The sequence below is a fragment of the Dermacentor albipictus genome, chromosome 1, assembly GCF_038994185.2.
Source record: "Dermacentor albipictus isolate Rhodes 1998 colony chromosome 1, USDA_Dalb.pri_finalv2, whole genome shotgun sequence".
NCBI classification, from domain to species: Eukaryota; Metazoa; Arthropoda; class Arachnida; order Ixodida; family Ixodidae; genus Dermacentor; species Dermacentor albipictus.
Genome location: NC_091821.1, coordinates 87,910,063 through 87,981,893, shown reverse-complemented (window position 1 = coordinate 87,981,893; position 71,831 = coordinate 87,910,063). Strand labels below are relative to the sequence as shown.

Sequence of the window (71,831 nt, the reverse complement as noted above, 5' to 3'; positions counted from 1 at the left end):
ACAGACTGGTGATAAATCATCGATCCGCCGTAATTCTAGCGAAAATGAAATGAACGTGGCAATAATTCTGGCGGAAGTAACTCTCCGCGATGAATGCTGTGAATAGTACTGTTATTGCGACAAAAGCTCGTGTAGCTACTTCTATGAAAGATCATTGCTATGCTAGGAGAATGCCAGCAAACTTTAGAGCAGGAAAAAATCGAGAGGCAGACATAGACAAAGAGACAGGAAGGTGGCTGGACTAACAACTGAAGTTAGTCCAGCCACCTTCCTGTCTCTTTGTCTATGTCTGCCTCTCGATTTTTTCCTGCTCTAAAGTTTGCTGGCATTCTCCTAGCATAACCATGTACCAACTAGCCCAACAAGCCACTCTCATAAAGATCATTGCGAACTGAATAACCAATACGAAAATATCAGGTTACTCATTCGCTAAAAAACTTTGCTGCCCTACACATGTGAATCGGATGTACGAGCGAGGTCCTTTTGCAGCCAAGACGCCACACATACAACGCTTCAAACATGAAAACGCTCAGAACCAACCGTGGCTGAACCGCTGGAGATGCAAAACACCTGATGTTGCTTTCTATGTCATGGAGAAATTCCAGCAGACGGCGCCACGGTATGTGGTCGCGGCAGGGAAATATATCATTGTATCCCTAGTACGATACTTCATTAAGAAGGCCACTGTACCATGTACTTTTTCATAGCTATCTCTTCTTTCTATCGTTCTCATCATCGTGTTCGATAGCGAGGAGTCTTCCCCAGCGCAGTTACTCAGGCCTATCTTTCTGCCTTTCCCCTAATAAATTCCTCTTCCCTCTCGTCCCCTCGCCAGAGGTCATCGTGATAGCATTCTGTCTGCGTCACCCATGTTGCCAGGTGCTCTTCGATCCACTCGTCAATTCTGTCTATTCTGCCTCGCTCGTCCGGCACGCGGGAGCAGCCCATTTACGTCCTTATTTCTGAGCCGCTCGTCGTTAAGGCGAAGCTCAGCGTGCGTCTTCGTTTCCTGTGCCAACATCGCGTATCTCTGTTTACGAGGCACTTCTTTAGACAGGTAACCCATGCTTTGGCAGTATTTTCGGCGTTCAGAATTCTGGCCGCTTGATCATCAACAAGAGCAAGTACCAACTACATCGGGGGAGGAAACGATTCTGTTATCCCAGATAACCACCTATGTCCCATAGATGTACATAGAGCATCATGTTTTAGATATTGCACACATGCTATAGATAACTACATTTCTCCAAACATTACAAATACGTACCATAGATAATCTAAGACCCAGTCTGATCAAGTTGCTATAACGTTGCAAGGATATCCCCGCTGGACATTAGTTACCTTTAACAGATGTCCATTTTAGAGATGCAGGACGTCCATAGAACATTTAATGGATCTTTCCTGTTCACGGTGTAATCATCTGCATCCCTGAAAGAGCCACAGCAGATATACTGTTGAATACAAATGAAATGCGAACAGCCCAGCGTGCGGCCGAAGGATAACTGAAAGCACAGTGTGCGGCGTTGGCCAGCCATCATTGTACACACGCACGCGCATATGGTTTCGACGCGGAGTGCGGGGCTGCTTGTGCTACTGCGATTACGTCCCCTGGATTTTGTTTGAAGCTTGTGTTCTCGCCCCGCCATTGCAGTGCCATCCCTTTCGCGATTACTGTAAAGGTGGCTAGCACTGTTGCTCCTCCAGTGTAATACATTTTTGGTGCTATTCAAGGTACGATTAAACACTGGTTGCTTCGATGGTACAAACAAAAGCAAACCAACGCACGTTAAGAGAATGGGCGCGTGCCAGCTAGATCATGCTACATATGCGGCAATGGTGCTAGCCACCCCAACTGTGTACGGGCAGGTGCAAATGGCACTGCCGCGATGGGACGAGAAAACAACTTTCGGACAAAATACGGCTGACATTTATCGCAGTAGGGCGACCAGCGCTGCATTCTCCACGACAACCATACGCCCACGCATGTGCACAATGACTAGGTGACGGCAATCACAGAACATTTAGTTATCGTTAGGCCACACGCTCCGCTGTTCGCATTTTATTTGTCCTCGATGCTACATCGTTGAGGCACATTAATGCCACAATTACCACCATTGTCGCCAAGTAGCTGGTGAGCCTGTTTAGAGTGTTTAGAGTGTTTTAGAGTCAAAGCTAGAAGCCGGACCAGTCCGGCTTCTAGCTTTGATGTCCGCGTTGCCGCTTTGGTGTCCTGGAGACGCCGCCAATAATGCGCAGTGACACGTTCTTTTAATTAGCAAACAACACGATTGGATAAATATAACTGCGTCGAGCCGCCAACTTGCGATGCTAGGTTCTGCACTATATACCGCGCCCCGCGACTTGTGCCGGTGCGCCTAGGGACAAGCGCATACAACACGCTAGTCTCGCACCCAGACTAACCGAACGCATACTCTCGCACCCGGGTTGCCCGGTCGACCGGCGCTATTTTGTACTGGGCTGCCAAAGTGTGTTCGCCGGCGACCAGTAGACAAGGCAAGCGCCAGCTCTAGGGCTCCAAAGTGCGGAAATGTGCCCGTTCACACGGATCCAAAGTAGAAGAAGTCATCTGGGCATCACTGCGTCGTGTTTGGATGCCAAAACAACCAGCGGAAAAGGAGCAGGTTGCTTAGCGCTGTTTGCGAAGAGCACAACACACGTAGGGAATCGTGCCGGTGCGGTGTTTTCAGCCTGCGCCGATTTCCATCCGCAACGAAGAATGCCAAGCTGCGCCACCGGTGGATAGCTGCAGTGAATAGGAAGAACTACCAACCCAGTGAAAATGCACGAGTGAGTATTCGATCTGTGTATATTTTGGTGCCACGTTCAACTTTGCGCCCTACAAACGTAATACGCAGGTTTGCTCCGAGCACTTTCTGGGCAACAAGCCTACAGAGCAGAATCCCGCGCCGGTGCTTCGCCTTCGCTATAACAAAAAGGCAAGCCTTTTCGTGTTTTCATTCAGGCAGAGCTCCCGACGGTTAAGCGGAACAGTTGAGTTTGCGGTTAGCGATACTTGCAGCTGGTGCACGGAATGACCATTAAGCGTGAACGACAAGTTGTAGGCCTTGCTGGTGAGCGTTATTGCTAATGAAAGTAAACCGAAGTCTGCTCGTCACGTAGCATGCGTCCACAAAAACGTAAACGACGACTACTCGTCGCTGAAGGTGTTCTTGCAGCGCACCTACCTTTACGAGCTGGTGTTGCAGGTGTCATTCGTAACGAATTCATTTGAGCCTCCTGAGCTCTAAACTGCGTGCGGGCTGTTATGAGGGGCAAAGCGCAAAATATTTCCGTTCATATGGCGAGGAAAATAAGGTGCTTAATTATTTTTGTATTTTGTAACAAAATTTTGATCGTTCTCACTAGTTTTTTTTTACTGTTTTCTTTTCTAAGGGAGCGCCAACAATCCGATGGCCTCGCACAAGCGAAACAGGTCTGGTACCAGGTAGCTGCAGTTGGTGGGGCTAATTTCTTGGAATGCAGGTGCGGTTGTTGACTTGCACCAAAGGGGTTCTGATGATGCAGCTTTAAGTAGGGATGGTAATTTTACGTGCCCTGTCATGGTTTGTGCAACTGTACAACACCTGCATCTGTCATGCTCGCCCTGTTAGACGGGCTTTGACTGCACATGTAGTTGAACATTATAACTACTGTAGTACCTCATTTTCCAATGAGTGCAGGTTTAGCATCATATGCTGCTTGTTCGAGTGCTGTAGGCTTTTGTTCTGAATGTTGTACTCTTAAGTGGTTGCACGATACAATTGGCCTGGTGTATTTTCTGTTTCATTTTGAGAGGACTTTATATCTTCGCAAAAGTGATGGCATGGGAAAGAACTACAGCCCTTCTTACTATAACATCTATTTTGTTTTCAGTGTGCAGGTGGTGAAGGGCAGGCGTCTGCTAACCAGGCAGTCAAACGACCTCGCCAGTTGGTTGCCAAGCGCGGCCAACCCAGTAGAGACCATTAAAAACAAGACCAAACTGAAAGTGCAGATGACAGTGTTCTGCGTGCTTTAATAATATATGGCAGCAACACAGTGCTGTAAATTCCTTCACAGGTTACGTGCCAAAAAGCTCACAGGTGCTCTAGCATATAGCGCGCGGTTTGTACAAACGTAATAGCGTACCTACCCGATGTATTCGCTTCTGCAGTCTGCACAGCACTCAGTGTGTCCATTGTGGACTTGCACGAGGTGTTGAAGTTTGATTGAATCCAGACAGCGAAAATGACAGGTTAGAAAAAACGTGAAATGCGCCTTCCGCCCAGCTAAAACGCCCAAGTTTCGCTTTCGCGCCGGGTCGCATCTACCGGCGTGGCAGCCCAGGCCTGCTACTTCGCGGCGCTTGGGATAGATGGCGCGACCGGCTCTCATCAATATGGCGGCGCCCTTTGAATTCACGGTGTTCTGGTGTATACTAGCAATTGAAAAGTCCCGGTGCCGTGGTGCAATGCGCGCGACAGAATACGGCGCACTTCCTGCATGCCCTTGCGCATGCGAGATCGTCGGCTCACCATCGCACGATTTTCTTCACCTCCAGGTGCCTTCTTCGTTCAATTGCTTCTCGGCCTCAAGCAAACCCCGCCGATTCGAAGAACGGGCCAGTTACCCTTGCGCGTAAAAAAGTAAATGCCCTGCCACATGATGGAACAGGCATTAGCGCGGCTTCTCCTCGCCAATTGCATCTCATTGTTTGGCATTGGAGATAATTTGCTGCACTACTGCGGCGTGCTGCGTTCATGTAGCCACAATGCACAAAGTACGATCAATGCGCGAAAGCTTTGGATGTGCAAGAGACGTCCAACTCAGAAACACGTCCGACGTCTTTTAGAAGATCGTTGACTGGCTTGTACTAGACGAACATTTTATAGGTGGGCCCTAGACGTTATTAAAGATCTTGAATATTTTGTGTGTTGTGGTGCGTCGAATAGATATCTGTGGTTTACTGGGATACGTATTGTATAAACGTTGGCATTATTAAGCCGCCTTGCACGCACGCGTTCTCATCCCGATAAACCAGTACTTATAGCACATGCTGTCTGCTTTTTTTTTGTGTGTGTGGATTACGCAATTTATTGTCCGCCTTGGAAGCCCTGGGTTTAAATATGGTTGAATAGAACGGCGGTGTTCATCAATTTGGCTGCAGCGCACCTGTTGTCCATCGAGGTTTTGACACACGGGTGTGATCCGCTATGAAATACCCCCCTCCCCCCCCCCCCCCCCTGCCACGTAGCAACTGTCACTCTAGAAACAAATCGACCGTCTGCTTCGTATGCAGTCATATAGGGACGTGTAGAAGGAACACGTCCTATTGATTTCACGTGGGAAACACGGTGCGCAAGAAAGAAAGCAGCGGCAAGGAACGTCAGACCGAGATACGTTTATTAAACGCTGTGAGTGAAATCCCGGAACATATAGACATATACTAGATGTGCGCGTAGCGTGACAACTGCAGGCATGCACGCATCAAAATCTATAGCGTTGGACTTATGCGTGGATGTGTGCCACGCAGGACCGTTGGCTTATGTAACCTCTTGAAGGAAACTTAAACGTGCGCTCAGTGTTTGTTGTTAAAATTTGTCTACAGAAAAAGCTTGATCCGATTGTGAAAAGTGTAAAATTGAGATCCGCAACAAAGACGCCACTGCTGTCGCCGTTTCATGAAAAGAGATAGTTGCTTCAAAATTATTTTTTCTCGCTCCCTTCCAACTTCAATAAGAAGGGTATGAAACAGGAGAATTTTATTGACAATTCAATTTCTGCGAAAGGGGCGTCGGTGCACAAGTATCGTGGCCTGACATGGCTGAAATGAGAACGTCGTGTCACGAGTGCGGGATATTGGCCATCAAGGTTAGCGAATCTCTGCGCCACTCTAAGTAATTTATTTTTTGTTCCTCCGTGAGCGAGTGACCACTAAGGTTGGATTCTTTACGAGATGGGCGCGCGGGTCGTCGGGCCGTTTGTTGGTTTGGCGATTTTCCGAGAACTCTTGACGAGAGCGCGCTAGCCAACGGTGGCGTGCAAGAGCGCTTGCAACGGCTTATGCAAGAAACGGGTAACTGCGCCATCTCACGCGACCGGCGTCCACGGCGGCTGCTTTATAGTGGGCTCTGTACGACCACTTAACCCGAAATCGCTGGCGAACTGCCGCCGGAACATCCTCGAAAACGACAAAGAACAAATACGCCCCAGCAGCTAATGTAGTGCGCGTGGGCGGACGCACTCAGACACTAAACGTAATCACTAGACTACGGCAGTGCATGTCCCTTTGTCCCTCTTACTCGAGAGCCAAGAGCGTCGCGCCGAGACTACGGCGAGTTCAAAGACCGCAGGAATGAGTGTCAATCGCAAAGGAAAGCACGGCTGTGCGCATCGCGCCATTCGTCTTCGAACGCAGATCACTTTTCGCCCTTCCGGTGTTGCTGCCGGCGTCTACGCGTCGCGCCAGCTCGGCGCGTCAACACGGACCGGGGATGTCTCACGTGTCATTTGTCGCCGCCGCGTCTGGGTCCCGGTGGGTGTACAGAAGACAAGCCGCAACGACACTGCCGCCTGTGTATTCTGACCGTAGACCGGAAGACGGAGCAGTGATCTGCCGCAAAGATGGCGGGCTCACTTCGCAGCCCTGGATTGTTCACCAAGTCTTCGTTGGATTGACTTTCACAAAAGAAAAAAAAAAAGAAATGAGATAGGTGCAATCCACAGCGGATGTAAGGTGACCGAGAACTTCCAGCGGTCGTGATGGTGGAAGCGGTGTTAGCGATAACACAAATGCGCGGCTGCGACTGCGACGTTGGGTATGCTGTAGAGCGCGGGGATGTGTACACACGTGCTAAGTGGCTTGTGCAAGTTAAAGACGCGGTGGCTTCTGGTAATCGCCTGTAATGCGTTTCCTTTCTTTTTTCTTCTTGAAATCGCAATTATATGGACACTCCAGGCGCATTTCTGCCGTCGGCGTTCGCGCCGCCGTCGCCGTGAGGTTCCGTGTAAAGTCCAAGGGCGACAAAATCGTCGCTACGCGCCGTATACTATATGTGCGCACAGGTTGAAAGCTGTGCGGTTGAAAGGTTGAGCCGGCGAACGCGAATCTGGGGTGCGAGGTAGGAAGGCGGGCCGGAAGCGCGCCCTCTCCTGTCGCGCGCGAGGCATGGAAGTGAGGCGGCAAATTGGGGTGGGGGGGGGGGGGGGAGGAGTTGGCGCCTGCTGCTTACGGCGCGGCCGTGCGGGCGCCGTATCTTGAAAGCGATCTGCAACGTTGCCATAGTATGCGACCGTGCGGGCTTCCTCTTCAAAGCGATATGCGATGTTTGCAGAGCGCGCGTAGTGCCGGTAGCTTCGTGTGCGCTATGCTTTCAACGTTTCGTTCGCGTTGAAGCGAGAGATGCGCGAAGGTCAGTTCGATCGCTGCTGCTGCCGCAATTCCACACTCCAGCACTTTGACGAGTTTCGGCGCTCATACAGCGAGATGTGTTTATCCTTATCTGTGCGCGCGTGACGCCGTGCTTGTTAATTTAGGTGAAACACGTTGGCGGGATAGCTGGTTTGAATCCCTGATAGAAAGTGTAAGCGCGACTGAACGAGGACGTAGAAAGAAACAGACACACAGAGACTACGCTGTCTCTGTGTGTCTGCTTCTTTCAACGCCCTCGTTCAATTGGACCTACACGTTCTGTCATTGTTAATTTAGTAAGTTAGCGAATTTTTACAAGCTTATATGGCCGATAAAGCTATACTATGCTCACTTCGTATAGCTATCTACTAATTTACTACCGCAATAGGTGCTTCGCCTTCCGGGCGAAACTGTGACTTTGTCAGCGCCCGCTATAAAACGCAATGCAGTTTAGTGCAGTTTTCCAAGTGTGCAGGAAGACGTGCAAGAGACGCGCTCGTAAAGTTCACCTCCTGCTATACGCCTCCCTCACACGTTGTGTTGTTTCGCTCATCAACGCTTGCCTGATCTCTGTTGGCGTGGTGTTTGCGGGGCGTGTTTCACTGTTGTTCCTCGTATTCAGTCAAAAGTAGGGAGTTACGGCTACCAGATAATTGCTACCAGATAGAGATAATTGGCACAGCCAGCCCATTGGCTGGCTGCGCCAGTCAATGGGCTTGCCATCCGACAATGCGACAATCATTCAACGCCTAATCCTTTGTTTGGCCTGCAAAGAAGCGATGTTCTATGCATGGGTGCGAGTTCGACACCCGTGTATCACTGACGTTTTGCTGCATAGCGTTGCGGGCTAAAAGCTGGAACCGCACATCGAGTTGAATGGGGGGGCATCTGAAATTAAGTTTAATGACCGGCCGCGAAAATAAGTGTCGCGCCTATGACAATAAAAATGGCGTAACTTCTGTTTTTGACGGTTATGGCGTGACATTATTTATTGTTCAGCCGGAAATGTTCCCTCGTCAGACAGATGGTACAAAGCTCCATGAACCGCCGATGGACCACCATGTTTTGAATTTAAAGGGTACTAACACATTTTTTCAGGGGATCTATCTATCTATCTATCTATCTATCTATCTATCTATCTATCTATCTATCTATCTATCTATCTATCTATCTATCTATCTATCTATCTATCTATCTATCTATCTATCTATCTATGTATCTATCTATCATCATCATCATCATCAGTCTGTTTTATGTCTACTGCAGGACGAAGGCCTCTCCCTGCAATCTCCAATTACCCGTGTCCTGTGCCAGCCGATTACAACTAGCTCCCGCGAATTTCCACATTTCATCGCTCCACCTTGTCTTCTGCCGTCCCCGAGTGCGTTTCCCTTCTCTTGGTACCAATTCTGTAACCCTAATAATCCACCGGTTATCTAACCTACGCATCACATGACCTGCCCAGCTCCATTTTTTTCTCTTAAAGTCAATTAGAATATCGGCTATGCCTGTTTGCTTTCAGATCCAAACCGCTCCATTTCCCTTTCTTAACGTTATGTCTAGCATTTTTCGTTCACACTCTCTGCGCGGTCCTTAACTCGTTCTCAAGCTCCTTTGTCAGTCTCCAAGTCTCTGCCCCATATGTGCACTGCACTGATGGGGCACTCATCATCATCATGGGATGATGATGATGATGATGATGATGATGGTGATGGTGATGATGCACTGACTGTACACCTTCCTTTTCAATGATAATGGTAAGCTTGCAGTCAGGAGCTGACAATGTCTGCCGTATGCGATCCAATCCCTTTTTTATTCTACGAATTTCCTTCTCGTGATCAGGGTTCCCTTTGATTAATTGACCTAGGTAAACGTACTCCTTCACAGACTCTAGAGGTTGGCTAACTGGCGATTCTGAACACTTGTTTCCTTGCCCGGCTGTTGATCATTATCTTTGTCTTCTGCATATTAATGTTCAACCCCACTCTCACACTCTGCTAAGGTTATCTATCTATCTATCTATCTATCTATCTATCTATCTATCTATCTATCTATCTATCTATCTATCTATCTATCTATCTATCTATCTATCTATCTATCTATCTATCTATCTATCTATCTATCTATCTATCTATCAGAAAGAAGAGAGCACAGGGAGAAAAAAAAGTTATGTTATCTCTCCCTTTTTTGATGATACTGTAAGAATGGCTAATGGTTCTTTTGGTGATCGCTTGTCGCAATCTTGATCCACACTGTTACCCAGCAGATAATATTTATGTTTTTTTTATGTTTATCGGCACATGTGAAAGTTGCAACGCGGACACGTGTACAGGTTCTTGAATGAAATATATAAATGTTGCTTGCTTACCAAAATTAAACAGTTCGCAGTTTGCACTCGTGGTGTAGTGTTTGTTTCTTTCGTGGTTCCTCGTTTTTTGCGCAGGTTAAAGAAATTTCTAAAGCTATGAACCAACTGGCCCGCCAGCACGTTCTACTCCAGCCATTCAACCTCCAAGATAGGACGCGCGCAGCCTCGCTCAGCCGCGCCTCGCGCGACTGCGGCCGGAGACGCGCGATACCAGGCGTTACCCTGCCCCATTCCCTGCTCCCCGCCTTCCTTCCTAGCGCGCGCACATTCCCCCGCTTTCCTCCTTTACGCACGCGAGAAGACGAAAGATGTGAAATTCATGAAATCTTGAGGTGGCGTGAAAAAAAAACTGATTTCTTTGATGTTCTTTTCAGCAAAATGCAAAAGAATTGGAAAAAAGACGATTGCCCACAGAGCTATGAAAAACCGGACACATTTATTTCTCTAACTCCGAAAAAGAATATAATTGTTGAAATTATGGGGTTCTACGTGCCAAAACGACGACCTGATACGGAGGCACAAAGTAGTGGAGAACTCCAGAAATTTGGACCACCTGGGGTTCTTTAACGTGCACCTAAATCTAAGTACACGGGTGTTTTCGCTATACGGGCACATGCATGCGCACAGGAATCCGCTTCCTGGCCTAATTCGACCTGAGGCCCGTTGAAGTGCCGTTCCCTGTGCCCCAGAACTTTCTTTTCGATGCGCGCGGTTCAATATTTTCCATTCGCATGCGCTGGTTCCTGTGTGCGGCATCTTGTTTGGCGCATCGCTTCACATTGGTTCCGAAGAGTACGGTTTCCAATTACTCATCGGCCTTTCTCGTGCTGTTCATACTGACACGTGGACTTGTTTATCTTTTTCGGGCGAGCGCTTTTCACCGTCTAACAGATGTTATCGCTCAGCGCGGGACGCGCCTGCATGTATCGGAAGTTTCTGGAATGTTATCGATGATTTCACCCATTGTCTGCTGTCGCCGAGCCTTGTGTAATCTGATGGCGAAATATCTCCGATCGCGCCCCAGGTGATGGGTGCGGTCTCTGCACCCGCTGGCGCAGACAGGGCATATCGAGAGTAGGAGGGGTCGGCCCGACAGGCGTAACCTCGGGGCGCGGTGTGTGCCTCTTCGTTCACCTCCAGCGCCTCGTGCCCGGGAACCCATGTCACGCAGGGGCGCGATCGGAGATATTTTGTTCGATAAGCGTGATGTTAGGTTGCTGCAACGCCACAAAGTGGCAGTATGCAAAATTTGTGACAACGGAGCGGAGAGAGCAGCCAATCAGGAAGCGGTGACCTCCCCGGAAGTTTACTTCCATCGTTTGTCGTCTGCTTGCGGAGAGTATACTACAATACGAAATGTTTCTCGTCTTCCAAATGAATGAAATCTTTATCTAAAAAAATGTATTTTTTCTTCTCAAGCCCAAACACGTTTTCAAATAGTAGTACGTGTGACTACTGCAATTTATAACTATTAGTTTCTTTGCGTCGTCCCTAGGTGGTGTCGCGCACAGCGAGAAGAATATAGAAAAAGAAACGACGGGAAGAGTGGCGCACTTTTCAAGAGGCAGCGGCAACATTCCAGTGGCTCGCTGGCACCGATGATGGGGTCGATTTCCCTGTACAAGCAACGAATTATTTGTTTCGAAAAACAAAAACGACACCGGAATTCAATTTCTGCCATTTCTTCAAACGCGTTTCGCGCCGCCACTCGCTCTCCTCCTTCCTCTAGAAACGGCAGCGCAAGAACGGAAGCGACATTTTCTCGAATTAAACTATGGATTGGATCCAAGCGTGTCATGCCGCAGCTGCCGGTTGGATCCAATCCAATCCACCAGACGCGCCATGCGAAGCCGTATGATCGCTCCAAACTTCCCAGCTCCCGTCGGGTTCGGCACCTAGCAGATGAAATGCTTGGTAGGAGGATGATTGACAGGAACGTGTCGTGATTTTGACGTCACCAAAAACGTAACCGCGCCCCGCGGCTGGCGACGTCGGCGCGGAGTAGGCCAATCGTGCGCGCCGGTGACCGACGAACGCGCCGAACAACCATCTCCGATAGCACCCCAGATAGGCAGCGGGACAGTCACGGTATTGCTAAGCTGCGATAATCCGTTGATAAGAATTCGCGGCGCTGGCGCGTTTCGTTGTGCAGCCGGTGCAGCCATCTGCGCTTGAAACGTGGAAACAGCGTGCCGCGCAAGGTGCGCTCCTGTTGACAAAAAGCCGCGTATGACAACATTTTTTTTTCTTTGCCTGTAGCTTTTGCGCGTTCCACGCTATCTCCGTTCACTGACTGCCGTCGAGCAAACTCGGGTAAAACTCGGGTGAACGAGAAACTCGGCGCATCCTGCATGGCACCCCAGGTCACAGAAACATGCGAGGGACTCTGGAAAAATACGCTTCCGGCGTCGTCCACGGATGAACCGAACGCGTGTGTCTCATATATCGTTAAGCGTGGTGAAGGGTGCGTGATCGCAATTTGGTGCTCGCCCCCCATCGGAGAGTCGCAAGACGACTTTTACTGATGGCATGTGGGCTGAAAAAGATCGGCTTCGCACTCAACTTTTTCTTACCGCTCCTTTTTTTGCAGAGTATGCAATAAGCAGGTGGTGGGGGGAGGGCAGGGGGGTATAACGCAGTAAGCCCGCTACCCCCCCCCCCAAAAAAATAAATAAATAAAAAATAAAACGAGAACTGAATTGTTTTCTTTCGTGCTCGTTAGCTGTTCCTGTAACGTTGATAGCCCGCATTGTGGAGCGGCGCTTTTATTTTCTATTTAACAACAAATGTACTTTTGGTTAAGTCGGTCCGTTTATGTGTCTATGCATGTGTGGCAGGAAAAGGGAGAATAAGGGAGTGAAGTGGTAGGGTATTTGGGGGGGGGGGGGCTTCTATTATACTGCAAAACTTTTTTTCCAAAACAATTTTCTTTCATTTTCTTTCATTTGCCAATAGCTTTGAGTATGTGTTTGTAACAAATTCCCCACTATACTTCTCCTGAAACGCTTTACGCTTTCGAGTCTCTATACCGCACCCCCATTTTTGCAGAACACTGCGCAAGAAAGTAAGAACGCAGACAACGATTATACGATCTCGACCGGGTGAGGTGTGACTTCACCGCATGAATCAGAAAAGGACACAGCTGGTCATCGTGATGATGAAAAAAGTAGAAAGGAATGTATTCACTTCGTTGGTCCATGGTTATGACTCTTATCCGAGTCTCGAGCGGTTCTGATCTAACACGGAAGCCAGGACGGCCTTAAATAACCTCTCTTTCCTTCGTTGAAGGAGTCCGCTGGCCAAACACAAACGTCGAATCGTTCACCACCTTTATCGCTCCTCACCGGTCGTCAGCGTGCTGCTCGGGGTGCTCATGTCTTCAACGAGTTACTCGTGTACGTGGTGCACCTGTCTCCAACGGGTCACAATAGGAGGCAACCCGCCTGCCATCGATGCTTTCCCCCGGGAGTTCTCGACGAGGACCTTTCCTCGATAATTGGCCACTCCGTGACGGTCAGGAGGGCGACGTTGCTGTCTTGAAGCGAAGTGAAGGATGAGGCGTGAACATCAAGCGTGACAGCTGCGTGTTGCTGATGGGGCATCCCCCCGTCGCCAGATGTGGTAGTCGATGGCTTCTTGGGAAACTTAAGTCGATTATAATAGCCCGTCCGCCACCACAGGATGTCTCGAAGGGGTTGCAGTATGCAAGCACCTCGAAGAGACCGGTAAACCTCGTGCCTCTGCTTCGTTTCGCCGATCGTTCCAAAGCCTGCCTGGTGACACCTTCTGGAAATAAACCATGCTCAGCTCAAATCACAACAAACACAGAGCACCGAACTAAGCACGAGAACTGTCAAGTTCACGTTCTTCCCATAAAACCCAATCAGAATTGTACCTGCAGTTCTCGTTCGAGGTTGCTGAAAACTTAACAAAGGAGATGGTGGCGGTGGTGGTAGTCGTGGTTAGCCTGGCATACATAGCCGCCGGCAATTGTTGTGCCTGAGCCTCCTGTGAGTCTCACAGTGTGTGTCACCAGGGGAGGTATTCTGTAAGAGTCCGCCTAGTGGACATGTCCATTTCGTCTGCTGCTGAAATGCTGGTTGGCTGTGGCACCTCACTGCTTCGGACGTGCAGACCAGCCTAGCCAATCAGAACTTCAACAGCAGACGAAATGGACATGTCCACTAGGTGGACTCTTACAGAATACCTCCCCAGGTGTCGAAGAGCCCTGTGTCTCGAATGAAGGCAATCAGTAGTCGTTGCGCCCTCTTCCTGATTGCCGCAGGCCCTCCGGGGAAAACGACATCTTCAAAGGTCCTGTACAGAATGCCATTCTTTTGCAGGCTATTGACCATCGCTTTCTTTTCTGTGTAGAGCTGCGGGCATATCCGAATGAAATGTTCGATGTCGGCGATCTCACCACAGTAGGCACAGAACGGGGAAGCCCATCGTCCAGTCTTGGATAACCAAGTCGTGGTGTACGTGGAGTTGGTTCTGATGCGGTACAACAGCGTTGCTTTTTCCCGAGTAAGTCCATGGATCACACAGGCTGGGTGTGGAGCCTGGTAGGTCACCCTAAAGTGATTGCAGATTACATTCTTAGATTTCTTTGGCGATCTTACTTTTGGGACACATGTCAGTGCCCGGCGTGCAAGAGCGTAAGCTTTTTCATTTCTTTCAATTCCTACGTGGGATGGGATCCACAGAAATATTACGGTAAATCCCTTGCTCATTAAAACTTTGATGAATGCCAGTAATTGCCTAATAAAGTTCTCGAGGTAGGCCACAGGGTAATCATTGTAACGATGATTTTGAGTCCGTTAGCACCCCGACGTCACGTGGCAAACGAGAAAGCCAGACTTCAGCGCGTATTTCAACCAGCCTAATACCTGACGTTTTTGTGTTTCCTTTTTTCCGAGAAAGCCACGGTTGTCGATAGACTGAGAACACACTGAAAATGATCAAACGGATAAAATCCGCGTAGTGAGTTACTCGTTCGGTCAATGCTACCAATGCAAAACGTACTGGGCTCTGCTGACCGCTTCAACTCTGAATTAAACTGATCCATTAGGTGCCATTTAAAACGTAAAAACAAAACAAAAAGCACTATCTACACGCAAAAAAATATATGTTTGCTTCTCTAAACGCGTTTCCGCAAATCAAAGTTCTGCAACGGTGACCGATAAGCGCCCCTACTCTGCTCTGTAAGCATTAAATTACCCAAAATGGTTTGTTTCTACAAACCTCCAATGTCAATGCTTATCTGCGAAAATCAGGGAGACCACGAGCCACCATCGTCGCAACACAGGCTGCACGTTTTGTAACTGGCTCGTTCAACAAACAATACAAACAAATTCTGAGCGTAATGCGAAACCGTTGAAATGGAAGCTAAGTTCTCGATAACTAACAAACGAAAAAAAAAATTGCATCGCGCTCTATTTACGAACAAGGAACTTATGGCTGCGACCAATTCAACAATTATTACCTTTTAAGGCGCACTCGATGTCTGAAAGCCTTCGGGCCTCGCCGAAGGCAACAAAGGGCGCCAGGCATACGCTGCCCTCTGTAGTCGCCTGCCACTTTGTGTGCCCGCGGCTTGCTTTTTCATCCCTGAAAATGAGGCCGTAAACGCGGGAGGAATCGCAAGACTTCATTTTCCCTTACTCTCGTGGCGCATTCCACTGCAGTAACAGTCTGACAGGCCCTGTTCGTACACGCATATCTCAGCCCGGTTGAACCTTTCAGCCGCACCCATGCTCGCAGAGACGCGTTCTGATTTGTTGTTAGGCGACACCTCCGTTTTCTCACCCGCCACAACGAGCCCTTCGAAGTTTTGCGTGATGGCCTGTTCCCTTGTTTTACAGGCTGCGGTGTGCCGACTTGCTCTATTCTTCGCTGAGCCGAATACTTGGCTCGCTTGATCTTGCGCTGTTTAACCAATTTTTGCCATGCCATGCGGTCGCCTAATGCGCCTCTGAAGTTCTCGATCGTCAGGTTACCGCCCTGCGGGACTGCCCTGGCATTCTCCTCTCCTTCTGACGATTCCGGAAAGTCGCCCAAGTGCGGAGGTACGAAGGCGTTTTTCAGCTCCTCCTTGAAGCTTTTGGAACTGCTTAAGCTAGTCTCGTCTCCGGAATGAACGTCCTCCGGAATAGTACTTGTTTCTACTTTCGCGATGTAATCGCTCTCTTCTTCCACCGCGATTCCTCCTTTAACGACCTTCAGTATGTCTAAAGAGCTTTATGAATGTGGCAGCACCAAATTAGTCTATAATTCCTCTGCTAGCCCTTGCTGTGGCATTCTCACTGACCGGGATGCCTCCTCGCTAGGGCCTTTTTTACTGATTTCACTAGCTATGTGCTGTGCTTCTTGAGCGTCTATGTCACGAGGCATATTTTTGACTTCGTTGCCGTGATTTATCTCCGCCGCGATCTCTCCAGCCTTGGAACGCGTGAGAGCTTGGACGGTATGGTCGCCCAAACTAAGGCCCTTTTTCTTCAACATCATTTCTGAGTGATTTTTTTCTTCGGCATCATTTCCAAGTGATTTGAAAATAGGTAGAGATAGTGTTTCGACAAATTTAGCGATACTGCTGCTTCAGTCAGCAATAGTCCAAACGGCCCTTCAATCTTCACGCTGGCTATGGGCAAGCAAACACTATTCTTATCGACTAGCTGTCGGATCCAAGCATATTCCCCGGTGAAATCCTCAGGTTTCACAAACGCAGGGTGGACAATGCCCATTGTCGCAGCTGAGTCCCAAAGTGCTTTGCAGGGTATTTCATTCCCTACTAGGTCGCGAAGGTAGGGATTTAAGAGGGCCAAGTTGTCATCGCCTCCTTTCACGAAAGGAAAAACAATTCTATTGTTCCGACAGCCGATCGCAAGGTGCCCGGGCTCCTGGCAACGGAAACAGACGTACGGTTTTCTAGCCTCAAACGCTTCTGATCTTTTTCTTTCCTCTTTTACTGCGGTGTTATCCTCTCCTGAATTATCTGGCTGCACGTCTTTTGTCCCTCCTCCAGCCTTTTCGTGGTGAATGGGGCGCCTGTTTTTCTCTTTGCTGAATTTAGTGAATGGCTTGACCCGCGTTTTCTTGGATTCGCGACGTGCAGCGAATTCATATGCTAGCACTGCAGTACGTTCCAAGTCGTTTTCGCCCGACCTGTCTTGAATCCACAGGCACATCTCTTCGCTCAAAGACCCATAGAACTGCCCCACGTATATAAACTCAACAACCTTGTCGTGACAACCGAACGCATCTTCCCCTTTTAGCCACTCAATTAAATTAGCTTTCAGCTTATAAGTGAAGTCTTGAAAAGACTGGCCCGTCGTTCTAGCTGTCTCCTGAAAACGACGACGAAAAGCCTCCGCTGAGAGTCGATATTCCCTTAGCAACGCAGCTTTTACTTTCTAATAGTCATCTGCGTCGTCTCTCGTTAGCATTGCAATTATTTCGGTTGCTTCGCAAGGAAGAACGGTCAGAATCTGTTGCGGCCAGCTCTCTAGTGCCAACCTGTTTTTCTAGCAGGTTCGTTCAAAAGTAACGAGAAACAATCCCATGTCATTGTTTACCTTGTACGTCGGCATGACATTCCTTATTTTTGTTCCTGCTTCACCTGAACGTATTTCATTTATTGAGATGTTATTTGCTTATTGCATGGTCAGATCCCACTGCACGTTGAAAGAGTTGTCGGACGATTTCGCCGCTGCCACCAGTTGAAGGGGTTGTAGGTCGTAGGGAGGAACTTGGGAGGAACTAGGCGTACAGGGTTTATTTACAGTAATTACATTTTAACAAGGGATACACTTAAACAGTCTAGCGTGACTCCCAAATGGAGCACGCAAGACGAAGCATACAGCATACGAGCACGAAGCTCCAAACACACTGCCTCTCGAGCACGAGCACACTGACGAGCACAGAGCACGACGACGAGCACACACAAGCAGCCGACAAATAGCCGCTTATAAACACTCCGTTCTCCCTAGATCCCTAGGTGAGAGAACCGTTCGGCGTCATTGTCAACGCAGTCGACCCGCCGGTTGTCCATTATCTTGAGTGTTGAAAGGCGCGTCGGTTCCCCGAGCTGACCCCCGCAGCGCGGCCGCCGGTTGCCCATTGTCTTGCGCCTCTATATTCCAGAGCTGCCTTACTCCTGTAGTCGCCACGAGTGTCAGCAGACTGTGACGAATCCTGGGGCCCCCATACCGCAAAGCACCCTTTTGTTAGAGAAGCTCTTCTTGCTGCCGAGAGAGGCCATGAAGACCCGGCAAATCGACCAACAATACGTTGGGCGCCAAACGTGGCCCACCCTGCTGCCGTCACCGATTCTCCGAACGAGGCGCATGGTCGGTTAGCTCTGTCGTCTTCGCTGGTTCTCCGAAGGGCGCCAGCACCGCAGGTCGATCGAAGCACGTGCAGCGGGCTGAAATAGCTTTGCAGCGCAGTACCCCTGCAGGCCGATCCTAACAACGTCTAGTTCTTTTAGCTTTAGTTCGTGAGTTCTCTGTTCCTCTCGTTCTGTTCCTTCTGCTGCTCTCGTTCTTTTCTTTCTGCAGCTTCTCTTTGATCAGCTTTTTGCCTTTCCTCTGCAGCTCTTTGGCTTTCTTTTGCAGCGTTTTATCCACCTTTCTCAGCTCACTTCTCTATCTCTTCCCTTGCTTATGAAATTTCGTCCTCAAGAGCGCCGCACTTCTCTATCGCCTCAATAAGCTGCGGCTTTCTCTGACTTTTCCCGACCTCTATTCCCAGCTCTTCACGTAGCAATAACAACTCTGGCTTTTTCCGCTTGCTTAAATCCATTGGTCAATCCCGAACAAGGACTTTCTTACTTTGCTGAGTCTTGAGGAAGCATTTAACAGGAGCCGACACGCACAGAAACTAATTTGAAGTTTTAGAAAACACACGAGCTAAAACTTGACAAATTCTCAAAGAAAGTCAAGCGCTCACCATTCTGCTGAAGCCAGTACGAAGGGGGGGGGGGAGAGTATCCCATTGCTGCCAACCAGTTAATACGATCTCGACCGGGTGAGGTGTGGCTTCACCGGAAGCATCAGGAAACGTCGACGCAGCAGGGCATCCTGATGGGGAAAAAAGTAGGAAAGAATGTATTCACGTCATTGGTCCATGGTTGCGACTCTTATCCGAGCCTCGAGTGGTTCTGCTCGAGCGCGGGGGCCCGGATGGCCTAAATAACATCTCTTTTCTTCGTTGAGGGAATCCACTGGCCAAGCACAAACGCCGAATTGTTCACCATCTCTATCGCCCCTCACTGGTCGTCAGCGTGCTGCTCGGGGTGCTCATCTCTTCAACGAGCTACTCGTGTACGTGGTTCACCTGTCTCCAAATGCGGGTTGGGCCTCTCCCCGTCGCCAGATGTGGCACGATGGCTTCTTGGAAAACTTAGGTCGATCATAACGACACAATCGCTGCATGCATTTGCAACGCTCTGTGGAATAACTACTACAGTCTCAGTGACTGCATGTATAGCGATCGTTTCTATGTTGTCGCTTCCTTATGTGCTGTTCTTAGCGCGTTTTTGTGTTTCACGTTGCTATTGAGTCAGTATTCCGTACCGTCCGTTGCTTGTGGGCTCCATTAGTAAAAGAATCTAATTGTTCTTAAGGAACCTAAATGTATTTATTTTTGTCTGAGAGCTGACGATTAATCCATCGCCGGTACACGAAAATAGTGAAAGAAAAATAATCAACCAAAGGTTTTTTTTTTCTCAGCCAGTTTTTTTCAACCCTGCGCCCCTTGTAATTGTTGTTCCTCTTGTGCGCCTTCGCTTCAAGCATCGATCGCGTGCCAAATGACTTCTTCATTTTAGTTGCTCCTTTATGTCCTACTTCTTAACGAAAAAGCGTTTTATGGCTGCTTCCACCTAACACCTTCCCGCACAACTTCGTTATGAACGTTTCGTCACCGCCGGGCAAACCATCTCAACGACGATGCTTTCTCTTTTTTTTTTCTCTTCTACTTAATAAATTCGAATTATTGCGAAGTAACTCGAAGTGCCATGAAGACCATTCATGATGTGTTCACATATATCGATTCTGAAGATATATATCTGAACATATATCTGAACATATACCCTAACATATATCGATTATGAAGCTGCTGGTTCAGATCCTGCACGTGGATTTTTTTTTTCGGGGTGGGGGCGGGAACAATTTGCTTGTGAATCTTTGTCCCTAACTCTAGCTTTGGGTCTAGTCAATTCTGTTATAAGTAAACACCGGCGTTAGCCCCCCCCCCCCTCCCTCCCTTCAATATTTAGCCCCCTGCCCGCGCAAATCTAAACACATGTCCGCAGTGACTAATCCAACGAAGAAACTTCCCTTTCCTCGCAACTGTGTAAGCCAAAGCGTCTGACTTTTGTGCAAATGGACTCGGACCAAAACACAGCATAATCTGTCTCTGCATACCATCGAGAACAAAGTCGGGCTACTGAACGTGAAACGTGCCGGACTCCTCAATGGGTGGCTTGGCTCGACGTGACTGCAGTTGCCGAGATGCAGCCGCTTGGTCACGAGCCGAAGAACAGGAAAGCTTAACACGTTCCCTAGACGAGGGCTTTGGAAAAGAAACCCATCGCATGGTTGATTAAATCAAGGTGTTCGCAGCGCTCTGCACCCCGTGCCAGGGTTATACTTTGTACCTGAAGCGGAGCTTTTAAATTCTTTAGGAAGAAGAAGGCGGGGGGGGGGGGTCTTATTTGTTTCTTTTTTTTCTTCTTGATGCCTCTCGTGCTACGTGTAGCGATTTCGTTTTCTCGGCAAATTGACTAGGTAAACGAATTAGGACGGAGGACGTTTAATCAACCGTTTCAGAGAAAAGAAGGGCGGAAGGGGGCTCTGCGTTCGTTCACGCTTGTAACAGCTAAGCGCGAAAAGGCTACACGCTATAAGTTCCGTGCGTAGGGCTCACTCTGCTAAATCGCTTTAGTTGGGAGAATAATTAATGGCTTCAGCTATTTATTTGCGCAAATTGAAAGAGAGAGTGCGCATAAATAGGTTTACGCCACTCTTTGCTTGTATGTCATCTGTATGCAATAGACGCCTAATTCATGTAAGTGCATTTGTCGGGGAACCTCTTTTTTTTTTTTTTAAGACTGATAAGCACCAACCAGACCCGACGGTCTCACGCGAGCCTCCTTGTTTCGGGCTCACCTATATAATATCAGTACACGTGACAGTGAGTGAGTGAGTGAGTGAATAAACTTTATTGTAGGTCCGGCGAGGACGCGAACTCGTCGCGCACCCGGCTAGTCCCACGTCGGGACCGGCAGGTCTAGCCCACCGGCCCGGTCGCGGGCACGCCGGACAGCCAGGATTTGCTTTTCTAGAGCGGGGCTACGCAGAAGCGAGTCCCACTCCTCCTTGATGAACTTGGGGTATGTCGACCCGCACTCCCAGAGCATGTGGGGTAGAGTGGAGGTCTGGCCGCAGGACGGGCAGGCGTCGTCGCGATACACGTCGGGGTAAGCCTCGTGGAGAGCGGACAGACACGGATATGTGCTGGTCTGTAGGAGCCTAAGCGAAACGGCTTGCGCCCTATTCAACTTGGGGTGAGGGGGTGGAAAGACCCTTCTGGACATGTAGAAATATTTAATAATCTCGTTGTGAGTAGCAGGAGCGTCCCTGTGACCGTAGATAGGAGGGGAGTCAGTGCCCCTTATAGAGGAAGCGCGGTCGGTGAAGTCACGCGCAGCCTCGTGGGCAGACTCATTGAGGTTCGGGGGAGCACCCTCGACCGATCCTACGTGTGCGGGAAACCAGTGAATTGAATGGTTTGCGAGAGCATGTGGACTCGAGCCGCTAAGAAGACGAAGAGCTTCCTTGGCGATGCAACCCTTTTGAAAAGCCCTAACTGCCGTTTTGGAGTCACTATATATTTCGGACCCACGACCGTCTAGCAGGGCGAGGGCGATGGCGACTTGCTCGGCGATTCCGGGGTCTGAACTGCGAATCGAGGCGCTATTGGTAATGTTTCCGCTCGAGTCGACCACAACGACGGCAAAGGTCTTCCCGTCACTGTACTCCGCAGCGTCGACGAAGCTTGCGCTAATGTCGTGTCGCTTGATCTGTTTGAGGATGGCGGCTGCTCTGGCCTTGCGTCGGCCCTCGTTGTGGACGGGATGGACGTTTCGGGGCACAGGGGCCACTACGAACTTGTCTCGAATGCACCTAGGGATCGGGGTACTGACCATCGAGAATTCCGCAGGGTGGTAACCCAGCTCTTCGAGGATTCGTTTACCTGCCGCTGTGGTGGCCAGGCGACTGAGTTGCGTGCGTTCTTGGGCTTCGGCAATCTCCTCGGCGGTGTTATGTACCCCCAGCTTCAAAAGATCCTCGGTAGGGTAGCCCGAGAGCCCTCTTGACTATTTTGCGGATAAGAACGTTGAGCTTGTCTCGCTCCGCTCTGAGCCAGTTGTGCATGGAAATCGTGTACGTGAGGTGGCAGAGTACGAAGGCATTGATCAGCCTGAGAAGATTGCTTTCCTTCATGCCTCGATGCCGGTTTGCGATTCTGCGAACTAGGCGGAAAGCGTTCTCCGTCTTTGCGATAATCCTGCGCAGAGCTGTTCCGTTTCCGCCGTTTAATTCGACAAACATGCCCAGGACCCGAATAACGTCGACCCTGGGTATCACCCCCCCGTCACAAGTGCGAAGTCTGATGCTGCTTTCAGAGACTGGTTTCCAATCTTTGGGTCTGCCTCGCTTCTCTTTTCTGTAAAGTAGCAGCTCCGACTTGGCGGGGGAGCATCGAAGTCCGGTGGGGCGGAGATACTCCTCGATCACGTCAATCGCCTCCTGCATGGCTTCTTCGACTCTGCCCTCGCAGCCGCGGGAGCACCATATGGTGATGTCATCGGCGTAAATGGTGTGCTTGACGTCCTCGACGCGGGCCAACTTCTCCGAAAGACCAATCATACAGATGTTAAACAATGTTGGGGAGATGACGGCGCCCTGAGGAGTGCCCCGCCCTCCGAGGGGCACATCTTCAGAGCGGAAGTCTCCAATGCGAAGCTTGGCCTTCCTGTCAGTTAGAAAAGAGCTGACGTAGTTGTGGAATCTGGAACCGAGACCCAGGTCTGAAATGGTCTTGACGATGAAGGTGTGGAGCACGTTGTCGAAAGCCTTCTCGAGATCCAGACCGAGCAGAGCCTTGACGTCTCTGGAACGGCCATCCACAATCTGATGCTTGATTAGTTTCATGGCATCCTGCGTTGAGAGTCCGGCACGGAAGCCGATCATGTTGTAGGTGTAAACCTCGTTGTCTTCGAGGTACCCGTTAAGCCTGTTGAGGACGACGCGCTCCATGACCTTGCCGACGCAGGAGGTCAGAGAAATCGGCCTCAAGTTGTCGATGTTCGGGGCCTTGCCGGGCTTGGGAATGAGCACCGTGCAGGCCGTCTTCCATTCTGCAGGTACAATGCCGCTCTTCCAGGACTCGTTTATCTTGTCGGTCAGAAAGACAATCGACGTGTCGTCGAGGTTCCTCAACATTCTGTTGGTGACTCCGTCCGGACCCGGCGCAGACTTGCGGTTGAGCGCAAAGATGGCCTGTCTGACCTCGGCAATGGAGAAGTCTTCATCCAGCTCGGGTCGTGGAGGGCCTCGGTAGTCCGGGAGTTGGGTCGACGCATCTCTGTCGCGATGGACAGGCAGGTACTTCTGTACGAGTTTTGCGACGAGTTCATCGACCGTGTTAGACCTGGTGGCTTCGTGAAGGGCCCGGGCCAAAGTATGCCTTTGATTTGACTTCGAGCCACTTTCATCCAGAAGGTGCTTCAGCATACCCCAGGATTTGCCGTTGCGCATCTGTCCATCGATGGATTCGCAGAGCTCGTCCCACTGCTGCTGGCATAGCGCCTTGCAGTGGTCTTCGATGACCTTGTTGAGCTCCGAAATCTTCTTTCGGAGTCTGCGATTGAGCCTTTGACCCTTCCATCGGCGGAGCATGGCGGTTTTGGCCTCGATCAGGTGGGCTAGTCTGCTGTCCATCCGCTCGACGTTGAGATCTGTTTCCACTTTCTTGGTGGCCGCGGAAGCGTCGGTCCGGATGCCTTCACACCATTCTTCGAGAGTGGCAGGTGCCCTGGCTCTCCCGGGTTCATCACGAATCCTGCGAAAATGGTCCCAATCTATGAACGTGAATTCCCTAACCCTACTCCGAGACACCTTGAAGTTGGTCTCGAGAATGTAGTGGTCGCTGCCAAACTCCATGGCGGTGTTCTCCCAACCCACGTCCTCGACGTTCCTCACGAAGGCGAGGTCGGGTGTCGAGTCCCGGGTGATGGAGTTGCCAATGCGCGTAGGGAAATCCTTGTCAGTGACCAGAGTGAGGTCCATCTCGTTCGCGTCTTGCCACAGGTTTCGCCCCTTGGTAGTGTCGTAGACGTAACCCCAGATGCCATATGGTGCGTTGAAGTCGCCGACGACGACGAAGGGTCGAGGGCCGGCCAAGTCGGTCGCCTTCTTGAGAATGGTCTTGAACTGCTGGCGCGAGTCTCTGGGGTTGCTATATACATTGAGGACGAACACGCTGTTTCTGCGCTGATTCCGCTGCGGAACGTCGAGCAGGATCTCAACCATGACATATTCGATTCTACCACTCGCCAGCTTGAGGTCGTGGGTGATATGAGTTAGCCGTTTATCGATCAAGGTGCAAATCCCTCGCCCCCCGGGCCGGCCCGACACGGCCCTGTATCCCTGGAGCGAGGCTGCGGAGATTAATGTTTCTTGGAGAGCAATGACCTGAGGTTTCGCAGAGAAAGACCTGAAAAACTGCTGCAGAGGGGCTTTTTTGTTAGAATACCCTCTGCAGTTCCATTGCCAAATGCGAAAACTCTCTTTGGATCTATCCATTATGGCTCACCTGACGGACTACCACCTGACGGGGCAGTAAGGCCTGCGCAAAGAATGGGTCCTCCTGTCGCCGCGCTGGGATAATGAAGTGTAGCTTCCTTTAGTATGGCGGGAACGGTTAGCGGTTGTGCGACGGAGGCGGATGAAGCCATTCGCGCCTCAGTGGCGTCGATGCGATCTGCGAGAGCTCCGAGGCCCCTGTTGGGGTCCCCGAGCGCAACCTGAATTTGGCGAACGTTATCACTGAGGCAAGCGACGCTAGCGGTGACCTGTTTGAGGCCATCTGCCAGCCCAATGAGACTTTGCTTAATCTCGCTGACTTCTGCAGACAACGCTCCCGATTCACATGTTTGTTTGAGTACTGCCCTGCGTTTGGAGGACGTCGCAGTACCGTCTACCGGAGCTGGGATTGGAGTCTCGATGGCCGTGACTGACGCTCCGTTACCCGACACATTCGAAACGAGTTTCCTAATCTCTGCCATTTCGCTAACTAGTGTCTTGATCGTGTTCTTGAGGTCGTCGTTTTCTTTGCGTAAGCGAATGACTTCCGCGTCTCTAGCTTGCTCTGTGGGCGGGTTGCTACGAGATGTCGGAGCAGGCTGGGTATTGGCGCCGGGCTTGGGTCGTACCAGATCAGCCCAAAGAAGGGTCGGCTGCTTTCCGCAACGTGTGGAGGCGGACTGAGGCCCGGATGCTGGCTGGGTTATGGAACCAGGGAGGCCCCTGGAACAGGATCTGGACCTGGATCTGGATCGCAACAGAGACCTTGACCTCGACCTGGCCCTGGAGACGGAGCGGCTCCTGGTGCGACCGCTGGAGCGGCCGCGAGACCTGGATCTCCCCCTGGACCGGGAGCGGCTGCGTCCGTATTGGCGTTCAGGCGTTGCTTGCCGGCCTTGATTCGTATTCTCCATGGGCGACAAATGTTCGGCGTTGAGGGCGCGGGAGCGTTGCCCCCGTCTGCGCCTGACGAGATATGGCGTCTGAAATCGTCGCTTGCACTCCTTGGCGGCGGTAAGGTGGTCGCCTCCGCACAGCTTGCATTTGGGATCGCACCTATGCTGAGCGTTGGGGTTCGCTTCTCCGCATCCTCTGCAGATGGCGTCGTTGGGCGAAGGGCAGACGTCGGAGCGGTGCCCGAGCCTCCCGCAGCTGTAACACACGTCCATTTGCTTGCGAAATAAAGTGCACCTGACGATAGTGCCGCCGTAGGAGACAAAATTTGGCACCCGGTACCCCTCGAACAGGACCACCACGGTGCCGGTGTTCTTGATTCTTTTGGCGCCCAGCGCCGTGGGATTTCTCGCGTTGACGAGTTTTTTGTCGATCTCCGCGGGCCCGTCGGTAAGGGAGACGCCTCGGATGACGCCCTTGCACGTGTAGTGGGGGGCGGCCTCGTAAGCGCTCACCTCGAAACGTTGGCCGGCAACGGAGATGCACTCGATGCCGACGTAGCGTGCAGCGTTGTCCCTGTTTGGTGTGCTGATCACCATTATGTTTTGTTGAAAGTTGGGACACATCGTGTCGGTGTCCCGCGACGCCGAATCGAGCCCGGCAGCCTGCCATATGGCGTCGGCGACTGCGGTAGGTCCACACTTGCTGATACACAGGCCTCCCCTGGGCCGCACGACGATCTTTGCCTCTTCCTTGGGCATCGGAGGCATCCTGGCCCCTCGAATGATCTTGCTTTTAATGCCCGCGCAGTCGGCGCTACGCCGAGCGTTGAAACCGGTGTTATGCTGAACGTCGGCCGCCCTGGCATTGGCCGCGTTTCTCATTGAAGAACGTCTGGCGGCAACAAGCTGCCAACCGGAGTCTTTAGTGAAGTCCTCAGGGGATAAAAACTCCCCTTCCACCTCACACTCCATTACAAAGTCCGTGGAAAAGCCTACGACGAGAAGAGGTGGGCGAGCGATGCCTCGCCTCGCGAACCCTAACACGTGACAGTCTATGCGCATTGCATTAAAATTAAAGAAATACAAAAAGTTCATTATATATTTATAACAGTATTTAGTATCACACCTCGATGTTACCCTGCAGGCGTGTTTTTCTTACCTTTTGACACACCTTTTCATGCATGTCTTTCGTATTTCCGTTTACCTTGTGCAACTTAGGTGGGCACGTATTAACATTCTAGCGAAGGAATCTTTTATCTTTACTTTTTTACCCATCTGTGACAATGTTTATCGTGTTTACTAGCTGTAGTTTAAAGCTATGCATAATTGTCACACACGCTCACACACAAATAGCCTTCAACAATGTAGGCCAATCTGAGTAACTGGTACATCAAAAATTAATTTAGAAAGTCGCAATTTCTCCCGAAAGGCGAAGCATCGATTGCCACAGCAAATTGGTGGATAGCTGTACGAAGCAAGGATAGTAGTTTTATCGGCGGTATAAACTTGTAAACATACGCGTACTAATTAAATTAATAAACATAGTGTCACGCACGCACAAGCAAACGTGAACACATCTCACTCGATGACCGCGGAAACTCGCTGTCAAAACGCTGCAGCGAGGAAACGCGGCAGCAGCAGCAGCGATCCAATTGACCTTCGTGCTGCCGCTCGCACCAACACGAACTACGCCTTGAAAGCACAGCGCAGCGCCGACTCCGTACCCGTCGCAGATGGCTTTCAAGGTACAGCGGCCAGGCCGGGCGGCTGCGTGTTGCCGAAACACGCGTCCAGCTTTCACCGCTGCCGTCGTACAAGTTCCTATAGCTGTCCTCCAACGTGGAGACGGAAAAACGCGACGTAAAAAAAGAAAGAAAAGAAAAAGAAAAAGAAATTACGGTGCACTGGCCTAAAAAAAGAAAAAAAAGAAAGACACGCAGAGAAGTTGTCCGTTCGAATAGTAATTGATAATTACGCTTCAAAGCAAACAATTCGGGACTCCGACGCAGGTTGCGTTGCTGCAGCTTTGCAGACTGCGTGACAGTGCCTACAGAAACAGTTCTGTATCGTATGTATGTGTGTGTGGGAGGGGTGGGGGGGGGGCTTAATTATTTTTCTCTCTCTCACCTACATCACATCCCTTGGCCCCTCCCCCGGTGCAGGGTAGCCAACCGGAGATAATCTCTGGTTAACCTCCCAGTCTTTCCTTTGCCTTTCTCCCTCTCTCCCTCTGATACCGAGCAAGCCTCCGCACGCCGTCGCCACCCTTAACAGCTTCGCTGTATTAAGAAGATGAATGAAAGGCACTCTTGTAATTTTCTTCCGACGAGTAAGCATTCCGTATATATCCAACACAGCGCAGCTAAAACTCTTCAACATGTATCTCATGTATGCAGCAGTTTACTATTATCCTACATAAATATATTGTCCAGTATAGATGGGAGCGGCCAGCATATTTGGAAATTCACTTCGTCTCGAGGAGTTAGCTAAGCGTGATGCTAAATTACACATCACTCTGTGGCACGTTAAAGAGACAAAGCGTATTGCTTTCTATAGTTACTAGATAAATCGTAGTAAGCCGCATAAGTTAATTCTCATAAAATCCAAGTTATGATGCAATCCCTGACGTAATACTAATAGAAATTTTGAGGCTGCGAGGACGAAAAAAAAGAAATTTATCAATATCTATATTACGCCTCGGAAAAAATAAAGAAAAGAAGAACACTTGCTATTTCGTCCTATAGACCCAAAAACACGACATCCCGCGAAAAATTCCGTATCAAACTCTATTATGAAAAGCATAGTGTGCTTGCCACAACCGGGAAAATTCTCGAATTATTCGCGGTATTTCATGGTACATCTCTTAGAAGTTAGGCAGAAAGGCAAAAGTAACAAGGTACTCCGTATTTTCCGCGCTTGCTATTTCAAACGTGCCCTCCACGCCTGCCCGTACGATCTAGTCTCCCACCGGGGAAACTTTCTTTCACGAAATACGTCACCGTTTTAACGCTTGCGGCCGATATAAGCTTCATATCCAACTTAAGAGCTTCTGTAAATTGGTTGAGTGAAAGAAAATCACATGCACTGGAGACAAAACGCACCTTTTCATTTGCATGAGGTTTAGAAGTTTGTTGCAGTGCCACGAGAAAGGGTGAAAGCTATGTATTGTAAGGCAGAGAGTCCATGCAATCAAAGCCACCAATATAATGCAAGTCCATACATTCAAAGGACAGTGCGGGGGGGGGGGGGGGGCAAAAATAAATACCTATTACATTAGCGTTTTCGCTATTACCTGATCCTTCTGCTTTCAGGCCATAGCGTTGGATTGTTCTCTTCCGCTATTTTCGCGAAGCTGAGCCATAAAACCACGGAGCTGGCAGCACTGTCAGTAGGTTTTACTTACATATTTAAGCAGCCTGTGAGCGCCTGTGTCTTCTTTAGAGTCACGTGCTGCCTTGGTATTCCTGAAATCGCCACTTGCCACTTGATTAGATCATCTATGACATCAACTGCTTACACACTCAAGCCTCGGGTGTACAGCACAGCGTTGCTCTGCTGTGGCTGACTTCTCGCCGTGGTGTAGCGGCCAATGCAAGGTCGATTGGCCAATGTACACGCAGACTGCGATGCTGGTTCAGCACACAAATCTACAGATATACTCCCGATAGCCTGCTTTATAAAAGTGATGGATCAGCACTCGTGTTTTGCGTAGAACGCACAGCGTGCGGTCTGAAGTGATTCGGAAAAGCAGTACGGACTTATTTCGCATTTACAGGGGCGATAGCGCATGTATACACCGAATTCGTCTAAGTGTGGCAAACACAAAGTATTTTTTTATCTAAAATCAAACGCATACGGTTAGCACTATGCTCTAAGTGCAAAGTGCGGGAAGACATGAGGCTCAGCAATGTTCCGAGCCTGATTTACGCAAGATGGAATGAAGACATCAGCGCAACAACTTGGCCACCGCTGGAGTGCCATCAGTGACTCTAAAGCGTTCACCACCAACGATGCAGCGCGTCAGGAGTGCTGCCTCTGTAGCCCGGTAATGGTAACAATGATTCGACGTGAGCGTTGTGCGAGTCAGAAGTGCGATACAGAAAGCTTTCCTTTAGTATTTGCTGCTCACAGACTTTCTTTTATTTACGTAAACAACTGTTCAACTTAATTCCAGTTCGTGAACGAGTAAGCATGAGCTTCTCTCATTGCTGCGCCCAACAGATAACACCGCTGGTGACCACCGTGCAGAAGCGGGAAAGAATGGACTGTATGCCTAAGGGCTTACGCTCACTTCATGAGGTCACTGACGCGGAGATCCCACGTCTTCGTAATGCAGTTTGGTAGAAGGAAGCAAGAAACACGCGTTAGTTTCCGACATTGCCACCACATTCGGATCAGAATCAGTATTTCTAGCTATTATCTAGAAGAAAATTATCTAGAATAAAGAAAGAAACGGCACTATACAGAGTCAGAACTTCTAGAAGCTACAAAACTAGGAAGTGCAGCGAGAAAAAGATGACAAGCGACCGAGGACGGCAGCACAAAGTCGTGGCGAAGCTCTCGTATACCTCTGAACGTGAACGGGCAACGCAACCGAGGCAGGAGCAGGTATTTGCTTTGTGCTTCAGTGGTCGGCCCCTGAGGTGCATCCATCCTCTTCCTTGCTCCGCCATAGAAATCAACAACAAAACAAGCAAAATCTCCGACAACGCTGGAAAGCACTGGAACTGGACGTGCAGCGTTAACGACTCGGTGTTGACTTTGCGCGTCGTTGCCGGGAAGACGCCCGGCGCGCCCGCGCGAAAAACAGTCTCAGTCGGAGAGAAGTCAAACACAAATGCTTCGCTGCCTCGGCTCCACAGCTCGTGACTTCTTCGCTCCAACTTGTTTCTGGCTTCCATCAAAAAATAAAACAAAAACACTCCTCTTTCTTTCTTTCCTTCCCACCTTTCTTCTTAAGGAAATGCGCCCCTCGCGTTTGCCGCTGGGCTCCAACTCTAGCCCGCCCCTCCTCCAAACGGAGCACGTACTCTCCTGCACTACGCAAGAGAAAAATAAAAAAGGCAGTTTTGTTTTCGTACGCTTCGAATCAAGCAGCTTTCGCTTTCGTAAAATAGCGTGCCCGACTGAACTAAACAAATAGATATCTGGTGGTTGGGAAGGATGCAGTCATTCTGGAAAGGTATTTCTCAACTTATACGATGCGCAGCGATATTGGGATTGAAACCGAGAAATGATTTAAGGCCCTGCCTTCGTAGCAAAGAATAGGTTATCTTAACTTGCAAGTGGTGGTAAAGAGAAATTTTTCGTATACTGTGCATTTGCGGCGCGTATGCATAGGGACGTCTGCAGGTGCTTCCGTCTTTCTTCTAAAATGTGTGTACTACACTAACATGTGCCCCTTTTATAACTGTATAGCGAGAAAAGTGCGGTCAAAGCGCACAAACACCTTATTTGAACATGCCATGTTGACCCAGTAAGCAAATTCACTTAATTGCAGATTTTATTTTATTTCATTTTACTAGTTTACATTAAGAAGTTGCACAGGCCTTTATACCTATAGGTAAAAAGCGACATGCTGACTTGAAGGAAACCTGAGGCTGTACGTTAGGTATTCAGTAGTGACCTCCCATTCTCGCATTCAGCCGTTCGCAACGCGGTCGCATGGCATTATACTATAAGTTGATGCGCTTCGCTACTTCCTAATTCGCTTATAAGAGCTTGAATCGTTCTCATGGAGCGCAACAGTGGTGCGAGCCTGTTAATCGTTTATTCCTCAGCGCTCTTTGCATGAGTAGTACCCTTCGACGGGCTGTTTCCAAGAGTTTTAATCTTTGCCTTAGATCAGGCGGAGTGGAGGGGGGGGGGGAGCGTCTACACTCAGCTGCTTCAAAGCGAATAAATTTCCTTGGCGTCTGTATGCGCAATTAGTGCCTGGGAGGTCAAACCATGTAGTTGCCCATCACAAATGTTGTACATCCGAGGAGATGGCTGCTGCAGGGTCAGCGACACAAGCACGAACCGCACCCGAGCACCTGACATAGCTACACGAGTGAACACCACGTTCGACTACGGAGAAGGCGTTTGCACGGCCTCCCGAAATGCGCCAATAGGAGTCCCAACCGTGACGCAAGGTGGCGTCCCCAGTAGAATGTGTAGGGCCAGGAAATGCCTCGGGTAAGAGAATATAAATACCTTGGTATATGAATGAACGAAGGCAAAAGATATATGGAAGCACAGGAAAAAAACAATAACAGTGAAGGGGAAAAGAAATGCAGCCATAATGAAGCACGGAACGCTATGGGGATACAATAGGTACGAGGTGCTCCGGGATATGTGGAGACGTGTAATCGTTCCAGGACTTACTTTTTCTATCCGGGCTATCCGGCGCATGGGGTTGCGCCGGATAGAAAGGAGCGCGATTGGCTGCGCCAGTAGTGTCGTCGTTACTCTCCGTCGCAGCCGAGCGCGCGCGCAGCAGCTTCTTTCCGGCTCCAAAATGGGTAGGTCAGGCGTCATACGTACTCCTGAGGAGCAGGCAGCTTTCGATCAGCAACGTCGCGAGTAGAACCGGGGATGAGCTTGCCTACGCCGTGCGGATGCTGCAGCCCGGGCACAAGAACTGGCTCGTGCAGCCGAGAGCAAGCAGCAACTGCGTACCAAGGATCAGGCAGCCTACCAGGCCGTAGTTTAATGAGCCGGAGGGGTTAACCCAGGGATAAACACGGAGGCCACGCGTTTCAGCTTCGCTGGTTAACCATCTGTACGGAGTACTTGGGTGGTAATTTTTTAAAAAGATTTTATGGAATAAATAAAAATAAATCTGCTAACTACAGTCGGTAAACGTTACCTTTCTTTCAGTTCGCTCTTTCCGGCATGGTGGTCACATGAGGTGACCACATTTCCTAGAGGTTGTTTCTTTTTCCCACTTGAATCATGCGAGTCTCACGTTGTTCACTTTCAGAGGTTCTTTCAAGCTTCCGCTCTTTCAAGCTTCCAACACTTGAAGAGCGATAGCGCGCTGCCCTCGTGTTGCGTCTGCATAGCCGTTGTTGGCTGCCGACGATATGAAAAAATTGACTCGCCATCCCTGCCCTGCGAAAGTGGATGCCCAGTGAAGCTGTTGAAAACCACCGCTGCAACTGCTGAAGCAGGTATGCAGTGCTTTATTGCGTTAGAGTAATGGTAGTAATGGTAATTTAACGTAATGGTAGTAATGGGAGTAATGTTAATTTTGACAGCACGCCGCCACTGGTCGTTTTGCCGTTTCTCTTTCCCTTTACCGCTCCTCGTATTCACACTGCTCCCGCCTTTCTCTCCCCCCCCCCCCCTTCCGCAGTGCGGTTGAAGTGTTCTCTATTGAGAGACAGTTACCGCGCGGCACTTAGCCCCACCTTTCACCTCCCAATCAGGAATCTCTCTCTCGGGAGTCCTGACAATGCGTTGCCTACCCATAGCGGTGCCTCAACAACAATGAAATCAGTTGCTAGGCTGGTTCTTTTATATATGAAAGGCTAGTGACATCTTTCTCCACGTCGCGAGCTGCCACAGCCACAGCAGCTTGCGCAACAGTAATATTTACCGGGAAACGTATGCGGAGAAAGCTACGTGCTTCGCATTGTTATCAGGAGTGCCTTATCATCAATTATGTGGTTCTGAGGCTTGTTTTGTGCTTGTTCTTTATTGAAACGAATGCTGTTCGGTATGTGGTATGCGTGACTCCAAAAAATATGTGCACTTCTCGCTTCACTTCGTTGAATGCTTGAAGCCTGCTTCACCTCCACCGCGGGCGGGCCCGGTATTGCACTACTTCCGAGATGGCCCACATTGTTCACCTGCGGACATGGGCACGAAAAATGCCGACCAATGAGAGGCTAACAGCTTCGCTGTAATACGTATCAGCAGACAGCAGCTCAGGCGTTGGAACAAGCACAGGCTAGCGTTCGCCGCGGGACATGCGCTCGTGCCCAAACGCCAAAACAACTAGCGCGTGCAATTGATCGTTGTATTCTTGTATTCTGAGACGACACATCACTTTGGACTCTAGTTGGACTTGTTACAATATTTTTCCCAATTGCGATGAGCCCCATGACGTGTACACGCTGAACACAAACGTGTTCTATAGAAAGAAACTTAAGTGCAGTCCTTACTAGGTTGCAAGCATGGAATAACATATTTTATTCACCGAAAGTTTATATGCAAAAAATTGAGTGCTAGACTCCATTATTACAGTTTGTCATGTCACTGAAAGTGGTGGTCACCTGGAGTGATCACCACACTTAAAAGGTCTTACAGGGGTGTTTCTTTTATATTTATTGCATCGTGTTTAGTATGAGTTTGTGGAAATAGAACCACCCTTTATTTATTTATTTATTTATTTATTTATTTATTTATTTATTTATTTATGGTACCCTCCACGCCCGAAGGCATTACAGAAGGGAGAGGGAAAACGGGAAGCATAACAATGAAGTACGGAAAATAAACAATGTAGCGTGTTAGTGATACCTAATTGTACAGTACTATGTAATATCTTGCCTAATATCTAATAATAACTATGTAATATCTTGCCTAAGTACGACAGACAATGTAAACGAAATAGCATCTTGATAATTCCTGTTAGTACAATGTTAACCAGTGTCGTCCTTAGTCGCTTGTAAGTATACGACAAGTAAATGAAATAACATGTTAATAATTCCTAATTATACAATGTTAGCTAATGCCTTGCGAAAGAGTTTGTTGTCGAAGATAGATACAATTTCACAAGGAAGGTGGTTCCACTGCCATGATGATCTGGGAAAAAAAGATTGACTGGAGGTGTTAGTGTTGCCTGTTTGAAGTCCGACCTTATGGCGATGATCTATGCGGCTCGATAGATAATGAGGTTAAGAAATGAAGTTACTGTGAAGGGAGGAATGGTAATAAAATTTGTGAAACAGTGTCAAACGTGCTATTGTTCTACGAGAAGCAAGTGATGGAAGAGATAGATTGCCTTTCATTGATGTTACGCTAGCGGTACGGTTATAATTTGAAAATATGAATCGAACTGAATTATTTTGGACAAGCTCCAGTGAGGAAATAAGGTTTTCGTGGTACGGGTCCCACAGAGTTGCAGCGTATTCCAATTTAGGACGCACTAATTACTGGTAAAGTAATAATTTTAAGGATGGTGGTGCTTTGGAAAACTTGTGGCGTAAGTAACCGAGCATGCTATTAGCTTTACTTATTATGTACTCAGTGTGAATGTTCCAGGTTAGTTTTGCTGTTATATGAACTCCTAAGCATTTGTACGAGTTAAGGGGTTCTAGAGGAATTTTATTTAGATAGTAATTAGGAAGAGTACTGGTGCTCCTCTGCACGTGCATAACTTTACATTTATTAATACTAAGTTCCATTAGCCAAGTGTTACACCAATCAATCACATAGTCCAAGTCAGACTGAAGAGCATTAGTGTCGTCGTTTGTAATTATTTCACGATCTATCACGCAATCGTCACCAAACAAGTGAATGTGAGATATCAATGAAGGAGGCAGGTCATTAATTTAAATCAGGAAAAGTAGGGGCCCTAGTACTGATCCCTGAGGCACACCAGAACGAACCTCAATGATGAATCATAATTATTCGCAGTAACAAATTGATAACGGTTAGTAAGAAAACACTCAATCCATTTTAGCCGGCTAGTGTCAAGGTTTAATAGACTCAGCTTGAATAGCAGCAGTTTGTGGCAAACCTTGTCGAACACTTTGCCAAAGTCTAAAAATACACAGTCGGCACAGGAGGCACGATCTACAATACAGTGTAATCTATGAGTGAAAGATATTAGTTGGGTTTCACATGAGAACGTTTTGCGAAAACCATGTTGAGCTGAGGTAAAAAATGAGTTCGAATCAAGAAAATTAACGAGATTAGTAAATATAACATGTTCAACAAGTTTGCAACTGGTGCTGGTAAGCGAAATCGGGTGGTAATTCAGGGGTGAGCTTTTGTTACCAGACTTATGCAACGGAACCACCTTCCCTATTTTCCACTGAGAAGGCAGAGTACAAGTGTTTATTGATTGCTGAAAAATATTAGCAAGTATTACAGAACTGTATGTGTTAATGCTTTTCAAAAATTTACTATTGATAGTATCATAACCGGGAGCTGAGTTTAAAGGCAAGTCATCAATCAGCCTAGCAATACCTGCAAAGTCGAGAGCTATGGGTTGCATAATGAGATAGCTGTAGTGTTCTGTGTGTGGCGGATCAATGTTCAATGAAGTGGAAAAATTATTTGCAAATGATTCACTGAGAATGTTTACGCAATCTTCACTTGGAATAACATCACCTGACTCATCTTTCAAGGTGATAGAGCTATGAGAAGACGGGTTAATGACGCGCCAAAACTTTCGGATATCTATCTTAAGCATGTCAGGTAATGTATGGAATAAGTAATTGTCTTTAGCATTTTTTTAGTGCAGTTAAGTACACATGATTGGCAGTGTTATAGGTTTCCCAAGTTGTTTTACTTGCAGATGATTTAGCTAAGCGAGAGAGACGTTTTTTTCTGTTAGATAGGCACTTTATATAAGAGTTGTGCCAAGGGGATTGAGGATTAGAAGTGATGACGCGATTAGGAATGAACTTTTCAGTTAATAGGTGTACCTGGTCTACAAATATATCCGAATTTGACTGGACCGAACGGTTCTCAAAATCAACAAAAAAATGTTTGAATAAATGAAGATACTTCATTGTTGATGGCTTCAAAGTTGGCTTTCTTGTAATCGCGTATCACTTTCTTAACTTTTGTCCTTTTGGGATAGTAGACTTTTAAACCAACTGTTAGTAAGGTATGATCACTAATACCAGGTAGGTATGTTATAGAGGAAGCAAGCTCTGGTCGATTAGTTACGTATAAATCAAGCGTGTTTGCGGTTCTAAATGACAATCTGGTAGGCTGAGTCACAAGTTGGGAAAATGAAAACAGGGAACACAGTTCAGAGAAATCTTTAGCCTGAACGGAAAAAGGCTTTATGGTGGGTGGATGCGTATTCCGTATTAAACTTGGAAAATTAAAATCGCCGAGTAAGAATAACGGTGTTGTGGGAAAACGGAAAAAAATTAGATTAATAGCATTGTGCAGTTCTTCAGTGAAAGTGGCAGATGACGAGGGTGAGCGGTAGCAAACGCCGAGGATTATCTTTGTGTGACCGAGAGTTAAGCAAGCCCACGTGGTTTCAAGTTCAGTGTTAATATCTATATGAAATGAGGAAATATCTTTAGAAATTGCGAGAAGGACGCCTCCTCCTCGACGTGCAGATTGGTCACAGCGGTAGACAGTGAAATTGCCGACGCCACAGAAAGTATATCATAATCGCGCACATGTGCAGGAAGCCAAGTTTCTGTCAAGACAATAATTTTTGCATCGCATGTGTCGATTGCCGAAGATAAAGAAACAAATTTGTTCACAAGACTTCTGATATTTGTAAAAAGCATAGGCCAGTAACGTAAAGCTTTTTGTGATGTTAGGCCTCAACCCCTTACGCTTCCCTATTGTAACTCACGTAGTGGAACCGAATGGTTGTGTAATGTGCCAGATGCACTATGCGCTCGTTCACGGACGCTATCAGTAGACGCGTCGTAAATATAACATTTATTGTTCCGAAACAATTTATTGTAGGGGAGTTTAAAGATGGGGGAATCGGGGCGACTCGTACTGAACTCGATTAACTTTTTGCGAGCAACGCGGGTGGGAACCAAGAAGTCTTCGCCAATCGTAAGGTTATTTCGTTTGAATTGATCCCGCAGCGCAAACACTTTCTCCCGGGTTTTCAAATGTGAAAACTTTGCAACTATGGGGCGACACTTGTTAGGATCGAAAGGGCCGAGGCGATGTGCGCGATGGAGTGCGTCATCTGGAAATGTATCGCAGAATGATTGAATAGTTGATGTAAACCTGGTCTCGCTTTTTTTTCATGATTCTTTGGTGTCAGGGATACCGCGAAATATTAGGTTATCACGGCGCGATCTGTCTTCAAAGTCAACGAGGCGTAAGTCAAGCGCTTCCAAACGACAGGTCGCACTGTTTACCTTGAGATTTACGTCTGAGATTTCTTTGGTTATGTGGTCGACGTTTTTTACATTTTTCTTCAAATAAATCTAAGCGATTTTGGAGACCAGTAGTTTTTGTTTCAATGTTTTTCTGACCATTTTTGATTGACTTGACGTCAGCAGCTAGTTCGGATTGTGTTTTGGAATTTTGAAGTGATTGAGTGTTTGAATAAAACGTTTAATAAAACGAATAAATAAAGCAATTTGAATAAAACGTTCATTTGTTTTGAAGGATCAGAAGGAAGCGATTCAATATCAAGCAGGGATTTGGAACGTGTGTTAGGTCCAGGGTTAGCCTCGACATCCCCCGAACGTAATAACAATGGGATAACAGAAAAACAGTCGTACACTGTGTCAAGTAACACCTGTGGACATGGGAGCAGTACCAGGTAGCGATTATCAGATTTTTTAGCATAAAGAGAGGCAATTATACGCACCTGCATGGTGAAAACAAGACGATTAGGCGTGGTGCCACAAGCATTGTTCCCGTGTGCACTGAAGTGTAGGTCGATGGGTCGGCAGCTTAAATCAGCCTTTCCTGGTGATGGCTGTGTCGATGTGGCTGGGAGGCCGAAGGAAACGTTGAGCAAAAAGGCCGGTATCGCGGCTGGCGCATCGCAGAAATAGGCTTCGCTCATGCTTGAGGCTGGCACAAGTGAATGGAACAGTGCAGGTTCACGGGATAAGCAGGAGGACCATCCGACGATGATAAAAAGCAAGACCTGCATGGTGAAAACAAGACGATTAGGCGTGGTGCCAGAAGCACTGTTCCCGTGTCCACTTGATAATTTCGAAGGGGGCGACAAATAATATGGCAGCGATTCTGACTTTTAAGCTCATGATGCAGTCTAGCAGAACGCAAAAGAAAGAGCCGGCACGAGAAGAGCCCTTCGCGCAGTGTGTTAGCCGCCTGATAGCCGATCTGATGAAGATTATGTTCTTCTCATGACTGGGAAGGCGCCTATATAAAGTCGGTCCTATAATATTCACCACCGTTGAACCATTTATCAGACAGTGGATGGCATTTGCCCATCAGAACAAACAGATAACAAGTCCAAATGACATCTTCAGCTTTTTCTTGAAGCTTTCCTTGACAGAGATGTTGGTCTATCAGACAAATCCCTGAGCTCGGCAGTGGTGGAAATTGTACACACCAACTACTTTAGTGGAATGTGTTCTTTTCGGAGGCTCCATCACCGAAGTGGTCGAGGTGACCAAATCAAAACATTATGTAGACACTATGCATTATATTACACTTGTTACACTTATTACACTTATATTATATTACACATTACACTAGACATTATATTACGTATACTACATGCAAGCACCAGGCGTAGAAATGCCTTCTACGGAGGTGTGATGTCTGCAGTAGGAAACCCAAAAATTTAAGGATGACATGGATGTGCGAGACAGGCAATGTCTCCTTATGCCTGCTAGGAAACGACCTGGTTTGCAAGCCTCCACCAACAGTGACTACTAGACCCTTAGTGCATGGTGATCACCCCAGGGGACCAACTCAATCTGTCCAACTGAAAAGCGAAAAAAATATTATACAAAATGATTATATGAATCATGAAGCGGAAAATCCGGTGGCGTGGCCGGAGTTGCCGCAAAAAGTCACGTGGCTTGAGCTAATCAACGGCAGGCGCGCGCCGTGTGGGCCACTGAGTTCCTTGAAGCACTTCCAGATGGCGCTCACCTCAGCGCGTACGCGGCAGCGGTGGCACCGGCCGTGGAGGGGGGAGGGGGGGGGGAGAGACCAGGATGATCGAGTTCACGCATAGCGTTCGCCGGAAGCGTTTCCCAGTAAAGATTACGGTTGCATAAGTTACAGTTTCCGGGAAGCGACAACTGTGTGGCCGGTCTATATATAGCGCCGCACGTAGCGGCGCTGCCAGTCGATGCGGGGATTTCAGCGAGTTCTTTAATGCGGTCCGATGGACGGAGCTTCGACTTCGACTTCTCAGTTAGTAGCGGCGCCCGGCTCCTTCGTGTGCCCACGAAAGTACGCGAACGAGGCCGAGGAGTACGTCGCAATGCTTTTGCATTAATCCACGTAGGGATACCTAAGTGCCCTTGTATTTTTGCTGTGGGAACAGCATTTTGTTACCACATGTTTACCATTTTTCCAAGAAAATTCAGTTTTTCTTGCAAAATAAACCTCTGCACCCCAATGAAAGAGTTAAAGGCAACAAGCTTAATCAAATTTTATGCAGTGGTTACCGAAAAAAATTTCTCCGTTCTCGTGTATTAGATACCAGATCCTGAAGTGAAGCTTCCTTTTAAAGCTTTACCGCGTAGGCGCCTACCCATACATGGTGTCGGACATTTGATGATCGCTCTTTTGAAACTTCTTTTAAAGCTTCGCTGCGCTATAAAAAGAGGCGTCAGCTAGAACGCAGCAGGCGTCTCTGTTTCAGCCAGGAGCATCGCATGCGCTTTGTCATCCTCGTTTGATGTCCCCGTGTCAGCGCAGTGGTTGGATGATTAAGTCGTAACGCAGCCTTGCGTGAACAAACAGTGCCTAGCGAAGCTATAAGAACGTCAAGCTGTCCAAAATAGCAGTGCCTCCGTTGAAGGTAAGCTATCGCCGAGTACCTCGGGGCTGTGACAAGCGATTTTACGGAACTGTTTTGCGCATTCGGGCATCTTAATTATTCTTGATGCGTCTGGAGGAGCTTTTCAACGCTGGAGTATGAAATGCTTCCCCGCATGGCAAAATGAGTTTTGCTCTAGAGGACGAGCAAATAACAGGGGTACAGGACACACGAATCACTACTCACAACTCATTTATTTCGAGACAGAGCATGAGCTAATATACAAGATATGGTATGATATGCGCGCTTTCAGCGAGCACTATTTTGAAAGTAAGAAATGCCTTTTTCGCGTAGCGAGAGGGAAGGCATGCTTACACAATCGTCACCTAACTGTCTAATCGCCATGACTTCGAGTGCTTCTCTAGTGCACTTGTCCTCGCTACGGCCTGCGAGTGAACACGCGATTAAATTTTGTTTGAAAATTCAATTCCTGCAGCTAATGGCGAGATGTTGATATGAACCCGCAGGAGCTGTGAAGCGTTCAGAGCCACCCGTCGCAGCAGCCGACAGCATTCAAATATGCTGTTGCCAAGCATGAATAAGTTTCCCAGTTACCGTCATGTTTTCTGCATGATAGCGCGCAAAGCGCGAAATAAACCCCGGAAAGCTAAGAGACATAAACATGTTTCCAAAACATGCTGCGCGACTCAAATGTTAGCGTTATTAGGTTTTTCTTTCACTGTTTTAGAGCTAATCTAGGACCCAAGCTTCTTTGGTAAGGAAACTGTGAAGGAATATTTAAGAATTCACTAGCGCCCTCCAAGAGCTCTTTCATGTTAGGACTAGGCTCTGAAGTGGCCTGAGGAAAAGAAGGCTCGAAACGGCTCTGCCCTTCGCCGCTAGTGTGAAGAGTGAGCATGCCTTAAGCGTATGGTGGCTTTTGCCTCTTATTTATTTCAATTCAATTTTATTGGTAAGTAAATTAATACAGAAACAGTTGTATACAGAAAGGGGTCCAAAAGTAAAAACTTTAACGACGAATGAAAAAACAGATCAGTCTTGCAAGCCTGAGAATATATGCAATATAGTTGAAAAGTTTGAAAATTATTGAGCAGATAAAAACTTATTAAGTACACTGGTGAGCTACAAAATAAAAAAATAATGAGAACAAGTTACAGAAAAAGAAGAGCAAAACATCAGTAGAAAACAATGCATAAAAACCTTAACATAAATTATAAAATAAATAACATAGCAAAGCGTTTGTCATGAAAATCTTTTTTATGTGGGCGAAGACATTCATAACCATTTACAGGTCATTGTTCCAAATAGGTAGTCGTTTAGTTGAGGCTTAAAAATGGAAAGGGAATTACATTGTTGTAAGGCAGCAGGTAGGGAGGAGTTACGTAGTGATATAGCAGAAAAGATAATAGTTTGTTTTCAATAATTAGTATGTACTTTGGGTAAACGTAGATTGCCTCTAACATAAATATGCGTACAGTTTGTGTTACGCATTATGTATGCTGAAATTATATGGAAAGAGAGGTGGCGCTGAAATGCTTTGAAACACAATAAATCAATGTTATAATAATAAAATCGGGGTAAAAGAAACGCACCATAGTTACAGAAGGGTGAGAGTGCGGCTCACTGGATGCGAAATAAATAATGCGAATAGCTTACTTTTGAAGGGGTAGGAGAGCATACAGATGGATATTAAAAGTGTTGCGCCAATATTCAATACAATAATTGATGTGACTGTGAAAAATGCGCAATATAAAATCTCAAGTGTTGTGAAAATTAAAAAAAACACTTTAGCGTGATTCAGGGTCCTAAGTGCTGGTGTGACTTTTTTATGACAGACAGAACATGGTCACGCAATTTAAGTGAGAGTCGATAAGAAGGCCTAAAAAGTTAACTGAACTGCTAATTTTGATTCCTTAAGATCAGATACAAGGTGCAAGAGGTACTGAAACATATTTCTGGGGACACGTAAAAAGCATGAAGCGCGTTTTTTTTTTACGTTAATTTGTAGTTTATTTATTGTGCACCAATTCTGAAGAGAAATCTGATTGAAAGTCGGATATTAAGAGGTCGATATTGGAATGGAAAGAAATAAACTGTGGTATCATCGGCGCTTAATCTGCACTGCGAAGAAGCTAAACAGTCGGGGATGTCTTAAGGAACGTTAAGAAGAGAAATGAGCCCGAAATGGAGCCTTGAGTAATACTTTTCATAGTAATGGGAATGGAGCTTAGACCAGTAATAAAAATGCATTGTTTCCTGTTTTTCAGAAAGTTTCACAAGAGATTCAGGCTGGTCCAGTTTACCATCACGCTGTAATTCTATAAGAAGTATATTGTGTTCAATGTAATCAAAAGCCCTTACAAATCAGTGAAAATCGCGCCAGTATAATATCAATTTCCAAGAAATGTTTCAATTTTATCAGTAAAGCTTGCAACAGCAATATTCGTAGAAAGCCCCTCACAGAAACCGAACTTACGATACTAGAGGATATTGAATTTTGCAGAAGACTCACTAAACCGAATTTCAATTAATTTTTCTAAATATTTACCTAAACAGGGAAGCATAGAAATAGGCTTGTAATTCTAGAGTCACCATTTTTAAAGACAGGTAAACCTTTTGCTTCTTTGAATTATTGCCGGAACATCTCAGTTTTAAATACCAAATTGAAGATATGGGTAAGTACGGGAGCAATTAGAGGACTGAATTATTTTATGATAGCGTCATTCATGTTGTCTAAACCCGGGCCCGTTGCACGATAACCCGTAATAACTGACTGCACTTCTTCTGGGATCGCATAAAAATGAAAGTAAATAAGGGTAACGGGGAAAACTGCAGGGGTATAAAGAGGAAGAGAATTCAGAGCAAGCAGGTCTATACTTTCGCGTACATTTTGTTCTTGCAAAGACAACAACCATAGAAGTTGGGTTGAAACTGAGTCATGGGACTTGTGCAGACACTGCGAGCTATGGTGTGGACACTCCTCAAAGAGCCCACTTTTAGACGGCAGTGCAGTCGCAAGGCAGCCGGTGTTTGCCCTATTCTGTCATCCGGCCAGAACTCCCCAAGAAACGCAAACTATGGCGCTACTTTGTGGGTCTGGACCACAGTAGTAACTCTAGAACGTAATGGAACATTGCCGTGGGCCGCGAGCACGGAATTGGCGGGAAAAGGTTGTGGTACATCGCAAGCCCCCGTTGACTACGAAATGTCGGGAATTTAATCTTTGCGTCCACGAAAATCGTTTCTGCGGGCCACGACTTCGCGATATTGTGGCAGGCTCGGTGATGACGTTCACGGTAGTGTTCCATCTTGCCGCGAAGGCAAGCCTTGAGAGACTAATAAATTGGATTCTCCCAGCTGCAAGCAGGCGTCTTTGAAGATTTCGATGTCATCCCTTGGCAACCGGAAACCTTAGAAGACGCACAACTCCACCCGGACGTCGGCTAAAGTAGTGGAGAAGCAAGGAAGAAGGCTTACCATCTCACGAACAACATCGTTTCAAAGGATGGAAAAATGTCAACTTCCCGTAATGACAGGGCATCAGCAAAGTCTCTGGTCGCTTTCTCTTCATAGGTGTTCTTTTTTTTCTTTTTTTTCTTTTTACTGTCTCAAGAACGCCGACTAATGTATCTTAGTAGGCTCCCTTGCGGCACTACACGCGTCATATAGATTTATTTCAGTTTTTTTTTTCGTTTTCGTCACAGCATCGTTTTTCTCTTCGTTACTGGAAATGTCAGCGCCGTCGCAAAGAAGAAGAAGAACGCATTAAGAAGACAGACATTGCTATTTTATTTAGTTTATTATCGGTTTCTTTCTGATTTTCGATTATTCATTTATTTTCCCTCGTTATTTTTTTTATTGTATTACTATCCGGTTCCTGGCCTATGCCCCACAGTGTATTTGTGCCATTAAATAGGGCACAAAACCATCATCATCATCATCTTCTGCTCAGGTTTTCTTTATTCTTTCCATCCGTTTGGAGTGCGTTGGCACCGAAGCCCCACGTTTCCGGATGCCGTTCATGAGGCTTTCCTTCAGCCGCACCGAGAGTGAGGCTGCCATCATTGAGGCAGTCAATGCGGCCGAAAAGACCACCTCTCCCGGATGGTTCAACCCCAAATGCAAGAGGGCCGCAATATACGTAAGTTGCAAAATCGTGCTGACTGCTTTAGCACGCTGTAAAGCTTCGTATTCCAAAACTGCGCGGCAGAAAAAAGTAAGCTGGAATAAGGAACCACCGGGCGATTTTGGAATTCGTGCATATATGCAAGCACCCCCGCTTAATTTATAACCTGTGAAACTCTCTTTCAAGCCCCATCCTTGATGGTATGCATTGGCTTTATCACATAGTCAACACTGTAATGATAACTACACGCTGCAGGAGCACTGCGTCGCCATTTTATCACCGCGGCTTTCCATTTTTAGCTGCTTTCTTTGCTCCATGCCTGCTGGACTGAAATGCTTCACTTCTATTGAGGCTATCAAAAAAAACAGGCCCCACACTATGTATTCACACTTTTCTTACTTAGATGCAGCAAGAGTCTTTATGGCATTTAAGGAGTTCAGGGACAAACTGAACAATTCCTTGTTCATAAGAACAGATTGGGATTGGCCGGCAACTCTCCCAAATATGTCCATACTCAAGATTGGCCAGTGTCTTCTCTACGAACATTTGTAGGGCACAAAGATATGGAGGAGAGTTGAATATCTTAATGAAGGAAAAAAAAAGTACCAAATGGTATACGCAACTTGACAGCTTTCATCACGTGAATTTTCAACAGTCACAGGTGTGAACGGCAACCGAAGTTGAATCTTTTTTCTAGACTAAACTGCTTAAGACTCTATTTTACCCAAAGTTCATGGCTCGCTCTAATTTCATAACAAACCGCAAAATAAAAAGGAAGAGAGTGAACAAGGTACTCGGCGATGCCAACTCGCAGAGCGAAGGAATCTATTGGAAAGCCGCTTTGCGTCTACCATTGCTGATCGCCACCGAAACTTCACTGAGTAAGGGACTACATCAACAGCATCAACGTGAACAATTCATGAGAGCACCTCGAGCATACCTTCAGTTAGGGCTTCTTTTATTTAAAACTCCCCTTCTTATTTTTTTAAGGTCTGCGTCACTGCCACCCCGAACCCCGCTGCTAGGCAGAGCCATCATGCGGGAAGGTCTAGAACTTTATTATTAAACTCTATGCATTAGACAAAAAAAAAGAAGGCGATTGCGCTAAGCGTCACCTGAGTCCCCCATTTAAATTAATGGTCTTTCCGACTGCCCACATGACATCACGCCCCCCTATGCGTGATGGCATTCCGCTATCTTGAAGGTATACAGGATGGTGAAGCGGTCAAGTTGGAAGGGACCATTATGAGCACACCGCAAACGAACGAGCGCGACTCATGGCGGACACGGGACGAGCGTTGTCATCATCGTCCATTAGCGCGCTGCTTAATATCTATCTAGAAGGTGTTGTCAAAAGTCGCTTTAGTCCTGAACGAGAGATAGTCGCGTGTTCGAACTGCCCACCGTTAATTACTCTCAGTTAGCGAAGTTTGGCCTATATTATGTTCTTTGCAGTCACCGCGAATCACAACGCCCAATATTTCAAGGCACACTGGTAAATTTTGTTCTGTGGTTTCGGCCGCTAAAGCTGTGGAGCCTACCGCAGTCAATGGCAGTGTCATGTGGCGAGACAGGCAGAAATTCTATTGAAATGCGCAGCATTATATATCGTGCCGACTGCCGGATTCCAAAATGCACGCACCTTGGCTTCGAGCGTGCGGCAGGATTCAGTCGTTCCTTTTAAGAGGAAGCTTTATTTCGTGCCCAACTACAATGCTGCCTATTCAAGTAATTGTAAAACGAGAAGTACTTTTCTGCGATAAGCGCTGTTCCGATTGTAGTGAAATTTGTTGCATTTGAAAAAGAAATTTAAATTTTAGTGACAGTTCAAGCGGAATTCTGATTTAAGGCCCCCATTCTTTCACACTACTTGCCGAACATTGGTAAGCTTGAAATAGAAAGACGACGTTTGCAAATACGTAACTCTGCACCAAGAACAGATGTCGCATTTCTGTGAACTGCATCCGTTAAAACATCCTAACCGGTCAAGCTCAATATATAATAACATCTTTTTTTTTTTTTACGTGACCCGCCGTGGTTGCTCAGTGGCTATGGTGTTAGGCTGCTGAGCACGAGGGGGATCGAATCCCGGCCACGGCGGCCGCATTTCGATGGGGGCGAAATGCGAAAACACCCGTGTACTTAGATTTAGGTGCACGTTAAAGAACCCCAGGTGGTCTAAATTTCCGGAGTCCTCCACTACGGCGTGCCTCATAATCAGAAAGTGGTTTTGGCACGTTAAACCCCATATATTATTATTTTTTACGTGACTTTGTTAAAATGCTTACGAGGGTTTTGGAAACATCATACTCACAAATTGGAGTTATACTTAAGAACCATGTATAGCAATTTTGTTCACTTTATATGTGCTATAATCCGCAATTCACAGAAATGGGATATACATTTTCATTGCTCAATTACAAAGTTGTAATCCTGATAATTTCGTTTCCCGAAAATTTGCGATATTCGACCACTTTTATAATAAAATTGGCCACCTAAATCGAAAGTACGCTTCCTACATTCATTGTATTTTAACATTTTCTTTTAAATGCAACAAATAGATGCGAACCCTCAGCTAAAGCTTCAGCTTCTCTTAAGAGCAAGCTTTAGCTTGCGGGCTCCTTTCTGTATGCAGTGGAAACGAGAAATTGTTTTCCTCGGCAACCACTGCACCGAATTTAGTGACGTTTGTGGGGTTTAAAAGAAAAAGCTATAATCTGGCGACTACTGGACGCAGAATTTTGATTTAGGCTGCTAATTATCTAGTATATCTTGTTGAAAATTGCTAATATTTAAAAACAATGCTATCATGCTTAAAGATCAGTCACTCATCAACGAAAAATGATACAAAAGTTTGTAAACTGCATACAATAATACATCTAAGGAGGACAAAATTGATATATTTTACACCCCTTCGAATTATATTACAAATTTGTGAATAGGTCTTTTGCAAGACTCTTGTAAACATTGCAACAAATCCACGTAACCTGTAAGTTAATATACCAGTTTGTCCGCTTTGAATGCTCTAACGGATGCGGGTTACAGAACTGCGATGTCTATTTTTGGTGCAGAGTTGCGGATTTGTACATATCGTGCTTTTATGATTTTTATTTCAAGCTTACTAATTTTTGGGAATTCTTGGCAAAAGTTCAGGCACTAAATCAAAATTCTCTTTGTTACAGTCAATATAATTTAACTTTCTGTCTTAAGTGTAACAAGTTTCTTTAAACTCATTTATCTCAGAAAACAATTTCTGCGTTTTACTTGTATTTGTTTACAGGCAGCATAGGACTTGTGCCTGAGCTATAGCTTCCTCTATCATTCCCGGCTTATGACGTCATGCTGGGCACCACTCTTTGCAAAACAGGAATGACATACGAAACGCAAAAGGGTTGCTAATAAATTCTACTACTTGGTTTTAAATTCGACACTCTGCCCTGTGATTACAGCAGATTGTTATGCTATCGAAAAGAAGCAAAGAAATGTTGGAGGCATGACAGATCCCCTCTTAAACACATAATTGTGCCGCATGCGCATCCCGGATTTCTCTCAGCACCAGGTATAAGAAGTGATGTTATTTTTTTTCTTATTCTTTTGCTGTGCTGAAGTGGGTTTACTACGCAGCACACCACTGCCGCACCTATTATTACATTACAGCCCTGACACACGCTTGACTACACTTAGAGAAAGTGTCTCATCAGTATAGGCAAGACGTTATAACTTCAACGTTCGTTCCTTCTACTTTATGCGCATTAAATGGTCGATGTGAAGCCTAATGCGGGTAACTGTAAGGATTAACCTGCAGGTTTTCATGCAAGAAGTCAGCTTACGCGTGTGTTCAAATACCAGTGAGCTGGGCGTTTCGCCAAAGACTGGACGGCCCGGTACGGCGTGTGCGCAGGCCATCTACATGGTGTCCGTGGTGGTGATCCTGTGGCAGAGCCGCGGGCTGCACCCGGACGCGCCGACCGCGAGCGGCTACCTGCTGCTCTCGTTCCGCGTCTTCGTGGTTCTCACGCTGGTTCTGGCCTCGGTCAAGCTGTTCTTCAACCTGCGCGACTTCTATTCGCAGCTGCACAGCGAGGAGTACTTGCCGCCAAAGGAGGCTCCCGACGTCTCCAAGCAGGACGGCGGCCGAGGAGACGAGCAAGACGACTTCGTCGACTTCTGCCGCCGCGAGGGTTTCCCTCTGCCCGAGGAGCAACGCAAGCCGGAAGAGCTGCCCGTCGATTTGGGGTTCTAGCCACCGGCTCAGCATCGTCCGCGCGCAAACAGTGTCTGCAGCCCAACCCCAAGTCAGGGTCTCTCACAGTCGTTCTTCCCGCTAGCAACAATTTCGAGGAGGACGCGGCGCCAGGGTTATCTGTTGTGGGCCGGCCGCAATAAAACCTGACAAATGATCCGGTTGTGTGCCAGTGATGTCATATTTTCCGAATTTCAGAGATGTTATCGAAACACTGAATCGACATATATATATGTCGATTCATTGTTTCGATAACATCTCTGAAATACATATATATATATTCACCATATATAGTTGAAGACACGAAGGAGCTCACTTACAGTGAATTCACTCGCAAGTGGAACCAGCTTCGTAACGCACTAACCGTATAGAAATACCCTTCACAAACAATTGACGATGCCCTTAAACTGGCCGACTGTCTCGACCGGAAAGCACTGATCTGCACGAACAAACGACCGGCGCCAATTTCACGAATTAACTTTATCCTACCACACTCTGCATCTATTCCTAACGTGTCGCACCCCCCTCCCCCCACCCCCCCCCCCATTCTCAGGAAGCATTATAACTTACTGACACCCCCAGCGCGACCGTCTTAAAAAATTTTTCACGGAATCGCCAAGAGTGCTCTGTTGTCGCTCTAGGAATCTGCGTGACCTAGTAACCTCTTCCAAGACTAAAGCGATTGCTCCTGCTGGTTGTCATTCCTACAATAAGCCCCGTTGTAAAGTTTGTACACATATGACCACATCAAAGACTGCTGGAAGCACAGCATCCAATTTTTCTGTTAAAATCAACGGCGGCATCACTTGCGACATTACTAACCTTATCTATCTGCTTGAATGTTCAATGTGTCATATGCAGTATATCCGCCAGACCAAAACATCTTTTCGTATCAGATTCAACAAACACAAAGCACACGTTAACAGCTTGCCACACCTTCCATTATCTAAACATGTTGGACTGCCAGGTCACACATTTGACAACATCAAAGTAACAGTAATATAATCATATTTCAAATCACACCATGATCGAGAAATACGAGAATCCTTTCTCATTCATAAATTTAACACTGTGTCATCCGGTATCAACGAGAACGAAGAAAAAAGGCCCTGCCTTTCTGCCATATCTTGATGTGGATGTTCTTGTACAGAATTGACAAACCATGCCAAATCAATTTGTTCGTAGTTTGGCCATGTCGCAATTGACATCATTCTGTAACTTCATGTACAAGCATCGTTATACCATGATGATATTTCTTACATATCATTTATCGTGCTTAAGTTAAACTTACTGCTGCACTTTTTCTGTTATTATTTTCAAGTGTACACGTGCATGTATTGCTGATTATGCCCACGTGCGCATGCCAATAAAAGCGGGTGCACATTTGTATTTGCGTTTATTCTGACGAAGGCCGTGCCACGGTCGAAACGTTAAAATATGAAAAATGCGATTTTCGTAAGTGGGCTCCTTCGTTTCTTCAACAACCTATGCACCGAACCTACAGAACCTTACCTTGAATGTTCTTTGAATATATATATATATATATATATATATATATATATATATATATATATATATATATATATATATGTGTGTGTGTGTGTGTGTGTGTCGCACCAGAACTAGGTATGAAGGAGAGGTTGGACACACGACTGAAGTGCTAATCTTTTCAAATATAATTTCTAGGCAATTCAACTTGGGCGCCCTCTAGACGAGAATACGGCACTTGAGCACAGCTCCTGAACTAATTATGACGATGTTGAGTTCAGTGTAGCTCTATCACGCGCTCTTTTTCTTTTTCAGTGTCAAAGTGCAGTGTTGATATTACAAAAACCTGAACTGCATTTTAGCGGCTTCCACGGAGAACAGGGCCAGGTGATCACTGCCGTAAAAAAAAACAACAGAGCCGTTGAAATCTGACTCCTGCATTCGTTGGCAGTGTCGTGGGAGCCACCAGGATCTCGCATGAGATCACTACGGCAGAACGGCCGAATCACGATATTCCCATGCAACCGGAGCAGCGGCTCCGGGTCCGCCTATGGATTGCACGCGAACGTTAGCGAAGGGCACGAATGTATGAACAGGGAACATGTCACGGAATTCCTTTGTCCTGGCTGTTCAGACATTCAGTTGCTTGAAAGCGCGAGTACGCTTGCGAAAACAATGTATATCACGCATCCATTTACTTCGACACTCAGCCAAGGGTTTTGCGATGCTATCTTATTGTATTGCGCTCATTAATGCCGCCATTTTCTTGCTGGTTCCACAAGAAATGGTGCTTCCGATATTTATCACTCCAAGGATTCTCAAAAGTTCAAAGACATGTGCCGAAAATTTTCTCTAATACCATTGGTTCCAAATAAAAAAAAGTATGCCATCTCTTCAACATTGCATTCTTGAAATGTCTTGTCGTAAGAGAAATTATGCGCTCGCAGAAAGCAGACGAATGATTTTCTGGTTTGTTCATTGATTCTATGATTTTGTGGAGCTGTACTAGCCGTGCTATAACACGTTTCCGTTACTTGATAGCGCCTTTATACTTAGCGAAGCACAGAAGTAGTAGTTTGGAATTACGGACCCATGAACAAACTAGAAACATAATTTTACTGCGATAGCTATTATCTGGGCACGCCAAGCGATTTTTTCACCGTCGTGGGCGGCGACAACTCTCATGTATGCCGGAAATGCGGGTTATATTGCTACACTATTCAAGCACTAATGTTGCTCAAAGGAGGCCCTACGTTCTTGGCTAAATTATTCCTCACAATTTTGAGAATGGCAGCCCGCAAAGAAACTTTATGAAACATAACATTCACAGGACGTGCCTTCTATGTTAAATTTTCTCAGACTATTATTAAAAGTGCAAGACAATATCGGTGCTCAAAACCTAAAAGTAATGTAATTTTACTGGCGCAGCTCTTTGCGGGCAGCGTAGTGGTGCCCGTGCCATATCATTACAGGCCCTACACGGCGTGTTAAAGCTATTAAAGCTGCCAGAAATTTCGGCGCACCCGCGTATAGTTAGAACACCATCCAAGAAGTTCAAGCGCGACTCTAAGCGTTGCTATCGCAGTGAGTGCTACGCCCTTCGGGCGAAACTGCCGTTTTAGAGCGCAGCTCTTTGGCGTCCGTTCCTGGGTTTCGCGTCGTCGTCGGCGTTGTCGTCGGTCTCGTAACCAGCTCCGCCCCCCTTTCATCCCCCCAGCGCTAGCAGCGACCGACTGATACCGCTGGATGCCGCTGACGCCGCTAGAGAGTCAAGATAACGTGACTGCATAGAACACCGTCGCCGCCATGCAGAAAGAGGAGGAAAGGGTCCCCCCCCCCTGTTCTTGTGTGGCGGATAGGGTGCTCTTCAGTTGCCGACGCGCCGGTTATTTCACGTAGGCCCCGGCACGTCGACGAATACGTGACCACATTCCCACGGCTAGACCTGGTTCTTAGCGCTGCGGAAGCGAGGGTATCATATTGTTTGTGTCGGCATCGGCGGCGTTGTCCCTGAAACCAACTACGCAGCTGGGGTTGACTCACTATCGGCGTCAGCGGCATCAGTCAGTCGCTGCTATCTCTTCCCTCCTCCCTTTATCGTGTTGTCCGCTTGCTGCGCGCGCTTCTGCCCCCATCGTTTGCCGCTGGGTGTACACGCCGCCCCCCTCCCCCCTCTTCCTGCGAGTCTCCGGTTGTCAAAGCGCCGGCTCGAACTTAATTCCTTTCTTCGCTCCTCCTCCAATGCAACCCCTGTGCGGTGGCAATCAGAGAGCCTGATCGGTGGCGGCGGATCTGTATATGTGCACCGCCCGAGCCGAAATTGCCGCTGCCGTTCGCCCTGTGCGGTGGCAATCAGAGAGCCAGATCGGTGGCGGCGGATCTGTATATGTGCACCGCCCGAGCCGAAATTGCCGCTGCCCTTCGCCACTGCGAAATTATCTGCCAGTTCTTTCTGAGCCATGAGCGAGACGACCGATGGAAGTCCTCCGTCTGCTGCTGCTGCTGCTGCTAAACGAGCTGCCAGAGCAGAGGCCCAGCGCCGTCGCCGTCAGAATCCAGAGGTGCGTGCCGCCGAAGCAGAAGCTTACCGTCGCCGCCGTCGAGATGATCCAGGAGTACGCGTCGCCGAAGCAGAGGCTAAGCGCCGCCGCCGAGAAGACCCTGCCGTTCGCGCCGCCGAAGCGGAGGCTCATCGCCGCCGTCGAGAGCAACCAGCAGTAAGCGAGGCTGAAGCAGAAGCTCATCGCCGCCGCCGAGAAGACCCTGCAGTTCGCGCCGCCGAAGCGGAGGCTCATCGCCGCCGTCGAGAGCAACCAGCAGTAAGCGAGGCTGAAGCAGAAGCTCATCGCCGCCGCCGAGAACGTCTTTGAGAATCAAGCATTGGTGTACCAAGTCGAACATATATCAGTCTATTTCTCCGACCACGAAGCTTCCTTCATGACTGTCAAGAACTGTTAGTGGAGTCTTTGTTAAAGGAATACGTGTGAAAAATTTTAAAAAAATTCTGTGATAGCGCATATATGTGTTGCTCGATTTCTTTGCCTCAATCTATCGAAAAGGTGAAACAGCTTATTTGCTGCGCTCAAATTTCGCATTAGGAAGTAACGTAATCGTTGGTAATTTTTTCATATCTCATTTGCGTCTCTAGTAACAAGTGGTTCGATGCTGCTTCTCTTGGACCAGTAATCATGTTGTGGTACGGATAATGAGAGGAGATCGTTTGATACCTTGCTATCATGCTATCGCATTATTAGTATGCTTGGAAGCACAGGCTGGCGAGTCCCCCAGGAAAGGTGCAGCGACTCAGAACACCTGCCTGTCACGCCGCCCAGCGGCACTCAAAGCAGGCTCCCTGTGCGCTGCAGCTACCCCGGTCCAGATGGCGACACGCGTTTGCGATGCACCACAGCTGCGCATGTCCCGCTATGTCAGCTTGCTTTAAAGCTCCGACAGCTACATCACGTGAATGTGACGGGCCCTTCTGTCAGAGCTAGTCAGACCAGAAACCGTGGACGGTTTGAGGGCAGTTCGGGACTGCATAATCAAGGAAGGCATGCCAAGGTTAACGCACTGAAGTTAGGACATCAATGCACATACGCGGTTGTTTATAATAAACACTAGTAATTTTTTTTCTCTGCCCTTTCTCACTGATTCAGATTATTAAACGATTATCTCTTCCTCTCTCTCTCTCTCTCTCCTAACGCTTACGTAGAGCTGAAATGTTCTTAAAAATAAACGAATCTGGTGATGTCAGTGGCCGTCGTGGCGGGAAACATGAAATAGATGAGTCAGTCGAAAATAATTATCGTCAGAAGCTTCGGCAACGATTGCCTGTTGGCGCCCGGTGTGGCTACGCGGGGCGTCGGCGTTTCTTGCCGTGGGGCTTCTTACCGCCGCGTCTCCAGGCCGCACCTCTGGCAGCGAGTGTGATGAGGAAAACTGAATACACAAACAAAGATAGTGTATCAAAAGCTTTGAAAAAGAGGCAAATGTGGTGAGCAGTGCGCTCACCACATCGAGACAACACCGTGTCAAGACACCACCGTGTCTTGGTGCGCCCGTGCCGGGCACTGCACAAAACAGAATTCTCTTTTTCCTCCAATATTAATAATATATGCCTGTATTCACAAACAGCTTCCTACGCTGGAACTGTTCGTAAGAGCACGTACCGGCCAATCGTAATGGTAGACATTATCATTGGAGGTGGTGGGCCTTACGAACTTACGAACAGCACTTACTAACAAATAGCTTTATAATTTCGGCCCATTATATTTTTCTGCCTTATATATTTCCCCAGAACACATGTGCTTTCCAACTTACGTGCAATGAAATTCTTCACAATGGTTCGCCAGAACCCGCTCGCGCCTTCCCCCAGCACAAGGTGTTCCTTTAGCCTTTCACCTGCTAACCTGCTAACCGCAAAAACACCTGGGCAGAGCAAGAAGCAGCTGGTGAAAAAGCGTAAGATAAAACAATCCCCACTCTTGCCTAGCGATTCGCAACTGACCTAATACCGAAAACGGCCGCAGAACAAAGAAGTCGTGTTGCTCTGCCCAAAACGAGTAGGCCCCACTGTCGTCAGTCTCAAGCGTGATGCCTTGGGCTGTAGGAAAATTGCGGCTCAACACAAAGAGCACTGAATCAGTGTCGACATTTTGCTGGAGGCAAAAAAAGTAATATAAAAAAACTAAAGAAAATGGCCTCTGTGGCGTTTGCAATGCCTCGGTCGGAACAAGCAGCGCGGAGACTTTATTCCGTAGCGCCTAGATGGGGCACAGATGAGCTACGCTTTGAGCAGGAACAGAATGGCCGCGTTTTCTTTTGCTTCTTTTAAAAGAAGGATGGGTAATCAACTCCCGCGACAGGCGTAATCTCGGTTCTACAAAGGGACAATCTTCCAACAAGAGCGGAAGTACCTCGTCGACCATTGACAAGCTCACAAAGGAATCATGAGCGAAAGCGGCATGCACCAGCAGCATGGGGAAGAACCGTCGGTAACGAGAGACGTTTCAGCCTCACGGGTGCGCAGCGCTGACGCGTAAGCGGCGCTGCTGCGTTCAATCCCCGCTGGGGAACAAAGGAATATTCACAGTTATGATGTTCGCCACGAAGAAACCGTTGCTTTTGTCGAAACATTTTGCCCAAGCAGGTGTGCGATAGCAAAGCTATTGTTTAAACTGTCGCCGCCCCCAGATGGCAGAGGCTGGCCGTATAGCAACGCGAAGCTAGCTTAATGTGTGCACATCGGCCTCAATAAGCCTTAACGATGGTGCTTTTGGACAAGCGCAGAACATCGTCAGGACCTACGACACCTGCGAAAATGGGCAAGTGATTTTAGCATCCTCAGTGCCGTCACTTAACGCACGCTAATGTAGCAAAAAGGAAAATACATGGGCGTATTGTAATCTATATCGCTCAATTTCAAGATCCCAGCTGATGTCCATAGTCCTTCGCAGCACTTCCCTTAGATTCGTGTGTACTTCACTCACTTGTGCCGTATACACAGTGTCATGCCACATTCTAACAGGCGGCTCTCGTGCGAGCCGTTTCAATATTTGTTACTGCGTGAAAATATTGTACCACTGTATTTACCGCTTCTTGTTTTGTTCCTCGCCCCCTGACCTGCGTGTAGGGAGGTGGGTAGACCACCTTATCCGTTGGAAAATAAAGTTTATTCTATCTATCTAAGCATAACAAGTAGTCAGAAAAAGTAATGAATGTATGCACTGCTATAAAAAGACGAGCTTTGCAGTCTTATAAATGTCCCCTAGAAGCCGGAGACTCTTTTCCTGGCAGCTATTTTTCTGCAGGAGCAATCAACCAAACTGTGCCTTCGTTGATCGGTTTCCAGAGGTCACAGCGGTGCTGTGGGCTGTGAGGCCATCCGTTTACAGTGGAAGACTGTCTGTTATATCACACCATATTTGTCTGGGTCTGCATTCACAAAGCAGTGCTCACAAATCGCGGTCGCTCACTGGCTACTGCGTTCTGCTGCTGAGCACGGTCACAGGTTCGACTACCCACACCGGCAGCCGCATTCCGCTGGCGGCGGAATGAAAGAACGACCAGGTTTTCAAAATTAACCTGCAGCCATTCCCTATGACTGCAGGTTATACGCGTAGTGCACCGCCTATAAAGGAGCCCCTGAGTAGTAGACGACAACACTTAGCAGCAACGAAGGCTGAAGTTCGCGGCGGCAATTGCCCTTTGTTCGGGTGGCAGACCGCTACTTCAGCGGTGACAGCTGTATGAAAGGCACGGGCCTCTATGGGAACCGACATGTACTCGATGTTACCGAAGTTTGCGACAACAAAGTGCGCATACGCAGCAGGTGCGTCCTGCAGAGAAGCGCAACGAAGCCCTTTCATGCGAAGTGGAGCTCGTTTTAAGTAGCCGCTTCAGTAGCCGCTAATGTGATGTCTCGATCGCTTTTAAATGTGTCAGCAGTTCTATGCCTACCCAACGAGGAAACCCCTCCGTCCGTCTCTCACTTAAGACGAACCATTATAAAGAAAAAATGTATAAAACAAAATAAATTCTAAAGGAAGACGTTGGCCGTAGTGAGTTTCGAACCTACGAAGTCGAGTGTCTTGCCACTGGGCTAAGTACCCATGCTTCCCGAAAGTGAACATATCTGAACCGTATGAATGTGTTCAGATATGAATGTGTGCACTCCCGACAACACGCCAATTTGTTTTGTGTGTAGTCTACCCAGCCACATTGCACGATTTAGCCTTAGCCGCGCAACATCCCACCGCCGCAGCTTCGACTCCGATCCATATGTTTCACCGTACCCGTCGTCCTCTGCAACTCGAAACACCGGCCTGATGCCTCCATACTCGGACCACCACCCTCTTGTTGACCGCCGTTCGCCATCGCCTCGACATCACTTGCTTTCGCCCATGCATCGTTGTCCTTCTACGCTGAAACGGGAAAACTAATCACTGCAGTTCCAGAAGCTAGAACTGCATCACCCACGAAAAGACCAAGGCATGCTTTGGAAAAGAAACGCCCTGCTAATATAATTTTTTCTATTGAGACAATACACTTCTGAATGTGTGATTAAATTGGTTGAAAGGAAAGAATACTGTATACCCATAATCCCATCATCTCCCATTTTTATATAGAAAGTCGTGGGAATGAAACAGCCTTAACATTTGTTAATAAGAAACGCCCTGTTGCTTACACAAATTTATCTATTGAGACACCATAACTATTTGTTACCTTATACAATTCAAGAAACACATGTCTTAATTCCTTGCCATTATAGAATTCAAAGAACGAATCCAACACTTTCCCTCTATTCTGCAAAATGAAAGTGCTTGTGAAGTAGTGGACAGGGCAGGTTATGCACTCTGTATACAAACACATAGGAATGCAATGTAACAAATAACAGAGAATTATGATCATTAAGTGCACTATACATATTTTGTAAAAATTAAAGAACAACATTTTTTAGATGGCGCAGTTTCCTCCGCTGCCGTTTTGACTGCCGAGGTAATTGCGGTCAATTACCCTCAATAGGAGCCAACGGTGACTCCGGTGTTAACTTTGAGCTTTCATGATCAGTGGAACACTCCCCAGACAAAGCTGTGGGCGGGGATAAAGACTTGGAGTTTGAACTTCCACGCTCACTGAAACGCCCGCCAAACGAATCTGAGGGCAAATAACAAGATTCGAAGGAATCCGAAGACTCACTGATGCGCTCCGTAGGAACAGCTGGGAGCCAAGGCTCATTTATAACTGAATGGGAGCCCGAAGGCTCAGACACATGTCCGTTATTTGAAGAAAAAGAAACAACGCATGAGGACTGGGCACGTCAGTCTTTTGTTGTGAAAGTGCCTGCATTAGACCGTTAGGTTCAGTTACATGCCTGTCAGACGGAACAAAGTCTGGGCACCACTGGCGTACGTTGAATTAGTGCCTGAACAGAATCTTCAGATCCTGTGAAGCGCTTAGCAGGCGACGCTGCGAGCGGAGCATTTCGGCTGGGCACTTCAGTCGGCATAAGTAATCGTGCCTGACTCTCCTGTCTTCCGGCGGAACTTGGAAAACTCGTTCGAGCTACTTTAGGAGGTGCATCGGAAAACACTCGCGAATGAGAAAAGCTACATTGTAGTGGAGAATTCACTGATGCAAGAGCTGAAATAACTCTCTCGCACTGTTTTGCAAAAGAATTGCTAAGAGGGGCACGTGCCTTAGCATGCGTGCGGCTGTAGAAAAACCTGGCATGAATGCGCTCAACACGTAGTTCATTACATGGTTCACAGTTCGCGTCGCGAAATTGCAGGCACAACTATAGTCACCGCAGCTGCAAATGGTGTGAACCTGATAAGACCAAATCAACGCGGCAACCAATAGCACCGTTCGCCCAGCCTTAGCACTCTCGTCGTCGTTGCCCATTGTTCAAGATGTCGTCCTCCATAAATAACTGGCTAGAGGGTTCCGCCAAACATTTGCAAAGCCGTACGGAAAAGGCAGGGTTACGTCAGTGTTGTCCCGTGCCCACGGGTTCCATCAGCGCGCGGGTAAATATATTCGTTTAGATTCAGAGGCATCTTGCACGTATATTATTGAACGAATTCTTCGCATATTTAAACAATGCCGTAGCAGATGAAATAGCCAATAGTGTACCCGAAGGTTCGTCTAGCCGCTTTTGTTTAAAAATAGTCTACACTATCTGATGGCTTTTTTTTCGTGCATCAGGACTGATAAATTAGTCTACACTGTCGGTGCAGCATGTTCACTATGTCAGTGAATAAATGGTTGTAACAGTGTATAACAACATCATCACAACTGAACATGTGAAAACGCGAAGAAACAGAATAAGACATAGTTTTCCTAATGCCTCCCTAGAAGACATCGCCAAAGGTGTAGGCAATTGATTCTCAGCCCGGCTTCGGGCTATCTATTTAGGATTAGATCCTTCGGATGGCCTTACGTCAGTTTCATTATCTAAGGTAAATCAGACTGCACTATGCTTGCCGAATACAGCTTCTGGCCCTAACAGATTCACAAATGTGGTGTTAAAAATATTGTTACAGGAATCACCTTACGTTCTTTTAAACCTGGTAAATCATTCAATTAAACATTCTTGGATTCCGTTGCAATGGAAGCTTGCCAAAGTAATAATGATGCTTAAGAAATAAAGGGGAGGGTATGCATTGGAGAACATTTGGCCCATTGCATTTGCGTCAAACGTAGTAAAATTTATTGAGAGGCTTCTTCACCTTCGTGTCATGAAATTTGTTAATGATAATTCAATTATTAGTTGCTGTCAGGTTGGTTTCAGGGCCAGCTGCTCCATCTGGCATGCCCACGTCGACTTAGGAAGCCGCATACAACTCGCTCGACATCATAATCAATACACTGCTTTAGTGACGCTCGATATCGCTAAAGCATACGCTACCGTAGAGCACACTATTTTGACAAATTCGTTAACATCCTGTGGTGTTTTTAGGTATATAGTAGCCTGGATTCACTCATATTTATATGTAAGTGAATTCTATTGCCAGAAAAGTGGTTTATCTTCTTCTAGGTATAAACAAACGAGATGAGTACCCCAGTGCTTTTTAATATTCTTATGAGCACAATTCCCTGTCCTGAAGAAGTAACTACTTATGTTTATCCAAACAATATTGAGTTTTTTGGATCTGCAAACGACATCCACACGCTTTATCAACGACTGTAAACTTAATTTTGCGCCCTGGAGAGGTGGTTAGATGTTCATAAATTTTACTCAATGCCAGGAAATGCGCCATTCTCGTTTTCTGACACATGCCCCAGTGCACTTCTCATTGTGTTACCACCTTTAAGACATACCGCAGGTAGAGTGTGTTAAATGCCTCGTAATCATTTATAACGCCACTTTCAACTGGCGCCCACACATAGATCATGTGATTGGAAAACGTATCCGTGCAATTGGCATGCTGCGTAGGCTGAGCAGTCGTCGAATATGACTGAGAAGAGATACACTCCCAATGATATATCGTATGTACGTTCGTCCTGTATTAGAATTTGGTTGCGTGCTCTTCTTTGGAACTCCAGCATACAAGTCCCGCCCTCTGATCCTCTTAGAAAGAGAAGCATTACGTTTGTGTCTAGGGCTTCCTCAATTGGTTGCAAATTCTGTGATTTATCTAGAATCCCGCGTTCCTCCTCTTTCTTGCAGGTTCCGTCTCTTGATAGTGCAGATGTTCTTGGGAATTTAAGAATCGCCGCATCAACGTTCCCAAACAGTATTTATTTCCGAGCCTGCGATCTTTGTGTGTGTGTGTGTGCGTGTGCGTGCGCGTGCGTGTGTGTGTGTGTGTGTGTGTGCCTGTGTGTGTGTGCGTATGTGCGTGTGTGTGTGTGTGTGTGTGTGTGCGTGTGTGTGTGTGTGCGTGTGTAACCTGGCCGTGATTACATACTCCACAAATTACATTCATACAACAATTACTTGGCCATTTTAACTTGCGCATCTGCGATGTACTTACGCTTCCTAACAGATCTATTACCATTGATAGTCAATTCGATGACATTTTTCCTAATAATGCAAGATTACTTACACATCGTATTCTAGATGGTCTATCACAAGATCATCCGAAGAACCTTCAAACAATCATCGTAATTGCGACAGATGCTTCGAAATGTGAAGAAAAGCGAGGTGTAGGTATATTTTCCCCGATTATTGATTGGACGTTTTGTGTTTGGCTACCAGATTTTATACCCATCGCTTTGGCCGAATTTATGGCAATGCTGATGACCCTATGCAAATAAGGCCCATCAATTACGTCAGTCACCGATTCATTACCGTTTTGCTCATCCCTTAGTGCTCCTCGTGACTCTCGCGTATTGAGAACGTTTCATTCATTGTTACCTGCATACTCGAAAAGTGTGCGCTTAATTTGTGTGCCTGGCGGTAAAGCACTAAATATAAATGAAATTGCAGATTCTTTAGCTAAGGCATCGATAAGCGACCCAATTCTGCCTTATTGTTTTCTGACTGCTCATGTCGCTGCTGCTAGATTTCGCAGAAGTGTCACTATGCAGGCAGTATCAGGCTCTGCAATAACTAACTCTATGGATTACCGACATCTTCCATACCCTTGGCAAAGATATTTTTGCCAAACATGAAAAATTGAAAGTGTCCATCACGAGGGAGCGCATACTTATACCTATGTTAAACTTGTATCGGCACAGGTCTGCTCTGGTCCCCTTACCATTATGCGCATTCTGTGGCGAACCGGATACTCGACCATTTCTTGTTGTAGGCGTTTTTTTTTATTAAGAAAAAGATTACTGGAAATCCCGCTTCGAAATACTGGCTTAGATGCATCTGCACATGGGATTCTATTTTTGGAGCCTCTATTATTGGGTTCAGCGGCAGAAACGGTTGCTTGGCAATCCAAAATTACGTGATTGAATAAATCGATTACCATGCTAGATTGATCGTCCCCCTCCATATCGTAGTTTTTTAAAATTTATTCATGTTTTTATTTATTTACCGATTATTAGCGTTCTTATTCATTGTTTTCTTCTGATTGCTTTTTCCGTCTCACAAATATTTTACCTTCTATGTTCTAACGTTCAGATTGTTAATTCCCGTGTTTTTATGCACCTAGTTTAACCACCCAATTAATGGCCAATCCCCCACTGTGGGTATGCGCCACAACCACTCAGGTCAACAACAACAATAATGCAGCACAGTTCCAGTGATGTCCAGCTACAACAACTGTTTGATGGTGAGTACATGGCGTTTTCGGAAATCTTTAGTTCATTGGACCCATGACCTACGCCAGTATTGGCTTTTTTCTTTGACTACAACCTCATGCAGCCAAGGTGCGGTGTCAAATTTCTTGTTGTTTTCGTGCACAGTCATGTATGTCAACTTGACGATGTTTAAATTAACTCCGGGTATTCGACAGAATGCTTTGAAAAGCAAGTTTAGGAACATGTTCCAAATTCCTAGTGTTGGCGTCAGAAATCATCACGAGAGCAAACCACTGCAAATATTATTAGAGGCTGTTGTTCAAGTGCAAGAAGTCTCCTTTGCCAATCATGAACCTTTAGACCCGCCGCGGTTGTTTAGTGGCTTGGACGTTACGCTGCCAAGCACGAGGTCGTGGGTTCAAATCTCGGCCGCGACGGCCGCATTTCGTTGGGGGCGAAATGCAAAGACGCCCGCGTACGGTGCATTGGGTGCACGTTAAAGAACTCCAGGTGGTGAAAATTAATCCGGAGTCTTCTGCTACGGTGTGCCTCATAATCATATCGGGGTTTTGGCGCGTAAAACCCCAGAAATCATAGTATCATGAACCTTTAATGAAATGCGTTTTTGCGTAAGAAAGTTCAGTGCTCCAAAAATAACACGTTGAATTTGCACCATCTTGTCTGTCGCAACACGAGCTATTGGGGTTCATATTCTACATGTAATGAATACCAGGCAATCTAACAATTCATGTTTACAGCTTCTCTGTGTACAAATGGTACGCACTGCTGTCGTCGCGGCTATCATGTTGTTGCACAGATAGTGTAGAGAAAAGTCGGAGTTATCGCGAAGCTGTTGTATCCGATGCCGATGCACAGATGTGAATAAGACTCCAAGCTGGAGTCCGTGATGTCACGTGATTACTTCTGATGGAAATGCGTTGACTTATTCGTTATGATACACATCGCGGAAGTGTGACTTGACAAGCATTAATGACTTTAATAACTATGTTCCTACTATTTTTAGATCATGCAGCTCCCTCTATATTTTCTTTCTTCAATGTGAGCAGAGTACATAAGGTTTGCTAGCCAGTTGACTACAGTTCATGCTTGGGTTAGCTGGTTGAACATATGTAAAGGGACAACGACCCAAAAACACGCAGAAAAGAAAGAACGATGCCACAGCTACCGCAATGTCGCTGTTTCTCGTCCGTGTCTTTTTTACGCTGTCCACCTTGCAGTTATTTTGAGTGATTTGCTGGAAAAGGCCAAGTCTATGTGCGGCTGTAATCAGTTCTACAGTCGGATGCTGGCTTTTGCTAAGGTCTACTGCGGTCATGCACGCAACTCCTTCGATACGTCTCCGCATGCGTAAATGAGCACAGTTTTGATCACAAGATCACTGCCTTTCGTCGAAATTGCCGTTCTAAGGTGCATGTTCAGGCGGTGGAGCATTCTACGTTGATCGCAAGGAGCGGCTGTTTTAACTGAATTTCCTGAACCCCGCGAGCTCTCGTAATTCTGGTTGCTCAGAAACGCCGCATTTTCTGTGGCTAGCGTAATATAGAGCTGCCGAACAACGACCGGTTTTCGCGAGCTTGGGGTTCACGTTTTCTGGGGGTCCTCACTTACGCGGACTCTTGACTTCCCGACTTGTGTTCTCTAGCATTGCACACAAACTGTTGCCGTGATCGCAGTAAGTGCTGCTGTTCACTCCACTGTAATCTTTGTCAGCCTGTGACTTTCACCCTACAGTTATATCCTTGGGAGCCTAACCCCCGTATTCTCAAACGATCCTCCTCTCGAAGCTATTCCTTCACTCCACTGAGTTGAGCACAGCCCAGCCCCTCGACTGATGAAGATGCTACACTCTCAAGAATTACCGTGTATGATCATGAAGCGCAGTGACCACTTCTGTCGCGAGGTGGCACTGCTATCTACTTTCTTGATGGAACGCGAAGAGATTCACCCAATGAGAACCGTAAACCGTACGCACAACTTCCAGAATCGCTTGGGTTTAAAGAGGACGGAAGCGTCAAGCGGTCAGCAGTCGAGATAAGCAAGAGACGTTTAGAGTATGGGGTGGAAAAAGCAGGGAAGAGATTGATACGATGAGATCTCTCACAATCATTGCTAGCGTTACAAAGTAGATTTTCAAGGAAAAAGAAAAGTAATGAGGAGATTTATGCAAAAACGATAGATAAAAAACATGTATAGCATACCTGATTACATCAATCAGGCTAGGTGACTATTTGTCACCGCCCCTTTGCAAAGGGGATGACAATAAATCGTCATCATCATCAATATTGAGCTGATGGTCCGTGTGGTGATGTATGAGGACGACATAGTGGTACTAGTGGACGATGCAACGAATTTACACAGGCTTGCTAATATAAGTGGCAATGGAACGACGAATCTAGGCCTTAAGTTTAGCACAGAGAAATCGGGAATAATGATCTTTATTGAAGAAACGAGTACTGACGTGGTATCAATTCAAGAGCAAGCGATACCCGTAATCAAGCAATAAAAATATCTGGATGTATACATAACCACGAAAAGACCTACTCAAGCGTTCACCAAGATAACTTAAAAATTAAAGGCGAGCGGAATGCCGCTGTAATGAAACATGGAGCCCTTCAGGAATACAAGTACAAGGTGGTGCGAGAAATTTGGAAAAGTGTAATGGTGGCAACGCTAACGTTTGCAAATGCAATTCTGTGCTTTAAATCAAGAATCTTGTCGGGGCTGGAGATTAACTAGAGGTCGGTTGGCCGACTGTCTTTGGGAGCCCATGATAAAACCCCAAATGAAGCAGAGCAAGATGACATGGGTTGGGCTTCTTTGGAAGTCAGAGAAGCGCAGAGCAAGATTAGTTTTCTGGAAAGTCTAAGAAACGTGGATGAGAAGTAATAGCTGGCCTAAGTGCACCAATATGTCTACATTAAAAGCATGGACAAGGAACGGAGGAAGAGGTCAAGAAACTTAGCAACCAAGTACAAGGCAAACGAAAGTGTAAATAGACAACCAGGAGTCATAAAAAGGCAAGTGAGAGAAAGAGAAACGGTGAATTGGTTGCAATGAATTTAAACAAAAAAGACCATGAAGATTTATGAAAACGGCAAGAGAGAAATTAGGAGGGAAAATCTGTATGATAACGCAAAGAGAAGTACCTTGCTAGTCGAGGCCCGACCTGGCTGCCTGAGGCTAAAAACATACCGGAGCAAATATGCGCCACAGGATGAGGCATGTGTGTTCTCGAAAAAAGCCCTAAAACGACTCGGCACATCTCATTGGAATGCCAAGATGTTCATCGGAAACCTTGCCCAGCGAAGATGTTCGCCCAGCGTGACCGGCGGGGAGTCTCCTGCTTCCAGAAGCGTTGGGATACAAAGAAGATGAAAGGATTAGCTGGTCAGCACTCTAGATAAGTAAGAGATCTTTAGAGTATTGCTGGAATAAAAGCAGGGAAGAGATTGATGTGACCGGATTCATTGCAAAAGTATGTGAGGGTACAATATAGGAATATAAGTTTTAAATACGAAAGCTAAAATTGTGATCAGGTAGGCAAAAGCTTAGATGGCGATAGATGTAAAACCTGATTAAATGAAGCAGCTTAGGTGACTATTTGTCACCACCCTGTTTCAAAGGGGAGGCCAACATACATCACCCTCATTGAGTCGAGGTGGAGCGTTGAGTGGAGGAACGTTCTAGAGTACGGGCGTAAGACCTGTACGTGATTCTGATGAACTCACCTCTAATGCGTATTGGTGGATCTCGGATGACATTTCTTAATGCATGCGCTTGAGATCTTGAGTACGTAGATGTTTGGTTGTTGGCTAAAGTCTGTAACAGCACTGACATAACTACAGCGTCGACTTGCCTAAATTAGTAAAACGTTTTGTTGGGCGATCTGGTTTATGGCTGAGAAGCGAAAAATAGTCGCACAAAAGAAACGAGGACGAGACGAGAACGCGCCAGTCACATCATAAGTGAGACCATGCCTAAGCGTTTTTTTTGTCTTGTGCTACTATTTTTTGCTACTCTTACTTAACTTACAACGCAATTGACGCATCCAATTGATATCTGAATTATGCGTCGCGCTTAGAATTCCACAATACTTTCTTTCTCCGCTAGCGCAGTGTCTTTCTCGTGCCTTTGTCACGTGCTCTCTCCTCTATTTTTCTTCAATCGTTGTCAAATGTATGGACGTGATGGATGGATGGATGGATGGATGGATGGATGGATGGATGGATGGATGGATGGATGGATGGACGGACGGACGGACGGACGGACGGACGGACGGACGGACGGACGGACGGACGGACGGACGGACGGACGGACGGACGGACGGACGGACGGATGGATGGATGGATGGATGGATGGATGGATGGATGGATGGATGCAAGGCAAAACAAGTCCACTGGTCGACAAGTCCACTTTCGACAAGTCCACTTGTCGAAACGTTGGCTGCCGCTTTCATCTTGTTCTCGTTTTGCTCATCGTCTTGAATTTCCATCTCTCGCATTTCCCCTGTTTCCCTTGGATTTGCCATAAAGTGAAATTTATGTGACCTAATTTTACTTCACGCCCTAACAGATATATTCTATCTCCACCAATACTATAGCCATCACTTGCTTATCTCAATTTCTCGCGTATTTATATCCCCATGATAGCTTTTAAATTACAATGCTTCTTAGATGTCTATGCTTGACTCGTCTGCTTGGGGACGAAAGGAATAGGAATCACGCTCTATTAAAACATGCTCCATCGTTTCTCTGGCTTGCATACAGCAGTTGTAGGTATCATCAGCACTGTCAAAATTTTACCGCTAGCATTTAATCAAGCATCAATCCCCAGTCTCTAAACGTAAAGCTTGCCTCTAAGCGTTGTATATACATGCTTTTTTATATCGTATTTTGCCATCCTGTAGATATTTATTGTCCGGTTACCTTGGATTTTTGCTTCCCAGTGCATTATTGCGGAGTCCCTTACATTATGCTTCAATGTAACCAGGCAATGTCATGCTCCAGTTGGGCATCCACATTTCCTTGCAAGCCACCGTGTCCGTTTTCACCTAGTATCCACATTTCAGCGAAACAGGTACTCGAAACCTCTCGCCGCGCACCCCTTTTCCTCAAACAGCCTCAACCTTTCCTCACACTGAAGCTTGATTTTTCGCCTCTAGCGCTTCAGGCGTTGACCACCTCATGTCTCCTTGGACTGCTTCATTTGTCGGGCTAGTTCACTGCTATTCCTCTGTTTGATTTCAAGGCTAGAACTGGAGTCTGATCCCAGGCATATGAGTTCATTTAAAAGCGTTCGATGTATGTATTCTGTGAGCATCCCATTTGGGAATGCATGGCGGTGGTGCCACCAAGCTGTTTATTTTTACCTTTCTGCTGCGCTTATTCTCGTCCTTCGAATCTTAATCCAACCGCCACCGAATCTTTGAAATTCGTTGGCATAAAATGCAATGTGTTTGCATTCTGTGTGTTTCCCACCTTGTTTTCCTTCGTGTCTGTGCATTCGTAGGTGTCCTTTTTGGTTGAGCACATACTGATTTGAACAGTGCCAAGCACAACGAGGTTGAAAGGAAGACACACATTTCACCAACTTTCAACAACTACTTTATTGCGAAACGAGCCCACATATTTAAACAAATTAAAAAAAAAACGACTAGATAAATAGAGACCAATCTGATATTATTCCTTGTTGCTTCCGCCACTTACATCTTGATGCATGAACTGTTTGCTGGAAATGTCTCTGATGGCATACTAACTCGCGGCGTGCGCAAGCGACATAATTATTTCACTGGCTTGAAAGATTTCCCTAGTTAACTGATTTTGATGTCTGTAGTGCCAGTGAGCGCATCTTTGCTCTGTGTTATAAATCGCGACATAAACTTTGCACATATAATGTTAGGTCATAGCCATCTATAAAGCATAAAGATTCCTTAATGGATAAGCGCATTGTATACAGCGACTTCTTTGATTTCCTTACATTTTTATATTTGGATTACTCTATTCTTGAGCAACTGAGTGTGTGCCACTGGAGGCTTCAGCTATTATGGCACGGATTAATTTCGAGCATATGTGCTTCTTTTAGTGTATCACATGCATGGTAAAAGGTGTGTTTGTTTACTGCCCCCTTCTGAATGCGGCTGCTCTACGGCCAGTTCTAGGTAGGAACTTTTTTGTGTACGTATATGGGATCTAAATCTACAGTACTACAAAACAACAACAAAGCATTTCACATTCACCAATTAAAAACACACATGCATGTTGCGGAACGTTGAGACACTCAGCTGCCCTGCCAAAACTGCCTCATCCAGGAAAATCGCCAGGTGGGCGCAGGCTCACTCGCGAGAGCATGCAGCATCCTCGGGCAAATGCACCGCAGTCTCGGTGTTTGTGTTAGGCCTCAGGTTTCCTTATTGTAAACAGGAGCGTTCGGTCGGCGCGTGGCAGCATGCGCTGGGCAGCGGAGCATCAACTGTTGTATGGTTTCGTGCACGGCACAGTCAGGGCGAGGGCTGCATCTTGCGACTCCTAGCCGCTGCCCTCGGGCGCCAGCCCCCCGCACAGTCGATGTTCAACCAGAGCAGAATGGTGCATTACTGGCTCGCGAATCCGCGGCAACTGAGGGGCCTAATTTGGTTCCTCGTGACTAGGCGGGGGACGACGTGGATGATCGCCTCGCAGGCATCTTCCGCAGGCGTGACGTGGGAGCTCGGTGGCAGTGCATGCTCCGCTGCAGCAAGTCGATCGGCCTCAGCTCGTTTCCCACGACGCCCACGGGACTGCGAACACTGGAGGCGAAGGCTCACCTACCTCTGACCGGGTGCCGCGTTGTTGTGGTAGATGGAGCGAAGTAATGAGGAGAGGCGACCCGCCGCTTGGAGCATGACGAGTGCGGGGCGCGAGTCGGATATGAGCGCGCACTTTCCGGGCGGTGGTCAAAAGCAAGTGCGTACGCCACCACATACATCGCAGCGTTGGCTCGCCATCCAGAACGCGATGCAACTGACCAACGTTATTCAATTCCCACTGCTGCGAGCAAGACGATCGCGTATGTGTCGGCCTTGGCAAGCGCCGCGTCGCAGAGCGGCCGCGCGGCAGCCTACTATCTGAGGTTCACTCCTGCGCATTTTTTCGAGGCTTTACCGCGTAGTAATCCGAAGAGGGACAAGTAGCAGCGCGTTCATATAAGGCTTCCTACTGCGGTGACGTTGCACACAACCACGCGATGCTAGCAGCCGCAACTTGGCATAGAGTATCCGCACAGCAGCCGCCCATCACAGCGTGGGGGCCCACAGCTCCATGGCATTTGCTGCGAAGTTTACGTGATGGTCGATTTTGAGAGAATGCCTTCTTATAGCGAAACGAATAAAGATGCACGAAGGGTGTCGCTAATGCACTCTTCTGGTGGAATGATTACTGACGCAGACAGAGATCTTGATATTTTTCAACCTTTGTATATAAGTATTCGTAAAAAAAAAAGAAATTCCATGAACACGACAAGGGTGAAGGGAAGAGTAAATAGCATGCGTCTTTATTTATTTATTTATTTATTTATTTATTTATTTATTTATTTATTTATTCATACTGTCAGCACAAGCCAATACACGAGTTGCGGTTACATTGCTGTCATCAAACTAGACATAGTAGATGTTTAAACAATTCAATAGAACGCAATCAGGATAGGAAGGCACCGCATATAAACAAATATGAAGCAATAAACATGAGTTACAATTAACAAGTTATAGCACTATATGGGTCTAACAAAGAAGTAATGCGCCGAAGCAACTGCAACCGGCAAACAGCTAACAATAAAACGTATTCTCAACCGTTTACAAGTAATTGGTAACAGCCTTTACAAAAGATTGTAAATCACTACATTCTACAATATCATGTGGCAAGTTGTTCCAATCGTCTACGCTTCGAACCGGGAACGAATTTTTGAATGATTCTGTTCTATAATTAAATGGTTTAATAGGTTTTGAATGCTTTGTTCTGGGGTTAGCACGTCTCTCTAATGTGATGTGTTTCTCTAAGTCTACTTTATAGTTCCCGCTTAATACGTGAAAAAAGAATGTCAGCCTGTTAAGCTGCATTTTCTGCTTGACAGTCATGAGGCCAGCTCTATTTCTAAGTTCAGTGACGACTGGGTTCTAGCGTATGTGTTAAAAATAAACCTCAAGGCCCTGTTGTGTACGCGCTCACATTTTAGTGTGTTTGGTTGAGTGTGCGGCTCCCAAATATGACTTGCATAAGTCAGTACAGGAAGTACAGTCATTTTGTAGGCCATTTATTTCTTTATTTCTTTATTGTACCTGCAAGGTATACAAGCATTATGGAGGCGAGGGGTCAATCGTACAACATAAATACAGTTATTCGCACATACACAATTAAAAAATTCAAAAATGGGAACGAATGTAATTTCTAATACAACGAAAATTCACACTGTCATGCAAGGCTTGTACAATAATTACGGCAAGAAAATACTATTGCAACCGATTAAGACACTAAAAGATGAAGTATCCAACCGACTTAGAGAACGTTTACAGAAAAAAAAAATGTTGATATGCGTTAAATTACGCTGGAAAGTGCGTCACGAAAATTTGGCAATGTTAACTAATGAGGCGGGAATATGGTTACAGTCGAGGCTGGTTTTGGGCAGGAAAGAGTACGAGTATGTTGCAGTGTTTTGGTGAGGGACATAGACTTTGTGGTGGAGATCAAGTCGAGATGAGAAAAAAAATTAGGCGGTTTAATCAGTCGGGTCCTAAGAAGATGATTATGATGATAGATCTTATAAAACAATGCAAGTCGAGATAGTTTCCGTCTCTTTGCAAGCGGGGGCAGATTAAGTATCGATTTCAAGTTAGTTACGCTGGAAGTTCGATGGTAGTTACTTAGGATAAAACGTGCTGAGTGATTCTGCATTGCCTCTAAGTTATTGGTAAGAGTTGCAAGGCCAGGGTCCCATATTGACGAGGCATATTTGAGATTAGATCAGACATAAGTGATATATAACTGTCGCTTGAGTGATGAAGGTGCGAGAGAGAAGAGACCCATTGTTTTTACCTCTGGGGTGGCGTCGTGAAGTTTTCGTCGTAAGGACCAAAGTTTACACGTGGCCATATTACAGATGTTGTCGACATGTACCGACCAGTTCAAATCATGTGTGAGATGAATTCCTAGGTGTTTAAATTCCTTAACCTCCGCTAATTCGGCTCCGGTAATGCTGTAGGGGGAAATTAAAGGATCTTTTTTATGCGTCATAAACATATAAACAGTTCTTGATGCATTCAGTTCCATTTGCCACTCGTCACATCAGAGAATGACTTTTTGTAAATGGTTACTAAGCGCCTGTTGATCATTAGGAGTGGATATTTTAGCGTATATAATGGTGTCATCTGCATAATGCTTGATGGCTATTTGATATATATATATATATATATATATATATATATATATATATATATATATATCGAAAAAAGTAAAGGGCCTATAACAGATCCTTGCGGCGCACCAGATCGAACTGATTTATTGGTACTGTAAACAGAATTTAATGAAACAAATTGTACCCTTTCTGACAAACATACCTCAATCCATTTTAATAGCTGAGTATTACCTAAGATATGAGACAGCTTTATAAGCAGCTTTCTGTGGGATATTCTGTCGAATGCTTTTCGGAAATCGATACAGATAATATCTATTTGAACCCTTCCATCAATACATTGACCGATTTCATGTGTTACTTCAGTGAGCATAGTGACTGTGGTGTACCCTCGGGGAAAGCCATCCTGGTTTTTACCCAAAATGTCCTTTTATTCTACAAATTTAGTTAGGTGGGTAGTTAAGATGGGCTCTAGCGTTTTGCAACATCTACTTGTCAAAGAGATTGGTCGGTAATTAGTGACATCATGTTTGGAACCCTGTTTGTGAACCGGTACTACCTTAGCCCTCCTCCAGTCTCTCGGAACGTCGCTGGATTCTAGAGATCTTGTATAGATATCCGAAAGAACACATGAGCACCACTCGATGTATCTCTTTAAGTAAGCGTTGCAAATTTGATCACGGCGA

The 71,831-nt window shown here is 46.8% G+C and overlaps 2 protein-coding genes and 1 long non-coding RNA gene across 6 annotated transcripts in view; 2 read left to right on the top strand and 1 right to left on the bottom strand.

The window, feature by feature from the left end:
• Positions 1–12,928: 12,928 nt before the first annotated feature.
• Positions 12,929–43,861, bottom strand: LOC135897824 (uncharacterized). Of its 3 annotated transcripts, XR_010563161.1 has the most exons (4): positions 43,673–43,861; positions 38,072–38,356; positions 18,729–18,859; positions 12,929–13,565 (listed from the first exon to the last, which is right to left on the bottom strand). It is a non-coding gene; the product is annotated as an uncharacterized lncRNA (long non-coding RNA). The 3 variants fall into 3 exon arrangements; XR_010563162.1 differs by lacking the exon at positions 18,729–18,859; XR_010563160.1 differs by lacking the exons at positions 12,929–13,565; positions 18,729–18,859 and adding an exon at positions 33,220–33,383.
• Positions 43,862–44,143: 282 nt separating this feature from the next.
• On the top strand, positions 44,144–48,721 carry LOC135897822 (uncharacterized). Of its 2 annotated transcripts, none has more exons than XM_065426529.1 (2): positions 44,144–44,336; positions 48,127–48,721. In XM_065426529.1, the coding sequence occupies exons 1-2, from the start codon at positions 44,208–44,210 to the stop codon at positions 48,562–48,564; spliced, it is 567 nt and encodes a 188-aa protein (XP_065282601.1). In that variant the 5' UTR covers positions 44,144–44,207; the 3' UTR covers positions 48,565–48,721. The 2 variants fall into 2 exon arrangements, with proteins under 2 accessions (XP_065282601.1, XP_065282602.1); XM_065426530.1 differs by having other exon boundaries at positions 44,149–44,336; positions 48,223–48,721.
• A 12,976-nt stretch (positions 48,722–61,697) lies between these two features.
• The window catches only part of LOC135897826 (uncharacterized), a 237,810-nt gene continuing 227,676 nt past the window's right edge, over positions 61,698–71,831 (top strand). The window contains exon 1 of the mRNA XM_065426534.1: positions 61,698–61,778. Coding sequence (XP_065282606.1) covers positions 61,733–61,778 — 46 coding nt within the window. The 5' untranslated portion in view covers positions 61,698–61,732. The remainder of the gene's footprint in view (positions 61,779–71,831) is intronic.

What these genes read in the sequence shown, in the direction of transcription:
- LOC135897822 (XM_065426529.1), top strand. Translation starts at nt 44,208, where the DNA reads ATGCCGTTCATGAGGCTTTCCTTCAGCCGCACCGAGAGTGAGGCTGCC. An exon ending in GCAAGAGGGCCGCAATATAC is followed by an intron (nt 44,337 to 48,126) that starts GTAAGTTGCAAA and finishes ATTAACCTGCAG; the next exon opens with GTTTTCATGCAAGAAGTCAG.